Genomic DNA, 70,492 nt, shown 5'->3' on the forward strand with positions numbered 1-70,492 from the left:
ATCTGAGGAACTACCCCCAGAAACCTTCTCTTCTGCTAGCAGTGACTGTAAGTCGCTGCCATTAGCCAAACTGTTGAACTCAACTGCTTTAGATGGAAGGGTGGGATAACGTCGTTGGCAAAAGGTCATTAATCTTTTGACCGACTGCAAGTATTTGCGAGTTGTCTCATCATTCATTATGTGGGCAACACTATTAGTGTAGATCTTCTCACGAGCTGAACGTTCATGGATACCAACCATCGTGACACCAATTGGCCAGGGTGCATTACCAATAGCTAACTTAATGTACTGATCCATTGCAGCCAGGTAGTCCCGCTTCATGCAGCACTCAACCACTACCAACAATGCTTGACAGATATCATCTGGAAGAACCTGTCATTAGAACATAACAATTAAATATGGGGTTTCATAAATGCAAAGTTCTCTGAGCAAAGTCAAACACACACACACACACAGACGTGCAGATGTTGATACACAGAGAGAGAGGATACCCAAGTACATAGTGCAATGTCTTCACTTTATTTTTACTTTGTCAGAGAGAAGGGAACACTTTTAATTGATAATATACATGTTCATAGCATTGGCACTCAGTCATATGTTAGAGTGATAACTTCATAACATCCAGCACAGCATGAGAATCATCTTGTGAATGAATCATACTGAAGGAGCATGTGCTTTCAGAGCTTAAAAGTAAAACATTCAATTACGGAAGAGAAACTACAGGTTTACTTGGTGACTTCAATTTATCAGCAACAGGGAGCAATCCACCCAGACGAAAGCTGTAGAACATGCTTTGGCTTTAAATCGACTAGAAAGCAGACAGTAAAAATAAGATAATTGAGCTGTGCAACATGGTTGACATAACCTTCATATAAGATGAATCTCCTATCTGATTAGACAGTTAATTGCCTGTTTAACAAAATATCACCTAAAAACATTTTTCATGAGCAATTAATCAGCTAATACCTATGTTAGATGTTATTTGAACTTTTTACCACATTAACAAGTTTAAAACTCTCTCAATTAGCCTAGAACCCACATTCAGCAAAATCAGAATTTACAGATCATCAACATGATTTGGTGCTGGTAGATTCAGAGCTTGTTCTTTCTTTCTTCCAAGTTCCCCACCCCTAGCAGCTATTTAAGTGCTTAAAGGGAATAAATCTAAAAAAAAAAAAAAATTAGTGAGAGACTGGTAGATAAACTCTGCCTAAATGTATTTCATTACAAAAAGACTGGTGATTCTACTAAGAATATGAGGATGAATTTAATAACCCTCATAAATATCCAAAGATATTCAGATACCGGTCACCACTTTGATCACAAACATTCCAACTTGAATTCAAGAGAAGGGCAACTGTAGCTACCACATAGTAGCTATGGTTCAACCCATTGCTTTCTACAATCTCATACATCTCTAGCCCCATAGATTTAGCAGACAGAACAGAACATCTCGCAATGTTGAACAAAGTCATTTTTACAGGCAAATAAGAGTCTTGTACCTCCCATCTCGATTTCTAATAACTGGTTTTAATCACTCATTCTCAATGATTCCATTTTCATTTCAAGGAAAATTTCAATTCTTTAACTTAGAGCTCCTATTCTCTACCATTTAACAAGTTAACATTAAACAAAAAAGATTCAAAAAAGTGAAATCTTTTAAATCATCAAAAATAACTTACCTTCTTCCGACAAAACTTGAACAACGGATTTAAATACCGGGCGCACTGCTTGAACGTGGCGACCATGGACTTCCCTTTCGCAGTCCTCTTCTCAGCCTCACCCATCTCATCCAGCTCCTGGTTCCACTCATTCAACAACCTCTTGAAAAACACCAGAATCTTATCTTCATCACATAACTCATCGAAATTCGCCTTCATTCTTTTCAAATCCTTATCCATATCGACTCCACTGGACCCACCATCACCACTCAACTCCTCTTCTCCTCCGCCTCCTTCCCCATCCTCTCCTCCTCCCCCTTCTTCCCTATCCTTTCTCTTCCTCTCGCTCAACATCCCCGTCTTCTGCCGCTTCCGCAGCTCCGCAATGTCTCTCAAGAAATCATTGGTTTGACCCTCGGTCATATCGCTATCAACCTCGAAAAGCCCGGCTTTTAAGACGTATTTTAACCTGTCAAGACGAGCTGCGTCGTCTTCGCCAAAGAGAGTGATTGGCTGTTTGAGGAAGCGGAGGCGCCGGATGACTTCTTGCCTTGGAAGGTCGAGGTTGTCGATGTTTTGTTCATCGGTGAGGGATTTGGAGGAACCGGCGGTGGAAGTTGCGGTCGTGGATGCCGTGCTGGAAGCGGAGGGATTTGATTTGGCGGAAGTGGCGTTGGTGGTGGAGGAGGATGTGGTGGATTGGCGGCGAGATTTAGCTTCGAGTTCGCGTTTCTCTTGCTCGCGAAGCTTTTGGATTTGCTTTTGTTCCATTTCGGATCGTTTGAAGACGCGCCTGCCGCCGGTCTCCTGAGCTAGGCTCTGCCGTTTCTTAAGAAGTTCTTGTTTGAGGAGATCCATCTCTAGGGTTTGATCACAGTATTGTCCGAGGCCTGATCTAGGTTTGAGATTCGACAAAGATTATGATGACTGTAAGGGTGGATCAACCGGCGGTCGTTTTGTTTCGGTTATTGACTGCCCGGTGGACATTGAAATAGACCCGGGTAGGCCCAAATTATAAATTGTAAAAATTGGCCAGGAGAGAAGTTATTGGATTCCTAGTCCAAACAAACCATGTGACCTACATGGCCCAATTGAGTCCATTAACGCCCACGGGGATAGAATCCAAAGAATCTACTTTTCTTACAGCGTGCCAGATTGACTTCCGAACCACGATTCTGCTGCCCTGCGTTTCATAAAGCTTCCTCCAGTCCCGCCAGCCCGAGACGGAGAGAAGAGCGAGGAGAGATATGACGACGATTCGCAGATTTTGCTGCAATGATCTTCTTCGTTTCGCTTCCGTCAACCTCGACCACTTAACCGAAACAGTAAGCTTTTTAACTCTTTTCCTTTTATTTTTAAAAAGTTCGAACAATGCTCTGACGAGTTCTAAATTGTTTCCATTAATCGAAATTTTTTGATTTTCACAGTTTAACATGTCATTCTACATGACCTATTTAGCTCGATGGCCCGATTATTTTCATGTAGCTGAAGGCCCCGGCAAACGTATCATGGGTTACAGTATGCTCTCTGATCTCTCTATCCTAACTATAGTTTCCATTTTCATTTTTCTTTGAATTAGATTAAAATTTACAAGAATCTGACTAGGGATTTATTTTATTCTTGTTACTGCTAAAAAGTTAATCGGGAATTTAACTCTCATAATTTGAAAACAATAATCAAGTTCTAATTCTGATGTTCATTGCCTTCTGTAATTAATTTATTACTATAAGCAATTAGAATAACAGTTTTTCAGAAGTTGGTCATGTTCAAGATTTCATTTGAACAGGGAAATGCTTCTTATCAACTATGCTCTTTTGAGATTATGTTCTGGATTTAATTCCTTTGAAATTGTTGCAGTTATGGGAAAAGTTGAGGGGCAAGGTGAGTCTTGGCATGGCCATGTAACAGCAGTCACCGTAGCACCAGAATATCGCAGGCAGCAGCTTGCTAAGAAACTGATGAACCTTTTGGAAGACATCAGCGATAAGATGTAAGAGTGGTTTACATTTAATGTCTAATTTATTTCCAATATCTCTTTATCATTTAAAGTTAGCTTCTTCTTAATGTATTTGTGTCGCCAATATCTCATATTTCTGGTATTCATGCTAAATTATATCTTCACTATGACCACGACTCTATCATTGCTGATGAGAAGCATGGCATAGTGAATAAGAAAAATGAGATTCTAGTATATTATAACATCTATCCTCTATTGTGGTGTTATGGATATTTGCACAATTTATTGGTGTACTTTTGTTAGCAGTTTGTGCCTTGATACAAAGGTCTTAATGCCTCCATTGCACCTTGAGAATCTTTGACTACACTGGTTATTCTCACTTTGTCTTAGGAGGTCTTAACGTGCACTGATTTGACTGACACAAATTTCTAGGTTCTTATATTTGATGTGAACTTCTAAAATAGTTGTAAGGTTCATTTGTAGATTTCTTGGATGAAAATTATACAAGGTTCTGGACACAAGCTATGATTTTTACTAAAATGAAAAGGGTGAAGTATCGACACAAGCACAGTCATTAGCATCATCTGATCATTTTGTGTAGGAAATCTTCATTTGAAACTAACCTTAACCTATTGAAAAGGGTTCTGGTTTTGTTATTTCTTTTAACATTTTTATACCTTGTTCGTTTCTAGCTTTGACATTGATTACATTATGCTTGATAAAATTTTTATCTTGCTAAGTTTTTTTCCTTCAGTCAATTTTGTGTGACATTGACATAAGCCAGGCCTTGGATAACATGCATGATAATTTCTTTGTTTATTACATGCTAGTGTTATTAGATTAAATAATCTGATTCACCTTTCTTACGTGTAATTGAATGAAAAGAAACATCACTATATCTTGCCTAGCACTAATGTTTCCCTGATGCATTCTCTAGTTTCCTTTTCAGTATTTGTATTCTTGTTCTCTCCTCTGTCATCAATAAGAAATATCTTTTGGCAGTGATAAGGCATACTTTGTGGATCTTTTTGTGAGGGCTTCTAATACTCCAGCCATAAAGATGTATGAAAAGGTAATAGTTCTATAACTTCAGATTCTTTTTCTGTCTTGCAATCTCATTTTTCCCTTGTCAGTGGTTGTGTATCAAATTTTAGTGTCTAACCATCCTTGTTCGGAAGCATGATGTGTGTTTGTGTGTATTTGATGTTTGTATTAAGATCTAGAATTACTTGTTAGTTAAAATGTTTGATTTCGTGAAGCTTGGAAACATGGCTAGCATGCACACTGTCCTTAACTATACACTAGTGGGTAACAGCAACTGGAATCCAGGATCTTAAGAAACCATTTTAAATAGCTATTTATAATGCAACTAGATAGTTGGCATTTGTCCTTCATCCTGGCCTTGAATTCAGTTCATAGCTAGATAAGGTGCTCTGTTGTAGTTCCCCGTCAGCTCCACATTTGTTTTCCAATCTTTGGTCTTTGTATGCATGTTTGTTTCTGGTCCATATTCCTTGGCAATGAATTTGGTTGTTGATGTTGCACAAGAGGATGGAATTGATCAGGTTGAGTAATTGTCAAGTGAGTAGGATGGAGCAACATCCCCATGAGATTCCAAAAGTTTTGAGAGTTGGTTTAGACTTTAGAGTATAAAGCTGCTAATAGATTCATAAATTATGTCCACTACTGAGATTTTTGAACCAAACTCCACCAAGTGTGAATTCACAGGTTAGAAGAAGAGATGGTTGTTCCAGTGTATTAATGATTTCTTCATCATGGCATGAGAGATTAAAAAAGGAAGACAGAAATAGGTAAATTTTGAAAAAAAAAATTGCTCAGATTTTATTTCTAAAAGCATCCTTTATTTGAGCTCACTCTAAATAAAAAAATCAGAATTGCATTTTGTGGTCTTTTATCTCATCAGAATTCAGATTGATGTTAAAGCTTTTGCTTTGGTTTTGAGAATAGCATGAGTATTGTTATACTTTTAAGTCCAATTTTTCATTGTGATGTAGTATAAAATTGCAATATTTTTATCTTTCTGTTAGATTAATTAAATGAGTACTTTAATTCAAGTGTATCTTGTCATTATCTTGAAGAAGATTGTTCTAATTATCATGTTATGGTAAGCTATTAAATAAAGAGTATATCTAGTTAAATTCAAAACTATTATTGTTATATGATATTGTCCCATCTTCAGTCTCAAGTAAGCTGGGTCTGCCTTTGTAGTATTAGCATGTGGCTTACCACTCTATATGTTTTGAAATTGAATTCTATCATTTTTTTTTTTAAAAAAATAAATTTGGTTTCCCTCCTAAAGGAGTTTCTAGTTTTGGAGAAGTCTTTTTGAAAGCCCTGCCAATACACGCTTCTTGAAAATCTCAACCACCTCAACGCGCATCATTCCAAAGTGCCAAGCAACCTGTTTCATTCCTTGCTAACAAGGTGTTGCATCTATATTGCCAGAGGATGAATTCTGGATCTTGTTGATTTAGGTTGTCCCTTGTCAAAAGCAGTAGCCAGTAGAGAGTTCTTAGTTGTCAAAATCATTTTTCTTATTAACTAATAAGTTTGAAGTAGATAATTGCAGGTTCTAAGTGATGGCCTGTATTTCTGAGGTTCTTTTCTGATTAAATACATCAAAAAATAGCCTTCACTACGTTTTCTAGCGAGCTGAATGTCAGAAATGTGTTATTAATGGGCATATTTGCTCATTTTTCTCCTGAGATTCAACTTTATTGTTGAATTTAGGCGTAATGCTCAAAGAAGCTCCTAAACTATTCAAAAAAAAAAAATCAAATATGCCCTTATTCTTGTATTGCGTTCAATCAAGTCCTTGTATTTTTATTTTAGGTGAAATAATGACTAATGATTGATTAATTGCCATTGGTCAAAATGTCACTTATCATTTTATATCCTCATGACATTGATGTGGAGGGTGAAAAATTTCACATAGTCATATTATCAAGCCAAATTAGTATGTCATGCCATCATCAATTATGATATGTCAGAATGCCACATCATTATCAATTATGATAGATAGCATGTTACGTTAGCATCATGCGAAATAAAATGACAAATGGCATTTTGACTAAGTTAATCATTAGTCATAAGAGCTTATTTGATTCAAAATAAAAGTATAAGGGCTTAGTTGACTCAAAATAAAAGTATGAAGACTTGATTGAACGCATAAAATGTATAAAAGCTTATTTAAATTTTTTTGAATAGTTTAGGGGTTTTTTTTAGATATTATGTCTTGAATTTAACTCCACATAGCTTATAATGCATATTTTAGTAATTACTGATGAATATATTGTTTTCTTGAACACTTTCTTCTTATGGATTATTATAATGTCAAGTAAACTAAGAACATATATATTGATGATATTACTAATAACAAATTTTATTTATGTATATATAGACACACAAACATGCTTTGACTAACATCTTTACTGTATGCAACACAAATGTTTACCTATATTAGGATTTACGAATCTGATGTCAGGCAAGCAACAAGATTAGGGCACATCGCAAGTTCCACTTGTTGTGATCTTAAGTAAAGGGTTATACAATGAACTTTAGTTATATTTGCTAACATTCTTCTATTTTTTTTACGAAATGAATGAAAGTTATAGAATAAAGTAGTTCATGAAGAATTTCATAGATCTGTAGTTCTCTCTGTATTATTTCTATTTTCAAATCTCCAAATGTAATTGATGACATTTTCTGATAAAGAATATTAGAGGGATGAGGAGTATCATCTGTAAGCTGTAAACAAAAAATAGGTTATACCCGTAAATAGTTCTCTCTAAAATTGCAACTTTCCTATTTCATGATGTATGTATGAGGCCCAGACATATATGAACTAGTCCAATATGTTCTCTTGTGATCCCTCCACTCTGTTTTCACATCTTTGATGTTAATTTGCTTTTTTTTTTTTGGCAAGAAAATCTGTCCCATGTCTTACTTGCAGACAGAGGAGATATATTCTTTCCCATAAAGCTTTGTGCTTGGTGTATATTATTAAATATTTTGTCATTTTTAAAATTAATTTAGGTTCCTTATTAGGTCTAATTTCTAAATTAGGACACTGCTTTTCTTTTTTCTTCTCAACTACTCTATCTCATTGCACAATCTTTTTCATGTTGACCACATGCTGGAATGTTTTTTAGGCTGCTTGATAATTTGTTGTATATCAAGGGAGCTGTTTTTCTGGCAAGGCTTGAATTTCTGGAACTCCCTTTTGTTCTAATTGAAACATCTATTCCTGTTTGTTGTTAGATGATTAAAATTTTGCTTGTACTTAAACCTAGGAATCTTTGAATCTTATCTATGCCTTTTCCTTTCAGATGGTAGCCAAAAGGAAGTGGTTAGGTTGTTAGTTTGGAGGGGAACTCCTAACTTCAAACAAGTCTTCTGCTGATGGGCAATTTTATTTGATAAATTCATTCTTTTGTCATCAAATTATCCTATCTGTATTGAATTGGATTGAGGGCATTTGAATAGGAAGTCGTAACGTCCACCACTTCAGTGCAACTTCATTAGTCAGTCAAAGTTACCTTCAGATCAATTAGGGGCACTTAAATACAAAATCTTGCAGCAATTAAAATTTGCATTTGCTGTATGGTACACACTTTCTCACCAATGTGTTCCATACCTCCACCCTGTTTCTCCTTTTCATTTCACCATCAATACAAGTTGACACCATTGACTGACCGCATTTTTGCTTGTTGATTTGGCTGCCTGCCATGTTTCTCCCTCTCAAGTGAACTTCTATTAACTCTCCAACTGCCTAGTTTGTTTGCTAGTAATAAATCTGTACCTGTTCATGACAAGGAACTAGGGGACTATGTCCATTAAACCATTTTGTTTGCATGGAAGCAATGCTTCCCAAGGTGTCAGATTCATGATGATGCTCTCTCTTTTTCTTTGTCATGTGTGCATATATTTGTGTTTGTGATCATATGTATAAATGGAAAAAGTGTTCAATAACATTTTTTTATTTGCAGCTTGGGTATGTAATATACCGAAGGGTGTTGCGCTATTACTCAGGAGAGGAAGATGGGTTAGGTAAGTGGGTTTCGATGGCCAACCAGAGTATTACTTTTCTCTTTTTGGCTCGACATATATTGCCTCTTTACCTTCCATTTTGGTGGTTTGTTTTCAGATATGAGGAAAGCATTATCTAGAGATATTGAAAAGAAATCAATCATCCCCCTCAAACGGCCAGTTACACCAGATGAGTTGGAGTATGATTAGATACTGTTTCTATGGAATTTTGGAATTTCTGTCACCCATTTTTCTTGAAATGCAGAGATTGGACATTAGAGAGCTTTAGGTATATCAAAGATGAGATCCAAGAACAGATTATTCGTAACAAATGGTTTGGTGTCCTGTATGTGGTTGTGAGCGTTATCTTTCGTTGTACCTTGTATTTTTGTAACGCTTCAATTATGCTGTTATATAGTCCTATCCTTGTTTGCAACACTCTTGAATTTTCCATTTCAAAATGACTCTAGCTTTGCAATTTTAATGATTAGACGTGCGTGTTGATCTGTTATATACCCAGCTCTGCTTTGCATATTTGTAAAGCTCAGATAAGATTCTTATGGCTCCCCTTTAAGCGAGCATATCAAGGACAAGCACTTTGTGGAGGTTCAAGTGTGTTTATAACAGGTAGATGCCAATGGTTGGCTTGAAGCGTAGACTCGCAGCAGTGTGGGGCACAGCCACGAAAAACATGGAATGCAACTCGAGTAAAATTTTGCAAGCAAAAAAGTAGGTTGGTAAGAGTGGTATAGATATAGTTGTGGAACATGGACAATTTTTTGACAGGACCAAAGTTACTTATCCAAAGAGAGAAATTGGTTTTTGTGGTCGAAATTCGGGCAACAATGGTGGAGGCCCCAGGAAGAGGTTTGCCATAAGTTATTGTTCTCGGGGAGATGGGTCCCGTCTCACCTGCATGTTCGCCGCTTGGACAGCAAAGAAACAAGCAAGATCAGAGGCTCACGGGGCCCTCGTCTGATTCAACAAGATTTATGAAGCTGCGGATCACACATTGGTGGATCATTGCTAAAATGGGTTTTCGTCCAAACGAGGGTTCACTGATTCCTGCTTTCGTATCGATTCTTGCTTTGCTCTGCATTTTTTTTATTTTTTTTATTTTCCAGTGTAATTCGTCCATATCGTTGTTTTGTAGCCAACATGGCCATTGATGAATAATTCCAACTTTAACTCCATGCTGTCAATCCCTCTGGCTCTGCCCTGCTGCTTTCTCTTTTCATGATTCCAGAAAATGCCAAACAAATGAAGAGTTGATGATGCCAACCAACTCAAATGGATTTGTGTCGCATGCGTAGTCCTAGACCTGTTCTTATATTTGAGCCTGCCCATGTCAATTCCCAGGTTCTCTGCTCCGTACAAATTATTTGGTCTGGAAATGTGCTGTGGGGTTTGTAATCCCTTTGATTATTACTCTTGTGGTCCTGCTCCTACTTGCTGCCCCCTTAATTAGGCCCCATGTTGTTAGGCTGTTCTTTTCAGCATATTTCAAAGGTTATATTGTAGAAAACATTTCCACATTTAATTACGTTATATATTGTTAATTTTATTTTCAAGAATTTTCTTTTTTTTTTTAATCTTATTATTAATGTTAACATTAATTTTATTGAAAAAAATACAGCATAATTAACTGTAAATGACAAATTTTAAACCTCCTAAGGTAAATTCATTCCACCTACTACTACTTTTTTGTTATTTATCCTCTTGGAAAATGTGATGCAATCTAAAATATATACTCCAGATGCATTTGCTTGACGTAGTGTTACGATTGATATTCCTGAATTAGTTAATTGAGTGCTTTAATTAGTAGTATTTTGCCCTTTCTTTTCATGAAATTGAAGACTCAAAACTCCTTTTTTTTTTTTTCATTTGAAAAGAAATATGAATGACAATAATTTAGAGGTGTTCAAACCCAAACTCAATCGAAATTAAACTAGTCATACTTTATTCGAACTTGATTAAAAATCAACATTTAATACCAACATTTGATTATTAATATTCTTAAAAAAATTTGAATTCCAACTCAAAATAAAAATAAAGTTAAAATCAATTTTTATATATATTATTAATAAAAATTAAATTAATAAATTAAAATTAACTCACAAAAAATAAATTAAAACTTAAATCATATCTAAAACAATTAATGAATTTTAGTAAGTATCAAATTAATTATAAGTAATTTATAAACAAATTAAAATATATATAAAACTTATATTTGATATTACAAATTATTATTTATGATTGCGTTCAGAGAGTGTTTTCCCTGTAACTATTCCTTGAATCCATGAAGATTAGTAGTTTTGCCAATCAAACCTTCTAGAACTCAATTAATATGATCCCTTGAAATCCTATTTAATTAGGTCGAATAATACAAAATACGCATTATAAAGTACCCATTACATCTCTAAGAAAAAAAAAATTTGGGATTAGTAATCAGATAATGTTATTAGGTCAATGTGAAGATTTTTACAAGTTCAGTCAACATCTTTTTGTTGTAGTTAGTTGGAGGCACAAATGATGGATGTAGGATAGTATAGTGTTTCTTATCTTGTTAAACACCCCAATCCAATAGAAATAAGGCTCACATTACCCAACAAGTTGAAACTGATAATCTGATTTTCATACCATCATTATTCCCAACACTGATTATGACACGAAATTAAGAGCAGCAATGCCCATTAATGGGACCTGGAGACAAACCAAAATGTGGTAGTAGCATTACGAAATGTGTGAAAAGCCACCAAAGGTGGAGGAGGTTCTGATTTTTGAATTTCCACCTGATCATGTTAAAAGGTGCACCAACCTTGCCATGTCTGCCATCTTTGGCTATACTTTAGGAGAAGGCATTATCTCAAACAAAGCTCAAAGGAGGTGAAACAATTTAATGTGGTTAACTGTATGCACCCACTATCTAAATTTTCTGCAGAGATCTCTTGTTTTCTTGTGCGCTGGTCAATCAGTAAAAATGTTGTGATTGCTTTGTCACCTAGGCTTAAATCTTGGTTTGGTTCCTAGGAACAATGATTTGTCTTTTTGTCTTGAGCATTCTTGTCAAGGTAAAATTGAGTTGGATTGGAAGCACTCGTCGGTAATCCATGTGTCTAATTGCTGTCTTGATCTCAACGCTGGCTACATAGGATCTCACTATAAGACCACAATCATGCAAATGTTTTGTGTCTCTCTCTCATTCATCCTGGAATTATATAAATCAGAAATCAAATATGGTGGTTGGAGAGAGGAACATCCAAAAATACTTTATTTGGCAATTTCATGGATTTTGCAATGTTACCTAAATCAGATTTTTCTTTTGGGAATTTAATTTATAATCATTTATTGTCATTTCATTTATCATGACACAACTAAGTTGCATGATCAAAATCAAGATGACCGGATATTTTGTATAATTGGACAAACGACGGATCTTGTCAAAGGCATATATTTAGCCATTGCTTTTATCATTTGTCTATTTGCTTTCATGAGGACCCTATGTATCTCAAAGACTAAAAAGATTTGTTGGATTTTTCTGTGGTCTTGAAATCAGATCTAAATGATCAATTTCCCTTTTAACAACTTGCTTTACACATAAATGGAGTTGATGCGCAAAACTGGTCACATCAACCTTAATAAAAGGATTGATCAGCGTACTTTCTCAAAGAGTACTTTAGCAATGTGAAATGTCATGGTCTCTAAGTCACAGTGTGCAGCATAGTAATAACTCCTTGCCACTGTAAGAAATGTATGCTTGATATCTGGGTTGATGCCATCTGAGCAATGTTGCAGTACTGATTGAACAAGTTGTTGCATGTCGGACTCTATTTTCTGGCTTCTGCTGTTGTCCGTATCAGTATTATAGCACCCATTGTCATGTACCTGAAGCAGTTTACAACAAATTGATGAGCAAAAGTTAAATGCATGAAGCCTTCTTACTTTACATGGATTATATAGCTTAATTGTTTGACCTGGTGACAATTAACCCCATGCTTGGAATTACCTTCATCAATTGGTCAGTGGGCATTTTTTTTGTTTTGAAATCATCCATTCTCAAGACCATTAAATTACTCCTCCACTTTTGCCATGCATGTATAGCTCAATGAATCTGTTTTCACAAATTAAAGTAGCATCTATATACAAATGCTTGGAATTATTTTTTATGGCCTTGATGTTGGGTAGAAGTGCATGCTTTCTTGCCTAGGATTTGGGGAAAACCCATAATGACTCAAAAGAAATTGACAAATAAATGTATACTGTTTGCATACTAGTGTAGGTATAAAAGTAGAAGGAAGATGCTGAGAGAATGCAGCCAGAGAGAAAGATTCCAGAGAGAAGCATTTCATTTGTCGAAGCTAGCTAGGTACAGTCTTGGTTTCACGCAACTGACCTTTTGCTTTTGGTAGTGACAAAGCTGATGGCAAACTGTATTGGTGAGACTGGAGAGTCGCTCGTATTGGGGATGAGACAACAGCTCCTCCAAGGACCAACGGCCAGAGCTAAGATTTATCGTTTGCACCACTAACTCTGCTACTCCTTGGTGCCTATCGCCTTCCTCTAGCCACATCAGCATCCACTTTTCCCACTGTTTTCTCTCCCAGAAGAAAAATGAAAACGAAATCACAAAGCACCAAATTAACACATTGGAATGAGTTCTTTGGTAGTTTCTGACAGCAGGTAGCTGCAAAATTGACTCATGGGGCAGGGAACTTGGACAATTTTCACTCAAAGATTTTACTGTTTGCATGTGAAATTTACTATAACGACAGATAAAAATATCATTACTTACAGCACGGCGAATGCTGCAGCTAATGTCTCGACCATGAGCCACAAGTGCATCCAATGATAGGTGGTTCAGGGTCCGAAGCAAAGTGTCTATCAGCTTCTGTACCCTCCTGTTTGAGTCCAACTTCCTGCAACAAAAATCACATGTAAACATCACTTTCCTTGTCAGGCTTTGTTGGACACAACCGATTGACCCGCACCCCCTCAACATCACTGGCTTACGTTCAAGTACAATTTTTTTTTGTTGACTAGTACTTACAGTACAGATTTTAATTTAAGAAAACAAAATTATTCTCCACACCTCAAAGAATCTATTTTTTTTTATTTTTATACACGCCCATATATATATTATTTTATTTTTCTAACCAATTGCAATAATTTCTTCCCATGTAATGTAAGGCAAGAATTAAAATTGCTAAATAATGTGATTAAAAGCATAATCACCTTGCAGTAATTAACACTACTTAAGAACGATTCCAATTATCTCACCTGCATGCATCGACTGCGAAAGGCCATTTTTGATTTCACTAATTTGACGGCCAAGACTCGAGTCAAAGACAAGTTTATGGTTTAGATTAGTTTAGGGATTTAATTAAATAATTTACCTTCCATTTATGTGGCTAAATCGTGCATCAACAACACTTCTGAAGACTTGGACAAATGCTTTTCTCTGCTCACTAGGTCTCATTTCATTGTCAAAAGAACAAGCGATCGCCTCGACCAAGAAGGCAGTCTTAGCCCATGCCAGCCGCTCTTGTGACCTTTCTGGCTCGAATATGCTGGCTGCTGCCATGAAATAAGTTAAGAGAAGAGATCTTCTGCTCACCCCAAAATCACCAAGATTCATTTCCGAGTACCACCTGCTCAAATCATAACATATATGACTCGTTGATATACAAAACTATCTTATTAATCAATATGATTATCGCACTGCTTAAGATCACTGAAAAGCAATCCTGCTTCGAAAAATTTGATAGCCGAATTAAAAAAGTTAAGTTTATGTCAAAGCTATTCCTGGAGAGTATTGGGTTTGACTCTGTCTCTAATCCACTTTTGTGGGAATCATTGTAAGAAATTGAGCAACCGGGGAATATATGATTGGGATGCTTACTTTTGTATACTATTCCATTCCATCTGATGTAAAGCTTGGCAATTATTGTAGTCTAGTTTTGCAAGCTCAAGGTACACATTGTTGTTCACATAACGCATCCTGCATCAAAAACTCATTAGAGAGTCAAATAACTATATATACATATACACACCTTAAAGTATCAAATATACTCTAAAGAGGTATAATTAAAAAAAAAAAAATTTAAATGCATGAAATTAATCATCCCTAAAACTTATTATATAATTAGTAGTAGTTTTCTTTTTGGAATAAGATATATAAGGGGTTTTGTGGGGTTGAGTGATTGGCCAGCCAAAAAGCTGGGACAGGCATAGAATTTTATTGCTGCTCATGATTATGGTACGTGATCAGTGTACATTCTATGACGCGAATACAATATTAATGTAAAGAATGTATCTTGTTTCTTTAATCTAATTGGCAATCACAAAGATGAATCTTTTGAGACAATATTGTTTTTAAGAATTTAAACAGAAAGCATGCACTCTAATAATGGCAACTAGGCACTTCCATCAAGGAAACACTCAACTATCTAGACAACTATTGTATTAAATCCATCTTCATGCCACAGTGCATGCAGACAAACAAGATATCTAAAACAATATTCGAATGGGTCCCTGTAGGTGGGCCAAGACAGCCAATATTATACTCCTTAATCATGCAGGCAACAAAGCCAACTGGGGTGTTAATCATGAGAATACTGGCCAAAACCTTGGTATCTAGCTAGGTTGGACTTTGCGAGATGTCAAAGCTGACTGTTTTAAAAATTAAACAGCAAGAAACAAAGTAAAAATTGAGACGCAGTAAACCAAATAAAGAAAAGCGGGAGATCGCGACCTGAGGGAAAGAAATGATGGGATCCAAGACCATATCTAAATGTCATCATCTTCAACTTAAATTAATTTTATGGAAGAATTATAGCAAGATTAACTCTTTTGAATCACTTCCCAGTCTTAATATTCACCTCTTTTTGTTCATTACAAATAACAGTATTTAATTTTTACTGTATGATAAAGAAAAGGATAACCTACCTGTAAAGAGTCTTTCCAATCCATACGTCATCTTCGCCCCCATATTGTTCTATGTAAAATCTGGTTTCCACTCTAGGCAGGCTTGCATACCATGGAATCTTCAATGCGAACCCAACCTGTTAAGCAATTAGCATTTACAATTAAATTTAGGTATTTAATGATAGCATCTGTTTAATCTCCATTATTGGACCAAATTAAGATTTAAGGCTTATTCGCTTTTGATGTAGCGTTGAAAGCTTGCTTGTTTTCCTTTGAGATAAACAAAATTATAAAAGCAAAGAGCTTTTTAACTTGGCTTTCCTGTCATAAGCCCACTACCTATGTTGGTATGCTAGCTGCTCATAGTCATTAGATTGTGCCCCATAGCAAAATAAACTATAAGTGCTACAAATTGTTTTAAGCGTAAGTGCTTTGCGTAATTTTACTGTTATTTTGATAATGACTCTTTCTAACTTTTTAAGTGGCAATGGTTTTTTTTCTTCTTCTTTAATGACTAGCTTATTTGGAAAACCGATGTGGCAAGACGTTGATTCTATGCCTGGTTGGTCGGGATGAAACGGGGTACTTGACAAGAGTTTGTCGCATTGGAATTGCCCTAACTAAAAAAACACACACAACTGTGTGCGTGAAAGAAAACAAAAAGGGATAACAGAGTAATGACTAAGGAGTAAAAGTAAGTCGAAGAGATCAGTAGAGAGAACCGATTTCAAAAAGTAGGCAATGTTAGGTGCCACTGGGATTGTAAAGGGTTTTAATGGAATAAAAAGAAGTTGCTTAATTGATAGATAGGGTACGTTATCCCTCCCATCATCTAGCTAACTCAATATTAGATGGTATTAAAATCTATATATACATATATAACAGATCCAAAATAAATATAATGACTAAATTTTCGGGCTACGCTTAAATATAAAATCTACAACTTTGCAATATATATTATATAGCATGAAACCATTAATTCATTTTTTTGATAATGGTGGCCAAGGTCAAAATTATCAGATATATGCAGTTAGCTACACACATTGCCTTCAAAAACAGTTCCAGTTCTAATCCTTAATTTAAGAAAAGGAGGGGAGGGGTTTAAGAAAATAAAGAAAGACTATATTGGCAATTAAAGGGAAAAAGAAACTAATATAATTAAATCGTTTGCAAAAGCCTTTCTTTATTAGTAATGTAGATATATAAATGAATGTTGCCTGAGATATAGACTGAAAATAACTAGATAAGAAGAATCTAGTCCGAGCCTTTGTAATAAAAAAAATTGCAACCAAAAAGTAGGAAAGGCAAAGAATTTTCGACGAGTGTATTACCTCACCAGGTAAGTCTTTGGTTATGATCCATTTGTCTAGAAGTTCATCAGCAGCTTGTTTTTCTGTTAAGAATTTGGATGAAAACCGCTTGGCATCCTCAAGAATCTTGTCTCCAGGGAACAGCACCTGGGAAGCCCTGAACAGGTTGAAAATCCCAGTTACAGCTTGGTTAGACTGCCCAACAAAGCAGAAGAACTCGCCGTCTTTCTCAAAATGTCGGAAAACGTCTGTTACATATAAAATCCAAGGTTCGGGTATTAAAAAGAAAAAAAGAAAAGAAAACATGCATGACACAGTCCATTTGCACAGATAGGGGTCCTAAGGTTATACCAGCAGAAACCTCGTATCCATGTAATCTAAGTAACCTGAACCCCATGGCCGTGTCGTCAATGTCTTGAACCCTAGTATTTCTCGCCCAAGAAATTGCATCTTCAGTCCAGTATCTGAAATTTGGGAAAGTTAATTTCCTTGGTGTCTTAGTTACTCGTATAAATAAGTGCATGATGGCCATACCTATAAACATAATCTAGGCATTCTTTAATTTCTGGCTGGAAATATCTTGAGATTCCAAGGCGTTGCAAGCGGTCGACAGTCCAAATATGTTCGAACAGGTCAACCGGGTACACATTGGGGACTAAATCAAATGAGAATACGTACGCAAAATTAGGAAAGAAAACACACTTCGACAAGTGAAAGTAAGATTTCCAATAATGAATAGAAAAAAGGCACTACTTTACCTCCCCCATTGAATCTTTGAACAGTTCTGTTTAAATATCTGAGACAATTCTCATCTTTAGTTTGCATGAGTGCGAAGGCAGTGGAGGATGGAGAGAACAAGAATGACCCATCTTGGCACTGTAACTTCAAAAGCTTTTCCCAGTCCAATCCTGGCATCCCCTCAAGGCTATGGAGTAGCGTTGTGGGCACATAGTACATTATCTCCTTTGGTATCCTATCCCACACGCATAATTATTACATTACATACATGTAAAGATCATGACTAAGGGTCCTACACTTTTTAAAAACTACACAAGATAAGGCTACTTTCGAGTTTTACTTCATTTTAGCTTATAAAATTTATCAAAAGGAACCAACATAATAATTGTGGAAGCTTGGGAATTTGAGTTGTTAAGAAACTACCTTGTGAGCTTTAGACTTCTCTTTGCATAGATGTCTTGAAAGACAGGGGAATCATACGGTACTTCAATGTTTAAACTTCTAGCTATTTCGAGCAGAGAAGGAAAAGCCACTTCAAAGCCAATAGGCATATGCTCCGCATTTTCATTTTCGAGTTTGCTTATGTTCTCTTTGAAAAATGACACTCCTATATCCATATACACATACATGTATTAAACCAAAAACAAGCCAAAAGCTGACGAAAAGGTTAGATTAAACCGAGTTAGAAAATAAAATAAAATAAAAAGGTTAGGCAAATTAAGCCCAATTAAGGAAACTGTCTTTTTTTGTTTTATATATATAGCAGAATTTTTACAATACCTTTCTCGCATTTGTCTGGATGAATATCCCATGTTTTCAACGCAATAACACATGCTAAAGTGTTGATCAATCGATCATGCGCCATAAAAATTTGTCTATCACCCCATGATCCATCAGGGAGCTGATTGTTTGCAATCCATTCAAGGCTAGAAGGAAACTGAGGAGTTCCGCCGCCGTTAACGTCTTCAACGAGAGCGACCCAGGCTGTGTCATAAGCTGAGCTGCTTATCTCTCCATCCTCCATGGATCCCAACATGGATTTAATGGTGCCAACACGTTCCTTAATCTTATTCGATTCGAAAACCTTTGTGGACAAAGAACCAAAAAAACAAAAAAAAATAAAGAGCAAATCACATCACATCTCTATATAAAAATGGAACATCATAATTACTTTTCATCGGCCTTGTTCACTCACTGCTTATGATTATATATGAACAAAAAAAAAGTTGGGGGGCTGTTGATTTTACCTTAAGAGCTTCCCCTTGTTCTATGTCATCATCCACAATCTCCTTCCACTTTATCACTGGCAGACCGTTTTGAAACACGCCAGCATATTCTGCACATAAAACATTAATTACTTAGTATCAAAATGGTGATAAATGATGGTGATGCACAAAAAATCCAAAATCCAAGACGCCAAAATTGTTCAAATTGTAATTAAGTAAACATTGTACCTTGAGTGCGGGGTTTGGATATAGCACTGCATAGAGGGCGAATATCAAAGTTTTCTCCTTTGTCTTTTCCCCATAACCGCAAATTGCCTATAATTAAATTCAAATAATTAGACTTAATATAATAAATCCACTTTTTTTACCTGAGGTGATTAGTAATTTATGAACTTTTGAACCAAGCATAAAACAAAGATAGGCAAAGAAAATGCCATACAAAAAAACAAACATCAGGGTCTCCTGAATAGTGAAAATGGACAACATGTTGCTGTGAGATAACAGTTTTAAGAGTAATGTCCCACAAAGATAATTTTAGAACTTGGTATTAAACTGTTTTAACACCTTTCTTTGGGAAGTAAAAATAAGAACTAAAAGCAAACAATTATCGATCAATTCTTTTTTTGAAAAAACAAAAAGGTTTCCGAGTAATTCATATTAGTCTTCACTTAACAACAAGAGGGTGGAAAAAAAAGAAAAAACAGAGAGAGAGAGAAGAGAACGTAATCAATGTCTTTGTCCCTCCTGCAGAAACAATATCAATTGCATGTCGATTTCTGATCAAAGAGAAATAATCTGGCTTTGCATGTTGGTTTTTCACTCCGAAAATTCAGAGTAAAAGATGATCAATCAATCACTATGAAATTCCAGAGCGTTTTCCCCCGTTTTCTTCTAATGTATGTTATCCCATATATATATTTATAAAAGAACGTTTTTCAGAGAAGAAAGATCTGACTGACGACCATATCGCAAAACCAAAAGGTAAAAAGAGAAAAAGGAAAAGAAACAGATATTAAAAAACAAAGAAGTAGCTGGTAAGAGTTCTTTTTTTCCAATTCTTTTTCTCTCTCCACACATGTCTGCAACCGTGATTCCTAACATTAAGAACAAAAGAAAAAAGAAGAAAGAATAAAAAGTGAAAGTGATCAAATATGTCGATAAACATACCTGCAGATGGTATGGGAGGATGTTTGTTGGAGAAGGAAATAGAAGAATAAGGAATCGGAGAGGAGGAGAGAAAGGGGTGGTGGATAGAATGGGAAGACATGTTTTGTTTTGCTGCGGAGAGGATATGGTGGTGAAAGACAAGTATCAACACACAGACACAGCATTTAAAAGTATAGAGAAAGAAGGCAAGCTGACAGAACCGACTTCCCAAGAGATTCCCGCTAAGAGGTGCATGGGATCATCCAAATCTATGGAATTGAGGGCAGTCCTGTCCTTTTCCTCTATATCTCTCTCTGTCACTCCCCCCTTCTTCGCTACTCTCTACTCTGTATTACTGCTTCCTTTTCTTTGTTGGTGAGCAGTACTGATATTTATACTCTGTGATGTACATAATATGTTTATGTATTTATAGTTGTATTTATAAAATTTTCCTTTTTGGTATATGGTAAAGATATAAGATATTATTTAATTATAAGATCTGTATGATGTTCAAAGAATTGATAAGCGATTGCTTCACAAATTGTTGAAATTCCCCCCCTCCCCCGCTGCGTTTCATATTTACTCTTTTTTTTTATTATTTTCTACTACATTTTTCATATGCTTCAATCAAAAACTTGTTCCCACCTTAGTTTCCTAGTATAATTTTCAATCATATTTTCCTTTGTATGCAAAATTTTCAACCTCTTATGTATCACGCGAAGAAACCAAGTATTTTATCATATAACCCATGAAACCTAGTGGGGAAATTGAACCAGAATGATTTTGAGGTTGTAATTTGATTCATCATGTTTCTAAGAATGGTAAGCCAAAAAGAATTTGTCGGATCTTTAAATCGTTGAGTTGTAATCAAGAACAGATTTACATTCCATTTCAGCTGAATTGCCAGCAACAAATAACATAACCATTAACTTTTGACCCGGGCAAAGTTGTGTCACTATATTTGTAGCAACCAAATATGGTTAAAAAGAAATTAAATCCTCTGTCCCATTTCTAACCCCATTTAATGTTTTAACTCTCACAAATTATCACGTGTTTATTTTTATTATTATTATTGAATTAATTAATACATATTTAGTTTTAATTTTTTTCCTCTGTCTCTCTCATATTTTTCCCTCTTTCTCTCTTATACTTTTATGCATGAAGAAGTCGATTGTAGATGCAAAGCCAACTTTTATTCCACAAATACCTGAGGCCTAAAAAGAGGAATTTATTAAACGTCTCCAATCTTTTAGCCAAACAAAATGAGAATCTTTGGGACCTTGATCAGCTTGGTTAATATTGAAGCAAATAACTTTTCAATCCTTAAGATTTAGTTATTCTGGGTTCTGATAATTACGGATGTGACTTCTTGGCTAATAATATCCATTCTTGCCAATACCTTTTGCAATTGATCGGAATCATGGTGTATAATATTGGTGTATTTTCAAAATTAAAGGTTATTTCATATAATGGAAAAGCTATCATTAGCTCAAAAGTTATGTTATGAAAAATGACATAATGTGTCTATTAGATATAAACATGTTTTCATGTCAATGGTTATATCTCTTGAAAAATCATATCCAAAAGTTAAGAGACATGATTGAAAAGATACTATTGCTCAAAAATTAAAGTGAATAGTTATTGTTTCAAGATATAACTCAAAGGTTATAATTTGTGGGATGAATAGTTATCTGTTCATAAAATAACTATTGAAATAATAACTATATCTAAAAGTTTTGTTGGCAAAAATCATAAAGATGCTTTCTAGACAAAGAAGTGTCTTTATGAAAGGGTTGTGTCCTTGAATAAGAGACACTTGGAAGCCTATATAAAGGGTTTGGTGCCAACCATTTTAGAAATACCAGAACACAAAAGAAACATAAAAGTTCCCACCATCTTCAAGATATTCTGGATTCCTTATACTTGCTGCAGAGTCGGTTTTAAGGCCAAACAATTTTACAAATCATCGGATGTATCTAGCGATCTACTTCATAAGTGCAATACGAAAGTTAGACGTTGGCTTCATTGTATCCTTGAAACTATTCACATTATTCCCTTTTGCATACCGAGTAATGAGGGCGAAATAAATCTTAAAGATAGACGTCTATTTGAAAGGCTCACCTTGAAGCCAATTTTATCTATTCTTGAATACCGTATAAAAAACCCCCTTCCCACTAACATATAATCTGCACTACTAATTGGTGCTGTAGTGAAAGCATATCTTGGGTGAATGTTAGTCATGTCTCTTTGAGTAACTTCCAACCATGGTGGGAGAATGAAAAAAAAAAATTAAAACCAAACATATTTTAGCTTAATAATAAAAAAAATAAACATATGGCATTTGCAAAAGTTAAGGTAAAGAATGGGGTAGGAAATGGGATGGCTTCCAAATAATTCCAAATTTATTACTTTCTAATTGTATAAGATTTTATCTAAACGAAGAATCATACCTTTTTTTTTATTTTGAGAAAAAAATTTGAATCGACTTTTCTTACGAAAAACTTTATCAACTATCATTTAAAAGTATTATTGAATCAAATGTTTAAGTGCAAAAACTCGTACCATTTGAAAAAGTGTACTCATTCTCAATGGCTTTTGTGTAGTGAAAACTTCTATTAATATACTGTTCAATTGCTCATACCAAAATTAATGTTACTTGAAGTCTTTTGTCAATAAACTATCAACTTGTTATGACACATTTAGTAATGGATGAACAAAAAAAATGATAATACTAAAATTAGAAAGATTGAGTATTTTGGTAATAAAAATGTAAATCAATTATATGTACAGCTGTAATTTACTAATTAAAAACTTACGTGCATAAATGTAAGAATCAAAATTTTTATACATGTTCTCATTAATAAAATATTAAGTTTTGCCTTTCAAAAAAAAAAAAAAAAACCAATTGTGTGGGCTTTGTCCATTGGTCCGTATGATTGTCTCTCAAACAGGGGATTGTATCATGGGTGCAGGACGCAATTGGAATTTCACTGACACTCTCTAACGTATATAACCAACCAATAAGCATGCATCTGTGTCTATAATTTGCTTATAAAACCTGTAATCTCTTATTTCTTTAAAAAAAAACTCAAAAGGAAAAGAACGAATGTCCTTTAATAATTAAGTTCAACTTGTTAACAATTCTCATTAATAAGAGAATGCGTACACCCATTATTAAATTAAATATTTAATTATTATTTAAATATAATTTTTAAATTTTAATATTTGAAATAATTTTTTTTAAAAAAAAATTCCTATGTGCATAAAGAGAGCTCAGTGAAGGCACTTTTTTTTCAATGTTAGTTGAGATGGAAAATCATGAGAATTATTAGGATGGATTATAATCAAATAGTACTATTTAAATTGAAATGACTAATTGAACCAACAAATTTGAATTAAAAGGAATTATGTATGGGTTTTCTTTTCTCATATTTTGTATCCAATGAATACATATTGAAGATCCTCTCTATTCTCCAATGTTTTAACATTTAATAAAAGTGAACCTCCTATTGAAGAAATTAGCAAGAGAAATTTGCACGAAGCGAAGGAAACAGTACAGGTGCTTTGAATTAGGTGCCGTACAATTTAGAATCCTAACTCCTAGTAAGGCATGTGAATCAGCCTTCATTAATGTAATTTAAGGGTATCAAAGTGCCACGTCAGTGATTTAATTAGATAATGGTTGCTTCTTCTTCTTTCCTTTTCTTTTCTTTTTTTTTTTTTGTCTTTTTTATATTAATAATGGAAGAAAAAAATGTGGGAATCTTTATTGCATACAGCCAGTTATTCGTTTAATTGTCTTACTGCAGCAGCTATATATCTTGAGAAGTATATCCGACTATATTACAGCAATGTCGTACTCAGATTGCACCACCGATCATGACAAAATTCAGCAGTTTGCAGACTATCAATAAAGGACGGAAAATTTATATCGGAAACCACTCAGACACAAGGATTTTTTTTTTTTTGTTTATAAGATAATGGATTTTATGGTTGTTAACTTGTTTCCCACCGAAATTCCGTCGTATATCATGAGGAAAATGGCCATGAAAGATCCTTCTCCAAACATTTGCTGGTCATGGTTGCAACGCTGGTTTGCATTTTTAAAATGCCACGGCTTTATTTATTGGTCAAAGGTATGATGATAAATTACGATAAAATTTTTGTTAAAAAACTTTATTCTTTCATTTGCCTTAATTCAGCCCTTAACTTATAATTTGATGTCAAATGAACTTAATTTCTATGAAAATTAAATACTGGCGTGGTTAACGGTCCCAATTATCTCATATATGTTGAAATGAGTCATTTTTGTTAGTTGTATCAGTGTTTTACATTTAGATTGAGTTCATTTGATATTAAATAAAAAAAATTTAAACTCAATTAATACAAATAAAAATTTAAATGAGAATTTTACCATTATTTGAAACTTATTTTATCATTCTAGTAACCAAACAATACTAGCTAATGTTTTGCATTAATTATATATACCTAAAAGTACCCTTATCATAAATGAAGCTCACAATGAGAAAAAATTTTTAAGACGTGTTTGGTTGGAAGGAATGAAATAATCATTTTTTCCTATTCTCATTCTTAAGATAAAACTGTATTTAGTTAAATCAAATGGCCATTTTAAGAGAGGCCTGAATAGCCATTACCAAGACCTTCTTGGTAATGGCTATTCTGAATGGTTGAGAATAAGAAAAGAAGTTGATTAGATAAAGATACTCTTTTACAATTTAAAAAGCTACCTTATAAAATAATACTAAACTTATTTATTTTTCTCTCTTCCTCACTCCTTCTCTCTCTTAAGCATGGAAGACACAAAATTTTTTAGTTCATTTAAAAACAAAAAGGAAATGAAAATATTTAAATATTCTTTAACTATAATAAATATTATAAAGAATATTATTTAATATTATTATTTGAATGTAATAAATGTAATAAAGAATATTATTTAGTATTATTTAAATTTAATGAAGAACATATTTTATCTTTTAATATTAAATACTATTTAATTATAATAAAAAGTTTAATTATCTTCTAATATAAAATATTATTAAATTATAATAAAAAATATTTTTATTTTGGTGAAAATATTATTTAATTATAGAAAAATGTATTTTGCTTTTATTACTTAGAATAAAATCTTTAAATTTTAATAAAGGGTATTTTCATTATTTACCCACTATCTCTTAACTATTTTTAAAATTATTCCTATTAATCAAACAATAGAATATGTAATAATAACAATTTCTATCTTATTCCATTCTCATGAACTAATTTATATAATAGTTATTTTTTCTTTATTTTATTATCTTGAAATAGCTATTTTATTCTCATTCTCTTTCTTCCGGTATCCAAGCATGCTATAAGGGCATCAGCAAGTATTATTGTTTATACAAATTTATCATATGATATTCAATTGTGAATTGCCAAAGGGAAGAACTTTGTTTGAACAGCCAAGACATAGTTCTGACGCTTGCTTCCTTATCTAAGGCATGCAGCAAATAGTACTAGTATACTTTTAGATGATATTGTTATGTACATAGTAATGAGATTCAAGAGTATTTTCAGCTGATGAAAGAAATTGAATTAATTTCATTATTGTTGAGTCAGACAATTAATTGCTAATATATGATATGTACTAAACCAAGTTTCCGACTAATGGAAAGCGAGTGTTGGATAAATATCCTATATAATAATGCAGGATTTAGGTTTTGCTTAAGACACCAAACAAACGAACAAAAGCCATTGTCGCAGTCAGCACTTCATTAAAACGGGAAACCAAGCCATCCAGTAGTCCCAGTGTTTGTTTCCACCATGGAATCTAATAGCTTTTCTCTTAACCTTGATGCTTTCTCTCTATTATCTTCGGCGATTGGCTACCATTTCGTTTACACCATTGAACAATTAGCAGTTGTGGGTCCCATTTGCTGCTGATTATCCTAAACCAGTGAACCATATAATTATAACAAAAAGTAAATAATAAAAACAACAATTAAAACATAACCTGTTATGAAATAAATTTTAAAAGAACAAATAAAGATAACTTGAAAAAATAATTAAAGAGAAGAAAGAAAATGTTTAGAGGGAGAAAAGAGATCTTATTGAAGTGTATATATTTACAAATGAAGTGAAGAGACCTATTTATAGGCTAACAACCCCTTGAATCATAGTCTTAATCTAATTCTATCTAAGAGTTCAAATCATATTACATTTCTTGTATCTTTCCTTTTAGGCTGTTTGATTTGGCATACACTTCTTGAGTTATAATATAATGGATATTCACATATTTATTCATAACACTCTCCATTGAATGTCTATTGTATTAAGAATATGTCGCGTTAAAACCTTATTAGAAAAAAAACTCATGAAAAAAAAAATCCTAGTGAAAGCAAAAAAAGTACATAATTCTTTTTAAGAATACGCTTTTGAAATACTGCCTCATTAAAAACCTTATCAAGAAAAACCCAGTGAGAAAAATCTTGATGAAGGAAAAGAGTACAGTACGTATTTTACTCCCCTGATGACTACATTATAGAGATCTTTAAAATAATGCATTCCAACTTTTCAAATGTTACAATAAGAAGGGCTTTTGTGAACAAATTTGCTAGATTGTCACTTGACTGAATTTGTTAAACACTAATTTCACCATTTTCTTGGAGATCATTAGTGAAGTATTTTGACGAACTATGTGTTTTGTTCGATCGTCTTTAATATATCATTTCTTTAGTTGTGCTATACAAATAGTATTATCCTCATATAACGTTGTTGGAATTTTCTTCTTGGTTGATAAACCACACGTTTCTCGAATATGTTGAGTTACAGATCTTAATCAGACATATTCACGACTTGCCTCATGAATTACTAAAATTTCTGCATGGTTAGAAGAAATAGCAACTGTAGTTTGCTTTATAGAACATCATGAAATAGCTGTAACTCCATATGTAAATAAGTAACCTGTCTAGGATCAAGCTTTATATGGATATGATAAATATTATGCATCTGCATAACTAATTAAATTTTATTTTGATGCATTTGAATAATATAAGCCTATATCCATTGTTCCTCGGAGATATCGAAGTATATGTTTAATTCCATTCCAATGTCTTCGAGTTGGAAAAGAACTATGTTTGCTAATAAATTCACCGTAATTGATATATCAAGTCATATATTGCTAGCAAAATACATTAGTACTCCAATTGCAATAAGACACAGTACTTCAAGACCAAAAAATTCTTCATTATCCTCACGAGGTCAAAAAAAGTCTTTTTTTCACATCTCATAACCTTACAACCATTGGCGAACTCAATGGATATGCTTTCTCCATATAAAATCGTTTTAGCACTTTTTGCTATAAAATTAGATTAATGGACAAATATTCCATTTGTCAAGCGTTTAATCTAAAGACTTAAACAAAACTTTGTTTTTCCAAAATCTTTCATCTCAAATTCTCTCTTTAAGTAAGCCATGGCTTCAGATAACTCTTCAAGAGTTTTAATAATATTCAAGTCATCAATATCAATAGCAATTATAATAAATTCATATCTAAACCCTTTTATAAAATACATGGGCATATAAGATTATTTCTACAGCCTTTTCTAAACAACTATGCACTAAGACGATTATACCACATGTGTCTGGATTGCTTTAATCCATATAAAGATTTATTTAATTTAATCGAGTAAATTTCTCGAGAGTTCAAATTTGGTGCTTCAGGCAACTTAAATCCTTCAAGGCTTTTCATATAGATATCAATATCAAATGAGCCATATAAATAAGCTGTAGCTACATTCATTAGATGCATTTTAATTTTCTCATATATTGTCAAACTAGTTAATATAGAATTATAATTGTATCCACCACAGAGAATATCTCTTCATCTTCAATACTAGATCTTTAGAGAAAACCTTATGCGACAAGCCATGTTTTATATCTCACAATCTCATCTTTCTCATTTTGTTTCCGCACAAACACTCATTTATATCCCACTGGTTTTACACCATTTGGCATACGGACTACAGGTCCAAAAACTTCACGTTTTGCAATTGAATTGAATTCCACTTTGATTGCGTCTTTCCACATTGGCCAATCATTTATATGTCTACATTCTTCAATAAATATAAGTTCAAGATCCTCATTTTTCTTTCATAATATTGAACTTTATATTATATACAAAATATCGTCAACGTTTATTTACTAGTTCCATTTTGTCCCATCATGACTAATTTATTGAGATCTCTTTATTTGCATTGATTTTAGGTACCTGAATTTCTTTTAAAATGTTTATCAATTATGTTAGGAGTCTCTTCTAGAGTTTCTACTTTCTTTTTCTGACTATCTTAAATATTTGCTCATTTTTTTCGAGGACTTTATCTTTGGAACCTATTGATCTCAACGCTTTTGGCGTGCCTTGTCATACGAGGACATTAATGTTAATAGGAGCATTTGCAGTTGATATATGAGATATGGTTATTCCCTTTAGGTTAGTAAATACATCTAGCAACTGATTTACTATTAAAGTAATTTGGATAAAAACAAAGTTATGTAAAAATTATACAAATAACTCCAACTACGTGTTAAGTGTTGGTGTATTTTCAAAATCAAAGATTATATCACATCATGAAAAGCTATCTTAGCTAAAAGGTTATGTCACATAAAGTGATATAGTGTGTCTATTGGATTATAGGTAGGTTTTTATGTGAATAGTTATATCTCTTGGTAAAATGACATCTAAAAGTCATGAGACATATTGAAAAGATACCATAGCTCAAAAGTTAAATATGAAAAGTTATTGTTTCAAATCATAACTCACAGGTTATGATCTATGGAATGAATAGTTATCTTTTCATAAGATGATTATTGAAGCAATACCTTTATCCAAAAGTTGTGTCTGGCAAAATATAAAGATACCTTTTAGACAAAAATGTGTCTTAATGAAAGAGTTGTGTCCTTGAAAAAGAGACACTTACAAGCTTATATAAAGGGCTAGTTGCCAACCATTTTGATACATCAAATCAAACACAAAGCAAGTGTAGAAATATCAAGAGCAAGAAAAGTGTTGTGTCCTTTTAACATAAACACTTAAGTTCACATCATCTATAAAAGCTTCCAAATTCCTTACAATCAACTTACTGCAAAATGTAGGCTCTAAGGCCAAACAACTTTGCAAACCCTCAAGTGTATCTAGCGGTCTACTCTTGTAAAGTCTAATATGAAGTTAGACGTTGGCTTCATTGTATCCCTAAGGCTATTCGCATTATTCCCCTTTACATATCGAGTGGTGAGGGCGAAATACGTCTTAAAGATAACGTCTATTGAAAGGCTCACCTTGAAGTCAATTTTGTCGATTCCTTGAATTCCACCGAAACCCTATTTGCACCAACAATTTTAAGATTTATTTTCATGGTGTTGGAATTCAATGGTTTCACTTAAAGAGATGCCTACCAATATTGTCAAATTAGATCGCTTTGATGGAGGAGACTTTATTCGATGGCAGAAAAAAAATGTGCTTTTTCCTCATGACTCTTAAAGTCACTTATGTTTTAGATACACCACGACCAAACGAAGAAGATGGTGAAGAATCCACGGATAGAACTCGTTTGAGGCAAAAATGGGATAATGATGACTACATATGCATGGGACACATTCTTAATAAAATATCGGATGCATTGTTCGATGCGTACCAAAGTGAAACTAGTGCAAAACAACTTTGGGACAAATTGGAAGCAAGATACATGGTTGAAGATGTAAGCAGCAAAAAATTTCTGGTTAGTCATTTCAATAACTACAAAATGGTTGATAATCGTTCTGTTATGGAGCAATTGCATGAACTTGAACGCATTCTAAATAGCTTTAAGCAATATGATCTTAAAATGGATGAAGCTATTGTAATATCTTCAATAATTGATAAGCTTTCCCTTCATGGAAAGACACTAAGAAAACTCTAAAACATAAAAAGGAAAATATGTCTCTCGAGGACCTTGGTAATCATCTTCGAATAGAAGAAGATTATCATAAACAAGAAGAAGTCAAGCAAGATGAAAAAGAAAAAGATTCTAATGAAAAGAATCTTGAGACTTCAAAGGTCCATATGATGGAATACAAACCATTAAACAAGCTGGTCAAAAGAAAACATTTCATGGGTATGAATGGCAAAAGTCATAAGTTCAAAAGGAACAAAAAGGGGTCATGTTTCCATTGTAACAAATATGGACACTTTAAGGCGAAATGTGAACTTTTGAAAAACAAGACATAAGGTGTGTACAGCAACAGATTTGTGGCTGTGGTTTCTAAGGTCAATCTTCTCTAAGATGATGGAGCATGGTGGATTGACATTGGTGCAACTAATCATGTATGCAACAACAAGAGCTTCTTCAAGACTTTGGAAGCAGTTAATGATGGAAACATGCTATACATGGGAAATTCCTTCACTACACAAGTGAAAGGAAAAGACACCGTGGAACTTATGCTTATTTCTAGAAAGATACTTATACTAAACAATATCTATTATATACCGGAAGTAAGAAAGAATCTTGTGTCAAGTGGCTTGTTGAATAAGTATGGTTTCAAATTAGTATTTGAAGCAAATAAGTTCATCTTTACCAAAGGTGGACATTATGTGGGAAGTGAATATTTTTGTAAAAACATGTTCAAACTCAATATTAATAAGAATATTACTAGTTCTATTTATCTTGATGCTTTGTTTAATGTTCATGATGATAAATCAATTTTGTCTAAACTATGGCATAATAGATTAGGTCATGTTCATTATAAAAGAATGCATGATATGGCTAAGTTAGAGTTAATACCTAACATTGATGTAAATAATGATATGTGTAAGACATGCTTGGTTACTAAACTCACAAGAAGCTTATTTCTTAAGGTAGAAAAAACACCAAATTACTTGCATTAATACATTCTGATGTTTGTAATATGCATAGTACTCCTTCTATCGGTAGAAAGAAATACTTCGTAACATTTATAAATGACTTCTCTAGATATTGCTATGTTTACTTATTGCACACTAAAGATGAAACAATGGAGAAATTTAAAATCTATAGAAAAGAAATTGAATTGTATTGTGAATTGCTTATCAAATGTTTACGAAGTGATAGAGAAGGTGAATATTATGATCCTAAGTATTTCGAGTCCACGGGTATTATTCATGAGATTACCACTCCATACACACCAGAATAAAATGGTGTAGCGGAACGTAAGAATCGTGTTCTTACGAAAATGGTCAATGCTTTGCTTTTTAATTCAGGTTTGGGAAAAAGATTTTGGGGAGAAGCCTTATTAACAGCTTGCCATATACTAAATAGAATCCTAAACAAAAAAGAGCAAGACTACTCTTTATGAGCTATGGAAAGGAAGAAAGCTAAATCTTAATTATTTAAGAGTTTGGGAATGTCGAGCCATAGTAAGAGTTTCGAAACCAAAGAAAAGGAAATTGCGTGAAAGAGGAGTTGAATGTATATTTATAGGATATGTTGAACACAGTAAAGCATATCGTTTCATGGTGATAAAGCCCAATGATTCATATTCCATTAATACGGTCATAGAATCAAGAGACACTATCTTTAATGAAACAAGATTCAATTTAATTCAATTTAATTCAATTCCAAGACCCAAAGAACTAGTAACAAAAAGTGATAAACTTTCAGAAAATGACGAGAAAATTGAGCTCTGGAAGAGTAAAATAATTAGAAAAGTAAAGACATATGGATCCAATTTCCTCATATACTTAGTAGAAGGTACAAGAGAAGAAACATGTGAATACTTACCTTACTGCTTTAATGTAGAAGGTGAAGGTGATCCTCAAACTTATGAAGAGGCAATGAAGTCTCGAGATGCTTCATTTTGGAGAGAAGCAATACAAGATGAGATGGACTCAATAATGGGAAATAAAACCTGAAAATTGGTAGACCTTCCACTAAGTTCCAAGCCTATAGGCTGTAAGTGGATTTTTAAAAAGAAAATGAAAGTTGATGGAACCGTAGAAAAGTTTAAAGTAAGGCCAGTAGCAAAAGGCATTAAACAAAAAAGAAGGTGTTGATTATTTTGATACATATGCACTGGTAGCAAGAATAGTTACAATTAGAGTGCTTATAGCACTTGCATTTATACATAAGATGGTAATTCACTGATGGATGTTAAAACAACATTCTTAAATGGTGAGTTAGATGAATAGGTGTATATGGAACAACTTGAAGGGTTTATCTTTTTGGTTAAGAAAGGAAAGTATGTAAGCTTGTAAAGTCCTTGTATGGATTAAAACAAGTGCCTAAACAATGGCATCAAGAGTTTGATGAAGTTGTACTAGCTAACGGCTACAAGATCAATCAATTTGAGAAATGTGTCTACAGTAAGTTTCATAATGGTAGAGGTGTCATCATTTGTTTATATGTTGATGACATGTTAATCTTTGGAATTGATGTAGAACAAGTGGAGAACACAAAAAAGTTCTTGTCACAGAATTTTGACATGAAAGATATAGGTATGACAGATGTTATTCTTGGTATAAGAATAATAAGAGACAATAATAACCTAACATTGTCTCAATCTCATTACATTGAAAAGATTGTAATGAAGTATGGTAAGTCAAATTGTTCGCTAATGACTACACCTTATGATTCTAATATAAGGCTAGTACCCAACAAAGACAAGCCAATAGCACGAAATGAATATGCAAAAGTGATTAGATGCAAAATGTATGCTATGATCTGTACAAGGTCGGATATAGCTTTTGCGATTGGGATGCTAAGTCGATTTACAAGTAATCCAAGTAAACAACATTGGTATGTTGTTCATAGAGTTCTAAGGTACTTAAAGAGTACAAAGAATTATGGTATTTGTTATTCAAGTTTTCCTTCAGTTTTAAAAGGATATACAGATGCTAGTTGGAACTCAAATAGAACGGATCATACTTCTACGACTGATTGGATTTTTACAATTGGTGGAAGTGCTGTTTCTTGGGATTTTAAGAAACAATCTTGTCAAGCAAACTCCATTATGGCAGCTGAATTTATAGCTTTAGCATCTACCACCCAAGAAGTGAAATGGTTGAGAGATTTACTCTATGAAATTCCATTGTGGCCTAAACCAATGGCACTAATCTTCATACATTGTGACAATGAAGTCACTGTATCAAAGGCATATAATCAAGCATACAATAGAAAGAGTCGATATAATGGACTTCGACACAGCATTGTAAGACAAAGAATTAATGATGGTATAGTCACTATAAGTTATGTGAGGTCTGATGAAAATTTAGCGGATCCGTTTACTAAAGGTCTAAACAAAGACCTAGTTATAAAGACCTCAAGAGGGATGGGTCTCAAGCCTATCAACTAAATCTCCAATGATAGGAGCTCACCTCGACGCTTATGGCTGACTTGCAAGTCTAAGGACTGACCATTCTACCACATGGATGATTGCAAGCACTAATTTATATTTTCCATCCCAAGGTGAATAGTGCTTGGTTTCCGTAATGTGTAAAGTAAGGTTGAATAAAAGTTCTTAATAGACCCATAACATATATATGTTGAATTACTATAATTACAAAGTACTTTCAATGGAGGCTACCCATGTGAGTGGAAGTGTGGCCGTTTCTAGGAGTTAAAGGCTTGACTCTAACAACACTCATGAAAGGATGTAAAACACAAGGCCATAAAACGTGTTAGTAAAACTAGATACAAAGTGAGCAAGGAAGCTTGTGTGTGTTTAGTGGCCCGACTAGTTAATGAATAATCGATGGTTCAATTCTTAGTCAACCACTCAATTCAGACTAGAACCAACCACACTCACTAAGTGAAGGTTCAAATCTGTGGGATACCTTCATTTATGCACAAGGTTCCCAAAGTTGTTGATATTTGGAAATTTTGAAAATGATGGGAGATTGTTGGTGTATTTTCAAAATCAAAGGTTATGTCACATGATGAAAAGCTATCTTAGCTCAAAGGTTATGTCACATAAAGTGATATAGTATGTCTATTGGATTATATGCAGGTATTTATGTGAATAGTTATGTCTCTTGGTAAAATAATATCTAAAAGTCATGAGACATATTGGAAAAACACCATAGCTTAAAAGTTATATATGAAAAGTTATTGTTTCAAATCATAACTCAAAGGCTATGGTCTATGGAATGAATAGTTATCTTTTCATAAGATGATTATTGAAATAATACCTTTATCTAAAAGTTGTGTCTAGCAAAATATAAAAATACGTTTTAGACAAAAAAGTGTCTTAATGAAAGGGTTGTGTCCTTGAAGAAGAGACACTTACAAGCCTATATAAAGGGCTAGTTGCCAACCATTTTGATATATAAAATCAAACACAAAGTAAGTGCAAAAATATCAAGAGCAAAAAAAGTGTTGTGTTCTTTTAACATAAACACTTAAGTTCACATCATTTACAAAAGCTTCCAGATTCCTTATAATATACTTGTTGTAGAAAGTAGGCTCTAAGGCCAAATTGTAAACCCTCGAGTGTATCTAGCGATCTACACTCGTAAAGTACAATACGAAGTTAGACATTGGCTTCATTATATCCCTAAGGCTATTCGCATTATTCCCCTTTGCATACCGAATGGTGGGGGCAAAATAAGTCTTAAAGATAACGTTTTTGGAAAGGCTCGCCTTGAAGTCAATTTTGCCGGTTCCTTGAATTCCACCGAAATTGAATCAATTTGTTAACAATAAAGTAAATTTTTTATATTCTTGTCTTCCTTAACACTTGACATAGCTCAGAAAGTGTAAATATATTTTTCAAAATCTGATTATGAAGAATGTCAAGCTTGAATATATCCAATTGACAGCTTAGATGTATTTTATCATGCTTAGTAAAGTCATCAAGGTAATATATATTTGCAATGTTGCAAATACTTTCCACATCAAATGATTCAAAATCATTCTGAGAGTCTAAAGATGTGCCAAGAGTAAGCAACTCTACCATATTGTTATTAAATCTAGAATCCAATTCTTGCAAGAGTGAGTCAATAGCAATCAGAAACAAATCAACTTGACAATAGTGTTATGGCATGATTCTTTTGAAGACGACCTTACCTAATTTATATCTCAATTTCATATTTCTTACAAAACTTCTTCATCGACACAAACAAAGATTCCCATCCATCTTCTCTCAATTGTTGGAGATGCTTTTTAGTAAGCAATACTAAACGAATTGCATTTAGTATGTCTTGAGATTTAAGTTGCAAAGCTTTTGAGAGATTATTTGTTATATACAAGATAAACACAAATTCAAATAAGATATTGGTATTTATATAAACTATAAAATAGGGAGTAAAATTACAAAATTATTATAGAGGCAAAATTATACGATTTTAAAATAATAAGGGAATGTTATGAAATTATTATAGAGACAAAATTATAAAATTTCAAAAAAATAAAGATTGAAATAAAAATTTTAAAATTTTTAAGGGGTGGGGGCCCTACTAATCCCTTTCCCTCTCTTGCTATGCATAAAAAAATAAGAACAAGTAAAAAGAGTGGAACATTTATATCTCGTAAACAACAAAGAAAGTTATTCAAAATAAGTGAAAAGATTTATAGGTAATTTCACCTTGAAATGTTTTGAAAAATTTGATTTGATGGTTCAAATATAGATAGTTAAAAAATTTTCTTCTTTCATGGAATACAAGTGTTTCTCTTCATATATTTTCACTCTTAAGACATATACACTTTCACACTCAACTCTCTCCCTCTAAATATTCTCTCTCAAATTTTCTTCTATTTGGTCATTTTCTCTCACATTCTCAACCATTTTCTACCATTTGTCATAACATTAGTACTCCATAAACTATTCCAATCCTCCCATCCACTGTCTCTAATACATCTTTTTACGTACTTATAACACTGCCATTTCTTATCATAAGAATCCTCCCTACAGATGAAAAACATACAAAATAGAATATGAAGAACAAGGAAAAAAACAAATCAATTTTGCATATAAGTTGATCAGTCAAGCTTTCCTAGCAGTTCTGATCTTTGTCGTAACACGCTTCATGGAGCATGGCAAGCTAATCATTGCCTGCATTTGCCGAATCTAAATCCCTGCTTCTTCTTTGTCTCTTTGCGGACAGTAATGATTCATTACAAATTTTGTGCATGGGTAAATTCAGCATTGTTATTTTAATAGCACTAATTTCCGTATGGAACTGATCCTAGTGTATTTAGTTAAAAAATGTGGAAAATAATTGTTCTTTTCATGTTTGACAGTGATGGGTTTGGTAAAATTTAGAAGGTAGCAATAGCATTTCTTGGAAACGACAAGCCGCTGAATGATTGTCTTAATTCTAATACATTAATTTATTAAGAGTTATTTTAAAGTTTAAACTACATTGCTTCAAATTAGCTGAGCTTTTGACGTGATGCTTAAGTTTGGATCCGCTTTGCTTTCAGTTTGCTTGTTTAAATGCGTATTATGTATGGTACGGAGTAAGAAGCTCCTACGAAGGCTGAGCCCAAGTCCCTTAAACCTCGATCGGTTGGCTTTTTGGTTTGCCCAAAGGGCTGAATCCAGCCAACCAAAGCCCAAAACCTAAGGACAAAGGCGACCATTGCTCCATGGACTATGGATTTAGATGTTTTAGTTTGGGCCACGCCTATTGGGCTACTGGTTTAGTGAAAGGCCTAAAAACCCCTCCTCCTTGTTGACGAACGTCCACGTCCACATCATAAGGTGGCGCATAACTAACCCATTTTCGATAATTAACAAAAAAAGAAAAAAGCTAAAAAATGGTGTCCCTGAGGTTCCCGTTCTTGTTTTCTCAGCCCACGAACCTCCCGGGCACCCCCCAGAACCATCACCGGAATGCCTCCTCGCGTCATTTCTCCGCCACATTGGCCGCAGCAACAGGCGTAGGAGCTGCGGCTGCGGCGGGCGTGGCAGTCGTCTCGCAGAATCCGAATCACCCGTTTCTCCAAAACGCAGTGAATTTGCTCTTTCGGGATCACTCTTCTCCTCCTTGGGGCTCGCTCTCTCTTGCTGATGGCTCAGCTCCAGTTTTCGAATCAAAGACTGGAGTTTCTTTTCCTTCGGTTCTGGGAAATTCCCTTCGACTTCTTGGAATTGGTTTGAGGAAAAAGAGCATCCTGGGTTTGAAGAACATCGATGTCTATGCATTTGGTAACTTTATTTCTTTTCTTCTTCTTTGAAATTTTCTGCTTCTTTTTCTGTTTCTATGTGATTCTTCATTTCTGTTAATGTACAATGGACCCACTTAGACATCTTGTACTAGGAACATGTTTTGTTCCTTTCTTTGGAAGCTTTGTTTATGTTTCTATTATCTGGAATTCTGGATGCCGTGCAAGGTTTCAGCTTTCGTTTTGCTTTTGAATTCGAGGCTTTCATGCCAGAATTTCTAGAATTTAAAGGATACTTTTGGTAATAATATTGCATAAGTGAATGATGTCAATTGGCAAAAGTATTGAATTATGGGCTACAATGTGGATATAGATTGAGCTTTGATCATCGATGAAAAATGTAGATTGAGCTATTGAATCAATTATTTTAAGGGGCAAAAATGTCGTTTGCAATTTCTTTATGCTGATAACGTGGTTCTCTTGCAGGTGTGTATGCTAATGGGGATGATTTAAGGAAGTTGTTGAGTGAGAAATATGGAAATTTATCTGCTACTGAACTTAAAGGCAATAAGGATTTTATTAATGATCTTATGGAAGCTGATATATGCATGACTGTTAGACTTCAAATTGTCTACAGCAAATTGAGCATCCGTTCTGTGCGTAGTGCCTTTGAAGAGTCAGTGGGAAGCAGACTCCAAAAGTTTGGGGGATCAGATAATAAAGAATTGCTTCAAAGGTGAACTATACTCTTAAATATCAACTTCTACCTTGTAGTTCATAAATTTCAATTGATAAGCAGAAATTCAAGTGTTTAAATTAGCAGCTTCATACCTTTTGATGTTACAAATTAGTCATCATTTTCTGATGTTTTTGGTGTTGCTTTTGGCTCTTCTGGACATTGCTGTTAAGAATATGATTTGCAATATGCTAAGTTGTTAAATTCGCTGAAGTTGACTACTCTGAGCCTGACTTGCTTCTAATTTTTGCCAGCATTGCACTGGTATCTCTTTTCTTCAATTTTTCCTTTTCTATCTGTTTCTAAACGTCTGTAGCCCCAAACTTTCCTGCTTCTATTTTCTGTGTAACATTTTCTTAATGTTAGTTTATGTCATGTTGAACGCGGTTGCAGGTTCACTTCTCAATTCAAAGATGAATATAAAATACCAAGGGGATCTGTGATAGATCTCATAAGGGAACGAGGCCATATACTTAAGACAACAAGTAAGATATTTATTGTCTATTTACCAATAAATTAGAAATAAGAAGCCTTTTCTAAAATTTTCTGTTTGTTTTCTTTCATTCTGTGTGGATTTTCCATCTATTAGTGCAACAAGTGTCCTTTATTCCCTCTATTTTCTCGTACACAACTGTATCTTGATCTACATAATGCTAGACATATATTTCAAACGAGGAGCATGTGGTTTATTATGAGACCTTTGATTAATACTTAACTGGTTAAAAGGCTGTCTTTGCTTCTGCATATAAATTTCTTGATCTCCAAGGTTAGTTTTACTGCATGAATAAAAACGATTATTTTATGCTTGTCTCATTTCTATATGATTTTACACCGCATTAAAAGTAAGTCTCTAATTCTTTTCTTTTCTAAATTTGTAGTTGATGGTAAAGAGGTAGGAAGTATACAGAGCAAACTCCTTTGTAGATCAATTTTGGACTTGTACATTGGTGAGGATCCATTTGATAGACGAGCCAAAGAAGATGTTGAGGTCAATGCAGCATCTTTCCTACAGAAGTAGATGAGGAATCATCAAAAGGCACTCAGAACCTTTCTCTTTTCCTCGTTTCATTTTCTTCCACCATTTATATTGTGTTTCATGGAACTGGTTTCTTTATGCCTTTTATATGCATGAAAAGACTCTTCTAAGTTTGTTGTTAGAGACTGAAACGTCTGGCAGTATGTTATCCCTCAGGCCCAAACCACCCTAAGAAAAGTTATAGCACTTACTTGCGTTGACATGATATGATAGAGGAGTGCAGAAGAAGCAGAATTTTGGGAACTTAAGACACCACGGACCATGAGTTAATACTCAGACACAGGATGATGAGGAATGAACTTCACATTCAAAGGCTTCCTTCAGGCGGACTGATTTCGTCAGAGTTTCTTTTGTTGTTGTTTTGGTGTGTTTAGGGGCTTAGCCCCATTCCCTTTGTGAAACAAAATTCCACATACAGCTGACATAGAATGTCTAAAAAGTTTATTGAAATGCTATGATCATCAATTTTTTGTCTACAGGAATTAGTTCCTTTTTTCTTTTGTCAAATTATACTGTACAAGCATGTCAGAAGTAGATAGGGATAAATGAAATTGAACAGTTTTTAACTTTTTAACTTAACAACGCCCAGAAAGGGCAAAAACTGTGCTAGACAGAGATAGATTAAGATTGGATTAGATACGCTCCGGGCCTCCACTGAAAAGAAGAAAGGGTGGAAACCTCATTCCCCGTCCACCACGTTTGCCTATCCTTTAGAAAATAATAAGATAATGTATGAAGTGAAACGTGGTACTATGGCAGGCGCAACAATAAAGTAATCTTTATATGATTTGAATTTAGACAGATTTAAGTTAGCTGGCGTGAAACCATGACTATGTTGGGTCAAAGGCTAAGATGAGTTTGAATCCAACAGACCTGCTAGTGCACTGCACACAACGCAAAGGGAGGGAGGGAGGGAGGGTGCGAGGGAAGGCAAAGGAACAAAAGAAAACCAAAAAGGCCAAATGGCCAATCAGATGGAGTTGCTTCCAGCTCCACCGTTTTCACCTATTCTTCTTCTTAAGATTTTCCTTGCCGCCCTTTTCAAACTTGAAATATCTCTCTCTCGGGCCCCCACAACCCCAATCAATAACAAAATGGAAGGCAATAAGAAAAGGGCAAATACCCAAATGGGCGAGGAATAATCTCAAATAAAATAATGAAACTAGGAACATTGTATTCTTTGCAAATGATTATCCTATTTACACGTTACAATCACCTTAGACCAATCAAACACCTAGTAGCCTTAAATACGGTAACCAACAATAGTCCCCAGAATATGGTTATGGTAGGTCCCCACTTTGGTCCGACTTCAAAACTGTAAGACCTGATACAGCCCAAACTCCTTTTAACCATTATCCTGTCTCCTTGACCCCAATCCCCTGCCAACTCGCACAAGGCATATGCCCATGTCATTGTGACTGCGATGCTTGCTGGCCGCAACCGCACATCAGCACGTGCCCTTTTGATCATAACACCGGTACGGAGCTGGCTAGTCGGAACAAGTCTCTGAATTGCACTTAATCTTTTCTTGCGTTTCACATTCAATTCTCAAGCTCCTTTTCTTTACACCTCCGGTGCAGCATCTGCCAAGACACAATCAAAATCCTTAGCTCCTCAAGGCATAACAGGAACCCACGTGCCTTTCACTTACCCTGAAAGCTGGGTCCCCTCAAAATCTTTCTAACGTGTCCTGCGCCTTTCCCATTTCAATACTTGAGAACAAGGCCTGAGAAGAAGTCAGGCTACTGTTGCAATATTCTAATTGCAGCCGCGTTTCAATACTTGAGTTCGGAAAGGTGGCTGGGGCATGTGCTCAAAATTGAAGGCACGTTCCTTCCACACACCGGAGAGGATTTCTGGCCGTTACCAGGAGAAGAATTCTCGCTCTGTTGTGATTGTATTGTGGGAACTGATGAACCAACTTTGCTGCCTGTTGAACTTGTTCTCAAGTTGCCACTACTAGGTGGAGACCCAACTATCATAGGCGATGCTGGCTGGCTACTGGTAGGTATTTCTTGTACTTGTGGCGATAAGCTGGACGTGGTATTTACCCCAAACGATATCTGGGTTTGGCCTTGTGGAAGCCTCGATGGTTGCTGGGGAAGATTTTTAACGGCTGAGGCGTTGGTAGCTGCAACTGATGTACAAGCCACTTGGGCAGCCAAGGTTCTTGCTGAGTTTTTCCACTGGGTTGATTGTGCAGAACTGTTACTTTGGGGTGCAGTTTGTGGAAATATAGCAGTATTGCTTGAAAATTTAGCAGCAACGAAAGATGCAGGCATGGTGTTGGCTGTCTGACTTTTGCTTCGAGAAGCTGTAGCAGGTTGCTGCTGATGTTGCTGCATCATGAGCTGCTTCTGAAGTAGAAGCAGCTGTTGTTGAGAATTTGAAGAATTAGCAGCAATGGGAGGATTTGTGGTTACTGTAGTGGAGGTGATGGAGCGAGGAGGCCAATTTCCAGTGACAGGAGAGGATACAAAGTTCAAAGATCTAGCTGAATTGTCAAAAACAAATGTCTGCCCGTTTGTTGTATGTGACTTCCCCAAACTTACCCTTTTTCCATCATCCAGATTGGTTGAACCACCTCCATTCTTTCCGTCAGATATTTGGTGATTCTTCTGCTGTGCAGCTTGCGGCACAGGTGCAACCTGGTACCCTTGCCGACCCATCTCAGGTACGCTATGAAAAATTGTGGCGTTTTGTGCCATAGATGAGAAGTTAAGGTTTGAAGGTATGTTGTTTCCAGTGAAAGAAGCAAATGACACGGCAAATGCTTGTGGAGGGACGAGATCAACTCCACCCTTCAAATTCTTCTGTTGTGAAAGCTGCTTCTCACTGTGATTTCCATTTACACTGCCACCACCTATCGTTGCAGAAGGTACCAAGGCATAGTTTAGTGGCTGATGAGGAAGTGGTGGGTTCTGGCCATAAACACTTTTCTGGGTGTCTGAGGTTGTATTCTCCCCATTCATCTCAGGTTCCAATTTGCGAGATTGATTGGATGTAAGCATGTGATACTTCTGCAACTGCTGTGACTGCATGCTTGTTGAGCTCAAAAAATTATTGCCACTAATTTGTGCACCCCGTGGCTGGTGACTTTCTGGTTGCTTGTGGGATGTTGATGAGCCACTTGATGTGACTGCATTCTGATAAGCTGGCTGAACCACAGGCTGAGAGTGAGCTTGCTGCTGTTGAAGTTGAGGATGGAACATCTGAGAAGAATAGAAAGACCCATTAAAGAAAGGCAACGCTTGAGTTGGGGTTCCTCCTCTAATTGCTGACGGGTTTCCAGCAGGAGCAGAGATAGCAAAAGGGTAACCATTGTTCTGTAATATTGTCAAATATGGAGCTTCATTAGCACCCAAATTTGGGTAATTAAAGCTCACAGCTGCTGCTACTCCTGGTAACGCTGCAGAGCCAGTGGAAATTCCGGGTGTTGAATTATTACTCAATGATGCTTTGTTAGTGGAAGTAGCACATTTAGAAGCCCCAGATTGATTTGCCGCATTTTGATGTTGGCTTAAAGGAAATAGGAAAGCAGGGCCATGCTGTAATAACACAAAAGACCAAGACTTAGAAAAATGAAATATTCTTCAACAAATTAACAGAAAATGATCCAACTACTAATGAAGCCCCAAAAAAAAAAGATTAGCAAAAAATTTCTAAATTTACTTAAAAAGCATTAACACATTATTGGCCAAAAAAAAAAAAGAACAGTACCATACCATCAAGTTACCAGCAGCTGCTGGTTGGGAAGCCAGTTGAAGCACGACCTGCTTTCTCTGTGCGGTGTCCACAAAATTGGTGCAGTCAGAGCTTTTATCTTTCCTGGTAAGACCAGGAAAACTCGCCATAACCTTACCTTTCTCTTCTGTAGAGTTTAGATTCACAACTGGGAAACTTCCTTGCAAAGGATTTCCAAGTATCAAATTTTCTGCAGATGGCACCACATGGAGATTGTTGGGTTTGGCCCCACATGGAGAAGCAGAACCTGGAGCTGATGGCCAAAACTGGTTCATTTTTGTGAACTGCTGGTGTAAGTGTATGTTACGAGCTATGTAATGATGCATGGCACATCTTTTAGGCCAAGGTTGAGAAAGAAGGAAATGAGGAGGCTGCATATTTCCAATAGAAACTCATGGTTAATTCAAGACATAGAAAATATGGCACAATTAACATAAGCCATCAAGATGACAGAGAGTACTAAACTGAAACCTTTGCCATAATAAGGAAATCAGCACTCATACCTGCAATGCCGTAGATGATTTAGTACTCCCATCCATGGGCGGAATTGTCTGGAAGGGAGGCATATACCTGGCACAAAAAAAAAAAAGGTTTCTACTTCTTAGATACAAAATAGTATTAGCTGCAAGGATAAATAACAAAAACAAAATGCACAATCAGAATGAAGCTATTTGATAGCTTACCCCAGAGGTGGCAAACCATTTGGCCAGCCAGTAAGGGTGATTGGCACAGGCACTGAACTAGACTGAGCTGAGTAAAAGAAGAACAATCCGTAAACTCATCATATCACAAATCAAGCAAAAAAAGATTTTAATATAAAAATCATTGTGCTTCAGAGTGAGTCAAAGCTGAAACTTATTAAAATTACCGGTTTTCTCCACTTTAGGAATGCCAGGTTTAGATAGTTGTTGTTTGTGACCATGTTCAAATTTACAACAATCACTACCATTATCTTGAAAAGGCTTCTCCAAATCCAGTTTCAATGAATCTCGTTTCTCCCTGATGGTATCCATCTTGTCTTTACTATCTTCTGCCCTCATTTCTTTCTTCACAACCTTTGCTTCATCCTTGACCAGAGTCTCTATCTTCTGCATCGAAATGAGAAATCAAAAATTTCAGGCCAGGAACAAAAAAGAAAGGAGAAATTAGTAGAGCTAAAAAGCACTTACCAACTCCATATCCAGAACCTTGTACTTAGGATCCAATGCGATATCCACAGGGCCATCCCTTTCCGGAGATGACGCCATTGGAGGGGGAGCCTGTTGGAAAGGGGGGGCATTACTCATTATTCTTTTTCTTCAGTAATTCGGACAGCAAAATACCAACGGAAGAAATCTAATCTGAATTTTCGACAAAAGGAGATCCTCACCATCAAATCGATCTTGAACTTCTCTTCACGTTGGTTCTCCACTTTTGAAACGGTCGATATTATGTGATATCCCACACTAACAAAAATAAAATCAGATACATTGAAAGCATTAATCAAATGAGAAAAAAAGAGAAAGAAAGCAAGATTCTTTGATGCTCACGCTTTAGTCACTGTCGAATCCTGAAAATCAACATCCAATTTAGCAGATTCCTTTTCAGTCGAAACAGACTTTTCCCTGGTCACAGCTCCATCTATGGAATTTGGTTCTTCAACAGATGGTTTCGAATCTCCCTGCTTAATCATCACCACGTTCTCCCGTGACTCCATTAACACTGATGCAGTTTTACCCGTATCAAAACTAGACTCAGAAATTACCGCATTAAGTCCTGATATTTGACCCTGTTTTGGCGAAAAATTTTCTATTTTTGCCCGTTGCTCATTCTCAACTTTCATCGGAGTAGGAGAATTTTCAGATTCCACTTTCTTCTTCTTTGACGCTGCAAATGCCAACATTAAAAAAAAACAAACAAACAAACAATTTAACCAAAAAAAAAAAAAAGAGCAAACCTTTCTAGCAGAAAAATTGAATGCTTAAAATACCCACCAACGCCAACCAATGGATCAGCCAAAACCGTTGTCTGGGATTGACTCTGTGCAGAGCTCGCAATCTGAGATGAACCTGAGGGCTTGGTTTCGGTAGAGAAACCATTTGCATCTTCACATTCAAGCTTTGGAAAAGGATTTCCAGCGCTATCTTCCTTCTTGGAGCTTTGTGATTGCTTCATCAAACCATATAAAACCTCTGCGATTTCGATCTCGATATCCTCCTGGGCTGAGCTTGAAGACTTGGTCGCCTTTGGAAACCGAGTCTTAGGTCCATTAGGCTTCTGCAACATCCAAAAAAATAAACCCAGAAACTCCTCAATCCTCTCAATTTCCTCAAACATTAAAACACAAAAAAAAAATCTAAAAAGCCTCAAAAGCTGACCATCTTCTTCCTAAATGAACCATTTGAAGAAGACGGTGAAACTCGGTCTGACTCAACGCTCCAACGCGCAGGTGAAATCGAAGCTCGCCGGTGATTTTGTTCCTCCACAAACCCACCATTTCCAGCCACCCAATTCTCAAGTGACCTCTTCACTGAAGCTGAAAAAAAAAAACAAAAATCAATAAATCACCCAAAAATTATCTCCATTTTTTATATATGAATAGAAAATTATAAACAACAATTTTGATACCTGAGCGAGCTTTTCTCGGGACTGGAAAACTAATCATTTCATCTGTGGACTTCAAAGGGGGTACTTGTCTGGAGACTCTAGCGGAAGGTGAGATTTTACGGTTACTGAGCTGCTCGGTTTCGTAGTCTTCTTCTTCACCTGAACTCTCCTCCGTGCTTTCTTCTCCTTCTTCTCTGTTATTGCTTCCTTGTAAAACCACCTTATCTGCTCTCCTACGCTTGCTACGATTCAACAAATCTCGGTCCCTTTCCCTCTTGCTCGCTCTCTCTCTTAGCCTCACCGTTTCTTGCATCTCCATCTCTCCAGCTTCTGCAAACCAGAACAAAAAAAGGAAAAATGATTGGGAAAATAAATTAATAAAATACCTTATATATAGGTAAATATGGAGAAGTATCAAACCAGGTGAATCTCGGAGATTATTGCTTCTTTGACGACGTCTATGCAATCCATTTGACGAAGCCAGGTTCGATCTTCTTGCTTCTCTGTTTCTCTCCATGATATACTTTTCAATTAAATCTCAAAAATATACAATATTCCTTCGAGAATAGGCTGCCGGCTGGCAATTCACCATAGTTCGCGGCGAAACAATGTTGAAATTTCAGATTTGAACTTCTTTACGGTGAAAAAATCGACACAGAGAAAAAAACTCGAAGAAGAAACTAGCTTGAAACGAAGAAGAAATTTATTATTATTATTTTGCCGCTGAGGAAGTTCACCGTTTTCCCTCTTTCTCTTTTCTCTTCTCCCCGTTTGCTTCTCTGCTTTTTCACCTGGCTTTTTGTTTTGTGTTCTTTTTGTGCTCAAAATCTCTATCTCTTCCCCCTTTTCCTTTTATTTCTATTGTTGTTCATTCACTCACGGGGAACCTACTCCAGAGCTAGCCTTGACGGCCCAGATTTCTCCTTCAAGCATCTGGGTTGATCTCGACCGTTGCGTTGTTGATAGATCGACGGTCATGATTTCCAGATGCCAACATGGCAGAAACGTCGCTTTCTGATGGAATATAGCAAATGCCCACTAACTCGCCACGTGTCAGGAGCCATACATATCTTCTTTTATCTTCGGGCTCACCTTTCTACAATCTCTATAAATCCTATCCCACACCTTGCCGGGCGCGTGAGGAAAACAATGTGAACATCATCCACCAAAGGGACTTTCTCTACAGTTCATCTGTTGGAATCAACTCCAGAAAGCACACTTGTCGACGATTTATTCGTCGACTCCACCAAAAAGGAAATATCTACCTTAACCCTTCCCGTACAGTCCACAAGGAAGCCGGCGTGGCCGGTTGCCCGTAAGAGATTAAAAGCGGAACGTACAGTCCACAAAAGGAGCAGATCAGTCACGTGGTACTTGGCGGGTCCGAATTGACCGCTCCAGCCGGTTAAATTCTTTCATTGGGGACCCGCAGCGGCCCTAACGATCGGGATTTGTTCTTCGCTGCCGGTAGGAGAAGAGAATCCGTTGGATTGGAATCCGACGTGGCTTTAACTTGGGTTTGACGAACCATCATCATAAAAAAGCGAGTCTGACCTGGCACCCTGCATTCAACCACCTCCGAAAAATCGGACGGTCCCTGATGCTTTGGCAGCAGAGTTACAGAACTCGTGTCGCCATCATTGAAGTTGCGAGAATGGCGGGGCCCTCGTGGGTTTTTGCTGACCTGGCATTTCTGATGACGTCACAGATAGTGGAGGGAGAAAAAGAAATTATAACCTACGCTCGACTCCAGCATAGTAGGGGCAGAGGACGATTTTCTTTGTTTCGAAAGAGCGGTATATCAGCTGTGTACTCGCGTTGTGATAGGCAGAATTGGTTGGCAAGGATGAAGTGTGCGTCTAACATGGCGAGTATCAAAGGGTTGAGTGTAGGTAAGGGAGTGGGAGAGAGGGCTGGGGAAGTACAGGTGGAAAAAATAGGCCACGATCCAAGGCAGCAATCACGACAGCAGGGGTTGTTGTTCATTAGTTCTAACTGCTCGTGGCCTCGGATCTCGTTATTGCCACACCCGCTCCACGTATTAAAATTACCATTTAAGTAATTTTATTTTTCAGAACATACTGGCATTTTTCTTGTTAAATGAGTGGAAATTAACATAGTTTGGCACAAAATTATTTTAAGAATGTTCAACACGGTCAATCGTGGCAGTTGTTTAAATTATTCTATACAACACTTACCAACTGTTGGAATATTAACAAATAAAATACAAAATTATAAATTACTAAATTAAACTAAACCCTACCTGTTAATCTTTCAATTTTGATAGAGATAAAATTCAAACAATCATCCTTTTCTTTTTAATGTGTCAAAATTATATAGCTAAGGCATGCTATGAATGGCAGACATGGCATGGAGTTGAGGAATATTAAGGATGTACAACATTTTAGCTCCATACTCCATGGTTTGCAAATATACCTTTGATTCGGACCTGATTGCTTTCAAAATAATCAACTCTTTCTATAATATTCCCTCATCTTTTAGGCCAATAAAAAGGGATGGTGGGGATAGTATTTTATGCCAATAAACATACAATAACGAAGCAAACCCCTTAGTTTACTATAAAGAAATCCAAAGTACACCAGAATCCTTTATTCTATGATGATAGCTTTGCACGGTCCCTTATTTAAAGTTTAAAAACTAGTCTCCCTTTCTTTTTTCCCATTATTATTATTAAAGAAAAAAAAGTAGTAAAGCATGCTTCTTTGGCTTTTCAATGCTTTGTGTCTGTAAATTTTATATAAATTATAAAATTAAACCCTATGGGAAAGGATTCCATCTTCTTTCCACTTTGCCCATATTCAAAATTAATTAATATAAAATATTTGACAAACACCTTAAAAAATTCCCCATTAAAATAAAACAAAAGGTTGTGCACAACCTCATCATCAACTTGGATGATTGGTTTTGGGGTTAACCCCAAGTCCTCCACGTGATTATACGCGCACTTGAGCTTTCATTACAATAAATTATACCCTAATTTGATCCTTAATCTAGCGAAAACTCTCTATTGTAATTTGACTTAAGCTTACTTTTGGTTATATTTTATGTACATGCACAACGAATAAAACGATATAATATATTGGTTCATTGAGACAAGTTCTTTGATCCCACTAAACAAACAATTCCAGTGACATATATTATAATGAAATGATATGTAATGAAGATTACCAAATTAATTATAAGAAAATTGATTTTGGATCCAAGTGGGGATCAACAGACAAAAGCAGAAAACATATTTTTGTCTTGACGGATTTGTCAATGCGGTAAGCATTTTTTGATTTTTTTTGTTTTTGTTTTTGTTTCGTTGTTCTGCAATGAAGCGGCATTCAAGAGAGGTTTCGGGAAGGTACAAAGCTAGTCTTCTTGCTATTCGTAAACATTAATTAACATGGTCAGGCTGCATTAAATTATTCAAAGTCTTTGCTTTAATTATTATATTTTTTTGAAGTTTTAGTTGGATTAGGGTTGGAGGAGACTACATGAATTGTTTTTGACTTTTAATTATACATTATATATATATATATATATATATGTAGTACAAGAATTTAAAATGCATTTTTTTGAAGAAAAAAAAATTTGGTCATAGGAGAAAAAGGTTGAAGAGTTTATAATGTTTGAAGTAGGAAGGGAATTGATGTTTCTCTTTGATGTGTAGTGTGAGTTGAAGCGGCAAACAGACCCTTTTCTGACCACATGATTTAGCAAAGAGTGCAAGACAATGTCTTTTTCTGTGCTTCTTTTTTCTTCCCTTTTTGGGGTTCAAAATTTTGATTCCATCAAAGGGCCCAATGACCCATGTTTTTCCCAATAATTATCCCATTTACTGAAACAATTTATTGAATTGCGATGACAGGAAAACCATCAAAGCCTTTCATTTCTTCACATTACCAATTGGCAAAAAGAATTGATGCTTCAAAGCAACATCCTCCACATCAAGGATTACCACTAAATTTGCACTGCTACACTCAAAAACAAATGCAAGACTTGCAAGTTTTTTGGGTGTAGGATAAGAATTCTAATTAGGTAACCGCTCTTTTCAAACAAAAAAAAAATTTCTTGGGCAACTTTAATTTATGCTTTTAGGTTGTGGCATAGCAACGAAACATTGGCTAAGTCCTTAATGATTTTTTGCCTAATAGGGTAGGTGCAAACCGTTGAAGCTGGGGCCACAGAGCTGTCCCTCAAACAAGTTTCAAGTATTTATCTAGAGTTGGGTCTCGAAAGCTTATTCACAAGATTGAAGTCTTGAAGTCGACTTGTATATAACATCACTTAAAAGCAACGGGGACTAGCGTGATGGTGATGATGGCACTAACGATGACTCCTTTTGGATACAACTGGGACGCTATGGAAATTGGTCTTCTTTTTTTATTCTTATTATTATTTTATTTAAAACAAATGTAGGAGAGGGGGCATATGATTTGCCCAACTTAAAGTAAACAAAAGCCGCTTATTTTCTTTTACCGGATGCAATCTAGTTGGCCCATGACTTGAATAAAAATAACAATAAAGGGATGAGAGAAAACAATATATATATATATATATATATATATATATATATATATATATATATAAAAGAACAGAAAAGAAACTATCTTGGATTAAAAGGAACCTATGCTAGTGGTCCAGAGATAAATCGTCGAGAGAGTTTTTTTTATCTCTTCTTGGAAGTTTCCAAGCAATTGTCTTATATAAGACGTAGCTTTAACTTGGATTGGATGAGCATGGAAAAAGTTAAGAAATATATAGTGATTCATACTGGCGCATGATGCAACCTAAAAATCCTGGACCCCCTGGTGAGATGCTCACGAGCCAGTCGTTTCAGCCGATTCGGCTTGGGCTTTGGAGTCTACGTTGCAACCAGACAGAATTGGGTGATGGATGAAACAAGTCCTTGTAGTAGCTTGTTGGCAGAGCTTGTGCTGTCGATAGAGCTCCCAAGGGTTGTGTTCATAGGGCTGGTAAAAGAATTTGATGCATGGATTGCATATATATGGTTGGTGCATCACGAGGGGAGACAGATACTGGGTGCAATTAATAAAGCAATCGTTGAACATCTTTCGTTCAAAGCCAGAAACATAGATCCATAGATTAAACTCACTTTTTGCACGATGCAGAAAAACACCTTTTCCGAATTTCACCTGCTCCACGACTACAAAATAAGCACATGCATATGCATATGCATTGGAAAATAGTAGTAGGATTTAAGGCATTGATTCACGACTCTAGCTTTACTGAGTAAAAATTTCTGCTCAGCACCAACAATTTTTAACTGTACACCATTGTCAAACTTGGGCCTATTTTCATACTCGTTGTAGCCAGTGGGCTTTCAAATCTGAGAGGCCCAGCAGGTTCTAGCAATTCTATTAAGAACGTAATAGAGGAATATTACAAGTTTGAATCTCCTTTTTTTAACTATTCGAATTTTGCGGTTTTAACTAAATTTATCAAAATTAAAATAGAAAGATTATAACAACTAAATTGAAAAAATAGACCTAAGGAAACGTACACGTCTCTGTAATTTTCCCTACGTATCAAGTCGACGTTAATTCACGACTAAAAGTCAAACTCTTATTGAGAAATTTTGTGCACCACCATTCTGAAATTGTAACACAAGTGTCAAACTTGGCCCTGCAACCTGGCCGGGTACACACAAGAACTCTCAGATCAGATGACTTTAAAGTCTCCAACGACCGAGTTTCTTCGGGACCGTACAGGGCGGCTAGCAGTCTTAATAACAAGGTCTTTATGGTCAAAGCCCTCAAAAGCTTACTATACATACAACTTTTAAACAAACGTCATGGATATTGAGTTTTTCCATTTCACTACAAACCAAGACATCTATTCATAACATGAGAATTTTCAAAATGCTCTTTTCTAGGTAGAAGTATAGACGCTATGCACCACAAGTTTCCACCCCCCAACCAAAGTGAATAGAACAAAGACAACTAATTTTCTTGTCTCGATGGCAAGGAAGCTCAACAGTTCACATCTTCGTACAAACAATCCCTAGACCGTCAGCAACTCCTGAAAGACAACAGCAAAAGAACTATGAACATGCGTAAAACATCAATATATTAGGTCAAAATGTGTAGCAAAAACATGGACTTTTTTCTTTGAGCAAAAGAGAAAAAAATGAACTTGTTTTTGACAAGCATACCTTCTCTTTCTGCTTGAAGATGCTATCAATCTTCTTCATATACTCATCCGTGAGTTTCTGCATGAAGGAAAAGATTTCACAAACTTGAGTACTAAGAGGAATGTGCAGCCCACCGAATTGACTGATCTATCAGAACAGACACGTAAATGCATGAGTGCGTACACACCAATGCACAAACACATACGTAGAACATATAAAGTTATGGACAGAAGAAGTTAAAGAAAATAAGAAGCCTCTATAGTCTATATTTTAAGTGTGCCTCCAAAACAGGGAGTCATTGGGGATTCAGAGTTACTGTCAAGAGGGAGTTTTGTCCACAATACGTTTTCTCCATTTGGGAAGTTAAGCACCACTGTCAAATAAGCTATTGCAAACATCAGGGAATGAAGAATTTGGTTAAATCAGCGATTGTAACCAAAATTCTATAAAACTAGAACACTTTGATCTTGTCTTTAGATGAAATTATAAAACCCAAGTACTGAAAGTACCCCATACATTATATATTACGTCGGCACTATCATTGAAGCCATTTAGTGCTAATTGGTTTCATGACCAACAAGCAATTGGATACTATGTTCTAGCTTATTGTGACCACTTCTTCCCTTGATTTTGTACGAGAGAGAGAGAGAGAGAGAGAGAGAGAGAGAGAGAGAGAGAGAGAAAGAGAAGAAGAAGATGATGATGATGAAGAAAATGAACGTAAAGAGGTAATTTCAAGTTACCTGCAAATCACTCGATAAGTCCTTCACATTGTCTTCAGAAAGCTTTTTCTCCTGATTAAAATTGAAAAAACAATGTCAACAGAAGAAGTAACAAGAAAACATGAACAAGGGAAAAGGAAGAAAAGAAACATGAGCCAAAAGTGAGAGGGAGGGATGGCTGTAAAGATACAAGCCTTCTCAAGCTTTTCATAGGCTTTAAGGGCATCTCTTCTTATATTCCTCACTGCCACCTACAAACAGTTGATCAACAAAAAGATGATTCAAGTAAACCAGTCATAATATAGTATATAATCCACCATTAACCAAATTACCCAGCAAATGAAATGTAGAATGCATGTGCTTAGATACTTATGTAATAATACAAGTAAACCTCAGCACTTCCATGTGCTTGGAAATAATTATAAGCGCTTAAGGTTTTTCTCCCCTCAACCAAATTTAAAGGTTTTTGACCAAGACAACCCAATCATAAGTTGAATATTCAGAATCCATCTGATTGTTGCTTTTGTCACTTGCTTTTTCTAGCAGGACATTAACCTGCTTTTTTTGGATAAATAAAATCTTTACTTATCCAAAAAGAGAGAGATATATACTCTTTTTAGGTTTTTAGGATCATTCTGGATACATGTATCTTGAGCTTAAATATCAAAAATCTTTTTTTTTTCTTTTTTTGAGAGAGAGAGAGTGTGTGTGTGTGTAATGACAAAATTAAGCATCAAGTGTAGTGGCTGAAGTTCAAACCAAAATTACAAAAGTTTTAAGTACCTTCCCTTCTTCAGCTTGTTTGGCCACAACTTTTGACAATTCCTGCAATCATGTAAAATATAGAGAAACCAATAATCAAACTTTCTAAAAGCATGTTCAAGACACCTTGCTAAGCACATCTCAAGAAAATACAATATCCTAAACATTAGCAAATAAATTCTACCACTAATGCTGTGATTTTATCAACTAGCAAGAGAGTGTCATGTCACCACTTCTCTTAGTAATATCCAACATAATTTTCCACTGTGCTAATAACAATATTTCCAAACTCTGTTCAAAGTAGCTCCAAGAAAACAGAGAATTTTCACTGTATTTACACTTGTGATAGTGCATCAAGGGTGCAGCTGCATCCACATCCTCTTAAGTGTCCACAAAAAATGAGCCTGTTTTACAGCCAAGGCTAATAACTAAAATATTGCATGCTTCGCAAAATAAAAAAGCATTACCCCATGGCCATGGGTAAAGCAGAAATCAAATAATGATTTAGTTGTAAGCAATAGTATAATGCTCATGTTAACTCCCCACACTATGATTCAAAGGCGTGAATTGGAAAATATAGAAGAGTGATCATGTGAGATAGATAGACAGAGAGACATCAATACATACATGGTATGGAAAATTTTCACGAAAACAACAGAAAAAACTTAAGACCTCCAAAAGGTAAAGCTTTAGGATGCATTGTTGTACAATTGAGGAAAAAATAATATTTTAAAGGCAAACTATAATTTTTTAAATATAGCATAAATCAAAATAAATAATTTGAATTCAAGGAGTGCTATAAAAGGATTTTTTTAGTCCCCCACGTGCCGAAAGATCAAGAAAAAGGAAAGACACCTTTCTTCTTTCAGTTGTCAGTTGAGGAAGAGACAAGCGAATGACTTCACCATCATTGTTTGGAGTCATACCAAGATCAGAGTTGACTATAGCTTTCTCGATAGCCTTTAAGCTGAAAAATGTTACATGTCAAAACATAGTATATGTCACAGAGAGAAAGCATATAAATGCTTTCATGGGGCACACTTGCAAATATAGGATATCAATTTTCAATAGAACAATATAAATCAAACAACTTTATCTCCCTTAGAAAAGACAGTCAACATATGAATAAAGATTCATTGTATGTATAGCTTTGCCTTTTATTTGCTATACCTTTACAAAACCAGCAAGTTCTGAAAGTCCTTAATTCTTAAATGTATACAATATATACTGCAGAAGATGATTCTGCAAACTACATACATGAGCAGACAAATCTGAACTAATGTTTATCACCTCTGGTTTATACTATACCTGGATTTGTCATAGGGCTGAACCAAGAGAGAACTTGAATCAGGAGTACTTATTTGGGCAATACTCTTTAAGCTGACTGGAGTTCCATAATATTCCACCTAAAACAGCACTCCATTAAATCTTTCTAAGCCTTTGCTAAGCCAAAAGACATCAACATAACATATCAAATTCTTATCTGAAAGACATTAATAGTTGTTCAATTTGTTCTATTTGCTACAGTGTCTTAACTTTTTACTGCATTATAGGTTGATGAGAGGAAGGACTGACATCATCAGCTATAGATTAAAACTGTTGAATAATAAGCAAGAAATTCTATCCTTCCATGACCAGCCTCAAATCGAATGTCGAGAATTCAATCTTAAAATAAATAATTTTGGAGATATTTTATAATGTGTCCTCACCATCGGTTTCGCAAACCATTTTCTCAAAAAGCTTGTTCACCCAAAATCCCATGATCCCAAATAAACCACGCGAACTTGTAAGAAAAATTCATACCTCAACTTTGTCAAGTATTGCCGGGTTCGCCCTCCCTGTCCTTATGGAATTGAAATTCGTTCGAACTGTCTCGATTGTCTTCTCCATTCTCGCCTTCTGATAAAAAAGAAAATGATGATAATAATGACAATCGTTGCCTTGTGTAAAAAGTTCCCTTCCCCTACTTAAGTTTATAAAAAGAGTAAAACACTCACAGCATCTTTCTCAATGGAAGATTTCTCCGCTTCGATTTCTTCAATAGTTGCACACCTCAAAACTCCAGCTCTACACAGTCCAAACCAATAAACATGAAAAAATAAAGAGAGAGAGAAGAAGCCACAGCAATGCTATCCTCAAACTTCGTTGTAGCATTTCCTCAACCACATAGAAAACTATAATCAAGAACCAACTTGCCTCTTACGTAGCACAACAAAGGGTTTGCCGGATAATTTAGAGGCGCCATGACGAAGCCTGGCGTAGTTCGCAGCCGAGCTCCATGAGTACACATTAACATCAGTGGAACGGCACTTCACGCAATCGAATCCCTTCTGGAAAGAATCTGTAAGTGGAAAGCTTAGGACAATGCTCTCTAAAGAAAAGAATAAAAAGATGCATTGGAAGAAGGAAGAAGAGAGAACCTGAAGGCGAGAGGAAGGATTTGGGAGGATTTGGATTGCGCCTGAAAATGGACCCAACTGTACTGGTTGAAGAAAAGGGCGCGGCCATTTGATAGCAGAAATGGCTGTGAATTTTGTTGGTGCTTCAAGTCCAGAGCTTGGTCTTTGCTTTCAAGGAGCTAAGAAGTAAGAAAGGAGGGAGTGTGAGGATGTGGATAAGAACTTCCGTCATTGGCGCCTCGGGTTGGTTTTGTTTGGTTACACGTCTACGTTTATTCTGCAGCGTGTGGCGTTTATTTATTACCAAACTAATTTTTAAGGTCTTCCGGTGCTCAAGTGGACTCTTCCGTACAAAATAACGAGCAAGCACATTATTAAGTCATTATAGGATTGAACCCTGCGTTGCGTTGGGGTGAAATAAAAGATTATTTATTTGATTGGAAAGAAAATTGAGTTAGATTTATTAATAGTCAAAGTAAAATTATATATAAACAAAATTTTATGTAATGTTGAGGCAAGGTGAAACTTTGTTACATGGTTGTTGACAAATTAGGTTATTTTTTTAGTGAACTTACAAAAAGTTAATGTTTATCGACAAAATTAAAATAAGGTATGAATTATTTTGAATGATATTGTATGATGAGTATAAAAGCTGTATAATGATTTTATGAATGTTGTACAAAATAAAATTAATATTTAGATTAGTTAGATACGAATATGTGTAAATGTGGACAAAAAGTTAAAAAAGAAGACATGCTGTAGCAAGGCAGAGGAAAGTTAAGAAGAGAAAAAAGATCATCTTATATATTTGATTGGTTCTAAACATGTTTCAAGTATTTCTTTTTTTTTTTGTTATAAGATTTGCTTGGTTCTTAAGAAGAAAATTGTATAGAATATAGCCATTTAATGAAGAAATTAGTCATTAATATTTTGTTATCCAACAATTACAACTAATGACGTCGGGGCGTTGTAAAGATACCTAGGTGTTATGAAAAACACCAATCGTGACGAGGTTGAAAACCCCACTAAGGTGAATCACCAATCTTGGTAAGGTTGAAAACCCCACTAAGGTGAAAAATAGCCAAAATCCCACTTTGGTTGGCTAGGCCAAAGATATTAAAACCTCTTACTCTTTAAAAGAGCCTAGAAAAATAAGCACTCCTGCTTAAGAAAATATTATTTATTAACTCTCAATTCTGAATGTCTCGTAACTAAGCCTAAGGGTCCTATTTATAGTATTATAGGCCCAAATCCTAATAAAACTCTACTCCTAATTGTCTAATACAATTAGAATAATTAATAAGAAATTTAAATAAAATAGGTGTTCTATTCCTAAATAGAACATGACTATCCTAATCAAATACTAATTCTTAAAAGTATTAAAATAAAAATAAGAAAAGAATCATAATTTAAATAAAATAAAGAAAATAAATCATAAATCAACTAAATTAGCAAAAACTAAATTTAATAAAATACAATCCTTGACGCTCCTGCATCATTCTCCTCGGGTCAGAAAAACTCGGCTCTGACGAGTAGGCTTGGACATACTCCATGTTGATGTCTGGATCCATATATTGTCATAGTCCATACCAACCATTTGATCAATTCATCCATTGTTTTGAAGGTTGTTTTCCATTCATCTCCAAGTCGTATTCGAATTTGTTGATATCCTTTCTTCAAATCCATCTTCAAAAACACTTTAGAGCCAATGAACATGTCATCCAATCGAGGGATAGGAAAATCATACTTAACTGTAGTCTTGTTAACGGCATGGTTGTCCACAAAGCTTCTCGATAAGTTTCTCGAACTTTGGTTGACCAATTTTGTTTGACCATCATTGGATAAGGATGAAGACACTTTATTCTCCTTAGAGACTAATAAGAGACATAAATGGTTTGACTTACAATAAGCTTCGCTTAAGCTAGGCACAGTGATGAGTGCTTTATCTTCCTCTTGTCTCTTTGGTCGATTTTCTGGCTTTAATGGAGTTAGCATAATTTTTACTCCATCCTTGATGAAGGAATAAGTATTCTTGTATCCATCATAGTGAGCTCGACGATCATATTGCCATGGGCGTCCTAACAACAAGTGGCATGCGTCCATTAGAATAACATCGCACCAAACTTCGTCTTCATACTTATTTCCAATAGAGAATTGAACACAACAACGCTTTGTTACCTTAACTTCGTTTCCTTTTCTCAGCCATTGTAGCTTGTAAGGATGAGGATGTACTTTGGTTGGAAGTTTCAACTTTTCTACCATGTAGTTGGCAATAACATTTTCACAGCTTCCACTATCAATAATGACATTACAAACCTTCCCTTGGGATGTGCACCTTGTATAGAATATGTTGTGACGAAGCCAACTTTCATCTTTAGTCATCATGGCAGTGTTAAGGTTACGACGAACAATAAGAGCTTCTCCATGGTCAGCAGAAACTTCTTCTATCTCTTTGTCATCATACTCATCATAGACTGGTTCTAATTTTTCTCAATTCGCATAATCTTCTTCTTCTACTAAGGAAATAATTCTTCGATTTGGACAATCAGAAGCAATATGTCCAAATCCTTGGCATTTGAAGCACTTTTTGTTGACATTAGAAGCACGAGTAAAAGTAGTCTCTTTATCGTTACTACTTGCAGTTTTGGAAGAGTTTACCTTTGGAGGCGAAATGGTTACTGAACTCTGACTTTCATCGTTTGAGATAGATTCTTGTTGTCTAGATGAACTCATTGACCTTTTTCGTGATTGTTGTTTTTCAACCTTTAATGCTAATCTGATGACATCATTTAGGTTCCAATATGGTTATAGTTGAACAACATCTGCAATTTCAACATTGAGACCCCCAAGATAACGAGCTACAGTTTGTTCTTCAGGCTCATGGACATCGCACTTCATGTGAAGTTGCTCGAACTCCATTGTATATTCTTCCACCGTCATTGTTTTTTGCCTCAAGTTATGAAATTTGATAAAAATTTCTTGTCGATAATGCTCATGAAGGAACTTACGCTTGAGTTCTCGACGTATCTTATCTCATGTTCTGATCTTGTTGCGACCTTCTCTTTCTCGTTGTCTTTTGAGATTTTTCCACCAAATAGAAGCGTGTTTCTTCAATTTAATTGCCACAAGCTTCACACGTTTTTCATCGGGAATATCTTTGAGCTCAAAAACTCTTTCTACTGTGTAGAGCCAGTCAAGGAAGTCATCAGGATGAAGTCTTCCTTCAAACTCAGGAATGTCGACTTTGATTCCCAAATCTCTGGTAGCAGCAGTTCTTAGGCGACGAATAGGTACTTCTTCATCAGAGGACAATTTTTGATGAAACGGGTTGGTGTCATTCTCTTCATCACTAGAGTTGCTATTGTTTATTTGAGCATCACGTCTTGCGAGTTGTTCTTGTAATTCTTGAATTTGCTGACGTAGTTCTGCAATCTCAACCTCGTGATCATCTCTTTGACGATTTTGACGTCTTTGCGGCATTTTATTTTTTATGGTGATGTAGAAAAAAAAAAGATGATGATATAACTATAAAGAAATAAAATTACCCGTACAGGGAGTATCGAAACTTGACAGCGAATTTGAACTTATGTAGCGAATAATAATCCTCCCGCTCTGATACCAAACTGACGCCGGGGCGTTGTAAAGACACCTAGGCGTTATGAAAAACACCAATCGTGGCGAAGTTGAAAACCCCACTAAGGTGAATCACCAATCTTGGTAAGGTTGAAAACCCCATTAAGGTGAAAAATAGCCAAAATCCCACTTTGGTTGGCTAGGCCAAAGATATTAAAACCTCTTACTCTTTAAAAGAGCCTAGAGAAATAAGCACTCCTACTTAAGAAAATATTATTTATTAACTCTCAATTCTGAATGTCTCGTAACTAAGCCTAAGGGTCCTATTTATAGTATTATAGGCCCAAATCCTAATAAAACTCTACTCCTAGTTGTCTAATACAATTAGAATAATTAATAAGAAATTTAAATAAAATAGGTGTTCTATTCCTAAATAGAACATGACTATCCTAATCAAATACTAATTCTTAAAAGTATTAAAATAAAAATAAGAAAAGAATCCTAATTTAAATAAAATAAAGAAAATAAATCCTAAATCAGCTAAATTAGCAAAAACTAAATTTAATAAAATACAATCCTTGACGCTCCTACGTCAACTAATTATTGGAATTGGTAGATTTTGAACATACAATGGTCCCAAAATATTTTTTATGAGAATAAGATATACATTCATATGAGCATTGATCATAATGACAAAGGGAAAATTTGTAGATGCACCAAAGTACTTTACAGCTTGATTGATGATGTATTAATGACACAAAAATAAATGGTTAAGGTGGGAAATCGAAAATGTTGATAAATGTAAATGTGAGCAAAAAAAATATGGGATTTCTAAAATTAGTGTAAACGGATTTGTTAGTTGTGCAAGTAGCAAAAGAAATAATTTGACTAAGCAAAGATTTATAGCAACATATTAGTTGAAGTTAAAAATCTTTGCTGAAAATAGTTGGACATCATTGACTACAAAGATTGTAGTTTTGTTATGATGTTGTGTTTGAAGGACAGAACATACATTGTTGGCGAGAGCATCATCAAAGTTTGGGTTACCAAAGGTTGTGAACTTGGCATCTCCATAAGGAAGATAAGTGTTGAAGGGGAGTAATTGAAATCGAAAGACCTGTAATTAATGTAAATAAGATAAGATAAATGGTTAATATCTATTTAAACTGTTTAATAATTCATATTGAATGTTGTTATGTTCATGATCACATTAATAAACAATGAATGGAAAATAATCAGACTTTTTTCTCAACAGATCAAAGATGAAAGTGAAGAAACCAAAAATTATCAAGTGGGTATGTATGAAGCATGTTTCTAATTAAAGTAAAAAGGGTATTTATTTGTTTATTATTAAAGGTAAACCAAAGAGAAATAGATGATTTATAGGCTAAAGTGTACGCAAATGCATATGCATTTTTTTGTTTCAATTTCCCCTTGGTGTGTGCATTCTTAGCTAAGGGTATACTTTGTTCCTAGTGTAGTTTTGTTTACTATAATTAAGGATAATCTTGAATCGAAGTTCCAAGCATGAATTATTTTAATTGTAGGTAATCATGTCTAAGTCTAAGTTAATTGTGTGATGACTTAGTTTTGTTATATAATTGAGAAATATTCTCAAGTATCATCTTTAAGAGTGAATAATTAAAGTGAAATCATGCAGTTGGGAATGGTAATCATCATTTGAAGATAACAAAAATAACGGAAAAGTGAGTGTGTGTGAGTTTTTTTGCTATAATCAAATAGAGAAATTATCAACAACAAAGTATATAAACCCAAAAAATGAAGAATGCAAACTAAAAGGAGAAGAAAGCAAGGTTTTGGAGTAGTGAAATAAAGATTAGATGAACAATGATCATATATAAAATCAAATTATAAATAGAGTGTAAATGTGAAATAAAATATGTTTGTAGGAAAATATTAGTCATGATTGTGAAAGTGGTATGAATATTTTTTTGTATATAAGGATAGACACGAACCTCACAGTAAATTATCAAATATTTCTCGAAAAACAATATTTTTGGTTTCATTTACACTTGAACCATTCTCATCAATGGCCATAATATGCAATCCGTTTCTAGATGTGACTCTAGAAAAAGCAACGTATAATTGACCATGTATGAAAACAGGTTTAGGTAGATATATACCAATTTTTTCAAGAGTTTGTCCTTGGCTTTTGTTGATCGTCATGGCATAAGATAGCTTGATGGGAAATTGTTTTCTTCTGAAAACAAATGGCCATTTTGGATGTTTTGCTGTTAAGAGTATGTGTGGAATGAAAAACTTGTTTGTCGTTTGATTTGAGGATATGGTTTTGCCTTCAATAATATTAGGAGCTAATTGTGTGATAATAAGTCTTGTTCCATTACATAAGCCAGAATTTTGGTTGATGTTTCTAAGTAGCATTACAATGGCACCTATTTTTAAGTGTAAAGCATGGTCTGGCAGGCCAGGAAATTTCAATGAGTTTAGGAATTCTGTTAGGTATAGTAATTCATGGTTTGATACTTGGTCACTTGCTTGGGAAATAGAATCATGACTGAAATAGGTTTTTGTGTATCCTGGTAGTAGATCTAATGCGTATGCATTTATTGAATTAGCTGTTTCATTGTAGGGTGTAACTATAGCTCTTTGTCTAAGCTAATCAGGATCAGCATGGAATTTATCGAAGTCATTATAAACAGAAAAAATGATATCATTTATTGGGTTATGTATTATAAGGACCAACAAATCATTAGGTAATGGTATGTAATCAGATTCATCACCATTAATTACCATGCTTGTTGAGTGTAGGTTTCCATCACCAACATCTAATAGCCACTGTGCAAATGTTTCAATCTCTTTTCTTGATTCTTCGCTTAAGTTAGGCTTTAATAATCTCATATTATTTTTCAATTTAAACACCTTACATTTAGACCATAATGGTGATCGGTTAATTGTAGCATTTATAATATCTGTTTTATGACCAGATTCAATAACTGGTAGGATTTGTCTAAAATCTCCTCCTAGTAGAAGTGTTTTTCCTCCAAAAGGTTTGTCAATTGCTTCATTGGAATCTTGGTTTAGTATATCTTAAGAGTTCTGTCTAAGGCTTCAAAACAATGTCTATGAACCATAGGTGCCTCATCCCATACTATTAGACTACAGGCTTGGACTAATCTTGCTAATTGAATTCCTTTTTTGATTTGGCATGTAGAATATTCATTAATATCAAAAGGGATTTTGAATCTTGAGTAAGCAGTTCGACCTCTAGGTAATAATAAAGAAGCAATACTTGAGGAGGCAACAGCCAAGACTATTTTTCCTACAGATCTAATGCTTGATATAATAGTATTCCATAGATAAGTTTTTCTTATACCACCATGTCCATATACAAATATCATTTGTCCTTCATCATTGTCAACTGATTGTTTAATGCATTGGTATATTTGTTTTTGTTCGATATTCAAGGTTGTGATTAAATTTAAATGTAATTGTTGAAGTTCAGATAAGTTATAATTCATTTCTTCATGTATTAGCCTATCATGATCGTAAATGACATTTCCTTGGTTTGGCATAGGTAATCTAAATTCAAATAACGAACTACAATTTTTATTGAAGAGATCTTCTAGGGAAATAAGAACATAATTTTTAAGATCATTTTCAGGGATTGTGTATTGTAAGTTTCTAAAGGCTTGCTTGATCCTATATTCAATATCTTCAGCAAAAAGTTTCCAATGATTTTCCCAAAGGTTAAGAGGATTTGCAACTTGACAAAACATTATGATAGTGACAAATAATTGTCTTAATTGTTCGCTAGAAGCCCATTGAGAAGCTTGAACAATTGTATCATTCCATTCCAGATCATTTTCTAACAAACCTAGAATTTGGCAAGTTTCTTGATAAATTTTATAAGTTATCCCATCCATAGTTCTAATGTATTCAAAGCTAGTTGCTCCTCTAATTACATTTAATAACATACGTAAATAATACAACTCTCCAGAGGCTGGATGTACGTAATTTATCCTACCTATAGACCTACCTTGTTTTCGCTTATTCCATTTAGATTATTGTTCATGCCAAACATATTCAGTTGGGAAATCTACATAGAGTAAATGATGGTCGTTTTGATCATTTTGGTTGCAAGTCATCCATTCAGTGAAAGTTGTTTTAGTAATGTCTGGTCTATGGATAACGCCTGATATAGTCTCATGATCATGAAAATAAATGTTTTGTTGTTCAGGTAAATGGACAACTAACCTTTGGACAACAGGTTCTCTATGGTGTATTGGAAAAGCAAAAAGTCTCCAGCATGCTTCGTATGCTGATAAGTATCTACAATCTAAATAAGTTTTGATTTCATCAACCTCTATATCTTCTTGTTGTTGTTTGTGAAGGCTAGTGAAATTTGCGTTACTATTATGTGCTTGATCATTTGAGTTTTTATTTTCTAAGATGACTCGTGCTCTATCAACACCTTTGTTGATGTACTTGAAAAGGTATTTTATAGCTCGAGATTGATCACAAATTTCAACATTAATCTGTGCCTGGTATTTGACAATCAGATCTCTGTTATGGGGTACTACATATTGATTATCTAATTTAATATTGTTCTTGGTTGTGACACAATTTGGGATATCTCTTATTCGGTATATTGGAAATCCATATTCATTTATTGTAGTGCTTGTTTCGAAGTCTTTTGGGTAGTATTTTGAGGAAAATCCTTTAATCATGCAGGGCGAGGTTGGTCGGGCAAGGCCACATGGACCATGGATCATGAATTCAGCAACAGCTTTGTACCCAGTAGGGTCAAGAAACTTGTGAGGCAGTTCAGCTGTTATAATTTTATCTACATCATCAGGTGATGAACACTTAGAATCATGATGGAGCCAAAGCAGGATATGCACATGGGGTAGCCCTCGTTTTTGAAATTCAATAGTGTAAGTCACTGGATGAAAAGAAAATAATAATAATTGATAAAAGTGTTAAATGTTTGATATTGTTTAGTGAAAAAAGAGTTTATTTGGTGATGTCGAAATATAATTGTAAAGCAAAACAATTTCTACTTACCAGCTGTTGGAACACTAAAATGTTTATTCTTCAATCAATCATCCATTAAATAACGAAGTTTTATTTTAAAAACTCTTGATGTTATATCAGGTCTGTCTTCAGCTTTTTGATTTGGAATTGAATTTAATGCATCTTGAATTTCTTTCCAGTTAGCATTACATGTAAATGTGATAAAAAGATCTGGGCAACCATAGTACCTACAGATTGCCATGGAATCTTGATAAGTTTGTAATAAATATCGAGGACTACCAGTAAAGCTAGAAGGAAGGACAATGCATTTTCCTACGGTATTAGCATTATTGTCACCTCTGGCAAAGGCATATTTTAAACCTTTATACAATTCAGCTCTTAATTGTTTTTGATTATTTCTTATGAATAATAATATTTCTTCTTCAATGATAGCATACGTATCAACTATAAATTGTTGAAGTAACCTACCACCTCTTAATAATGTATTTTTATAAGTTGATCGCTGTTGAATTATATATGCATAATATTCTCGCATTGTAACATATTTTCGTTTAGGTTTTTTTCTTGAAGGTGAATCAATATAATTTATATCAGGTGTAAATCCATCTTCACCGTAAGGAAAAAGAAGGGGATATTGCATGGCCATAAAAGATGGGTGTAGCTCGCTAATTCATTTAAGACCTTCGCTAATATGATCTACTATAATATCTCGTTGGCCATCATACTCTCCAAAATCACAAACTATTAAAGCAGCAATTTCAGATGTGATAGGTAGTCTATAGGTTAGTTGTGATTGATCTCGAGATGCCATAAGTCTCAATCGAAGTGGAGCGAAATTTGTTGTTGTCAATCTATCTCTAGCCATTCTAAATACTTTGACTATTTGATTATTATCGTCTAGCATTTTCATCAAACCTTCAACAATTGATTTATCAGTAGAATTGTTATTAAAATCATCATGATAGATTTCTAATCTATTTGAGATTTCATTTTCGATGTCATAAATGTATAATTGAGCGAATTTTGGTTTGTGTCCACTTATTGGGAGTAGAGAGCCTATTCGATGGTACACTTGTCCATTAATTTTGAATATGTAAGGCCCTCTTGTATTGTTGATTGAGTGGGCAATTCGACCGCCTAATGAAGTGAATTGAAACATACTATTATATATTCTTATATTTTGTTTAAATTTTAAACCTTTATTATGTGTATTATCAGCAAGTAAGTTATCTAAGAAAGTAGGTGTTTCTCTAAAGTTGGGTATTTGGACTATACCTTGTTGACAACAAAGACTAAAAGTAGGATTTCAATTTTGTTTAGATATATTAACTTGTTCCTCATACCACATGTAAGCGGAGCAATAAGGACATACATAATTTGGGCCATCAAAGCAAAGAATGGTTGAATTAGTTTGGGTACTTTGAAAATGAGTTGATTCATTGGTAGTATACAAATTCCTAGGAATAGGCCCTGTGGATGCTGAAGTGTAATTAAAGGATTTGTTTGTAGGCAAAGATGTCAAATTCATTCCTTGTGTTTCATGGATAACGTTGAATGAATCTATGGTAAGTCTAGTATTGAGAAGTTGAACCGAAGTTGTCTCCAACTCACCATTAGAATTGACAGTTGAACAAACAGTAACATGGTTTGCAATAGATAAATCAATAGTGATTAATAATTGATTATGTTGTTGAAGATGAGTAAGCATTTCAACATTTTTATGTGATGAAAAAGTCGTTCGATTACAACTTGGACTATTGTCTTTAGATATAAGTGGATGATTTATAAAGTTTCTTTTAATTTTAGATAATTTTTTTGTTCTAAGTATTTTTAATCTATGATGTCTATTTTGTTTCGCTATCTTTAGTTTATCCATGGTTTTAAAAATAAATCCTAAATTCTTAAAATGTTTCTTATATTATTATTTAAGAAAGTCACAGATTAAACAAACTTATACTGAAATTTTATATTATCAATTTAGTTAATCAAATAAGTAATATGTATAAGCAAAAACTTCAAACAAATAGGTTCAGAAATGAAATTAGTAGAAAATATAAAAAATGTAGTGATAAGAGGTCAAATGAAGTGAAAACACATTACAGCGTATGGCGTGCTCCCTTGGAAACCTTTGATTAACACCAGGTCAAATTTTGATTTAATGGATAGTTATAAATTGCTCAATGCAGTTACGAGAGAGAAAATGAGAATTGGCTGCAAGCAAAAAATGTAGAAACCAATGTGAAAACTGTTGATTCATAAATGAAATGAATAGTTTTACAAAAAATAAGAAAAAATATTTGTTAATAGGTAGATGATATGAATTATAAGAAACAAAAACAAAAGTTCTTAAAATTGTAAGCTCAACAATAACGAAGTGTTTAATAATGAATAACAAAGAAGATAAGATAAAAAAGTAAATATCTATACAGAAAAGTTGATGAAATGTTGACCACAAAGTGAATCATTGTTACATGGTTGTTCACAAATTTATGTATTTATTTTCAACCAATTGAGAAAAACTTAATGCTTTTGAAAAAAATTAAGATAAAATATGAATTGTTATCAATCAAAAAGATACTGTTTTGTTACTATAAAAGTTATTAAAGTAATTTTGTAAGTTAAGTAGTTTCTATTAAATTTAATAAGTAGTAGAGTATAATGATTTGATCAATGTATTCCTAACATTATTGTTATATATTACCTTAATTAAGAATAGAGTAACCTATTTTTCATAAAACAAAAGCAACAAATTTGAACAAAATTAAATAAATATCTAAATAAGTTATATAAAAAAAAAAGTGAAAAAAAAAGAACAAATTTTTTTTGCTCAAATAGAAAGATAGGAAAGAAACATAAGAAGGTAGAAAAGAAATTAGTTAAGAAATACCGAGCAATTCGATTTTAGATAAAATTTTGTAACTTTCATGTGCTTTTGTGAATAAATTTCTTACAAATTATTTATAGAAATAATTAGATAGTTGTAATATTAAAGAGGCTAATGAGGATAGCAGAACACTGAAAAATAGTTTGTGAATCTTTGATACTATCTGCTTTGACTTGAGCATGTTAAATAAATTAAGATATTGCATAGATCTTTTTTGACAACCAATAATCCATGAATTATAATAGAAAAGCTCAATCAATGTAAATCAAAGCTCATAAAATAACTAAATGATTATAAATGAGCAACAAATAAGGAACCAAACAAATAAAAAATTACAATCAAATAAGGCAAGCCAAAATAATAGAAAGGAAAGAAACAGAGAAAAAACCATTGTTACGTAGACATAGAAGGTGAAAACCTGATTATAAATAAAAATAATGAAAACAAGAACATGTGATCATAAAATATGTTACCATAGATTGTGACAATCTTTGTGTTCGGACGTGTAACTTGGTAGTTAATAGAAACTTATAATTAAGAGGAGTGAGATAAAGATTAGAGAGAAATATTTGAATCACCTTGACCTGCGCTTCTTTTTGGGTGCTTTTACTTCGCACTAAATTGTTTCTTTTGATGCTTGGCCAATCTTTGTCTATCACGAAGAAATAATTCAGAACATCAAATTAAAAATGCTAATAAATGTAAATGTCAACAAAAAAAATAAGGGATGACTAAAATAAATGTAAATAGGTTTGTCACTTAGGCAAGCAGCAAATAAATAATTTGACTAAGCAAAGATGTATAGAAACATATAAGTTGAAGTTAAAAACCTTAGGCTGAATTAATTGGACATCCTTGACCACAAATTGTGCAGCTCTGTTATGATCTTCTCTTTGAAAGACGGATCATACATTGCTAGCCAGAGCCTGCTCAAAGTTTCAGCCACAAACGCTATCAAATCATTATCTCTATAAGAAAGATACATCCTCAAGGGACTGATCCAAATGAAATTACTTGTAATAAATATAAATAAAATAAATAATAAACATCTATTTAAACTGTTGAGTAATTGATATTCAAGGTTGACGTTCATGATTGCATCAATAAATAACTAATGAAAAACTATAAGAGTCTATTCTCAAAAGATTGAAGATGAAAGTACGCAAAAAAAAATGATGAAAAGGCTCATTCATTCACCACAACTTGATGCTGCATTTTCCAAAGGGAATTGGTAGGACAAACTAAATTAGCAAATCTACTATATGAGTATCAAAAATGAAACTAAAATAGATTCAATTGTATAAAGATGTCAAAATAAACCAGTTGCTTCCCATCATGAAAGGTGTAGAGATGTGCAAACAATCATGTGATTTAAGAGGGTTATCAAAATTATTTCTTTTTGACAATGAAAGTGTTTAATTGTGTCCAATAAAATACAATTAAATCATATCATTTTACTTGCATGGCTGTATGTTTCGTATACAAACTTCCTTTAATAAATGAATGCATTGTGTTTTTATTCCCTTTTAATCTAAATTCTTAATTTAATTTATAATTTTGGAGAATAGCAAAAAAATTTTGCATATGTCAAAAAAATATATGAAGAGGGAAAAAAAAGATTACAAATTAGGTAAAAATACAGAATTGTAAATTAGCGAAAATCATAGAACTCTTTTAATAGTATATGTTTTTTTTCTCAAATCATTAGGCATAAAAGTGCAGCGAACTATTAAATACATGAATTTGAAAGAATAAGCTAAGAGTGATGTTAGAATGCATCTAATCCCTTCAAAATCAGAATCCATTAAAATTTAATCTAAGATCTTTTGGGAAAATAAAAATACCCATATAAAAAAAATACATTAAATAGAAAATAAATAAATTGTAGATTAAATTTTGTAAATATTCTTTACTTTTTAGATGACTTATTGTAGAATAAACAAACATGAATGGATTAAGAACATAAATAGAAGTAAAATTAAAAAGATTTATTAAATTAAAATTACCTGATTGAATAGATAATGAGAGAAAGATAAAGGAAATTTTTTTTTTATTTTTTAAAGAGATGGCTGAAATGGATAGGATAAATTATTTTGTATTTAGAGAGATTTTAGAGTGAAGGAGACGTTCCACTTGGAGAAGAAGGGTGGGTATATTTGTTGAAAAAGAAAGTAAATTGGCAACAGGAGAAAGACAGAGAAGAAAACAGGGAAGGGAATGAAAGAGGGAATTAGTGCTGGAAATGTGTATGCTGTTGAAGTTGACGTGTTGGAGTGAAAATAAAGGGCAGAGCATATAGAGAAATGGGCTGATTGGTAGGCTGAATCGGATAAGACGAAGAAGAAGGCAAGAGTCAACAAAAGAGAAAGAAAAAGAAGAAAATGAAGAGTTGGGTTGAATTGACCCAAGACCAAACGGGTTCAAGTTTAGGCTTAGTTAATTAATTTGAATAATGTTTTTTTTAATTGTTATGGATGAGTTGAATGTATTTAATTATTTAAAAAAGAAAGATAAGAATAGAAGAATGAAAAGATAAAAGAGAATTAATAATCGATTTAATCAAGCAAAAATATTTTTATTAATGTATGATCATATATAAATAATTTATATCCATATTTTATGTATTAAAATTTTGTCTTCTTATTTTTTTTAAAATGGTTTATTTAATTATGAAGAATTAATATTAATTCATTTCATTGACCAATTGTGTGCCTACAGTTTGAAGAGATTCTTGAGATATCTGATGGAGTTATACAATGATGTTTAGCAGATTCAGACTTGGCTTAGGGAGTCTGTGGAAAGGGAATTGACTCCAACCACTGCCCAAGAATAGGTCCATACTTGCAGGATGCTATACCTGATGATTCAAAAGGCCTGTTGAAAGTTCAAAGTAATGCTAGGTCCTAAAGAGATTTTTTGTTGAGGGTTTTTCTAGCATTTTGTGAATGGTTAAAAGCTTGAACTAACAAAGTTAAAAGTTTGAAGTCTGAAAGACTTATGGTTTGAGGAAATGGTATTCTTGTTAAGAAATATGGGAAAAGAAAGAAACAGAAAAGAGCTGGCTCTTTTCCATAATCTAACAGAGGAAAGTCTCGACATTGCAAATGTGCGGATGACGTGTACAGACACATTGAGATAAATAAATTCAAGCGAGGAGCTTCAGGGCTTTGCAGTTTTCTACCTCCGGCTGATTCCCGTTGAAGTGGGAGAGCAGTTTGTTTCTAAATTGGTCACAGGCTCAGAGAGAGGGTTGATATCAAAAAAAATTTTTCTTTATACTTTCCAGATTGATTGTTTTATTTCATTGCTTGTTAATGAAGAGAAATGGTGCTTTTCAAATGTATTATATTTATAACACAAATAAAAAATGTTTGATTGTACAGTCTGCTATGAAAGGTGAAAGTTTGAATGAGAAGACCTTTCAAAAAAAATATTAATTCATTTCATTAATGTAATTGACTATATTAATGTAATCGTTATTAATAGAATATTTTTCAAACAACAATTGTAACATATGGAATGATGAATATTGAATAGGCTAAAAATAAGTAAGTCATTAACAATTAAAAGAAACAATGTGACTTGTTAGTACATATGTTTGTTTGTATAAATTAAAGTTTGTGTATTAAGTAGGTTACAGAAGTGAATATTTATTTGTTAAGTGGTTTCTATTGTTTTCGTACAAAAGATATGAGACATTGTTTACAACTTGTGCACATCCATCGTTACAGAATTTAGAAAAAGTCAATGCCCTG

General features: G+C 34.4%; 7 protein-coding genes and 2 pseudogenes across 14 annotated transcripts in view; 3 read left to right on the forward strand and 6 right to left on the reverse strand.

The window, feature by feature from the left end:
• LOC18613338 (splicing factor Prp18 family protein) overlaps positions 1–2,640 on the reverse strand; it is a 2,807-nt gene extending 167 nt beyond the window's left edge. The window contains exons 1-2 of the mRNA XM_007050524.3: positions 1,683–2,640; positions 1–372 (exon numbers count right to left, since the gene is read on the reverse strand). The exon at positions 1–372 is cut by the window's left edge and continues 167 nt beyond it. Coding sequence (XP_007050586.1) covers positions 1–372; positions 1,683–2,519 — 1,209 coding nt within the window. The 5' untranslated portion in view covers positions 2,520–2,640. The remainder of the gene's footprint in view (positions 373–1,682) is intronic.
• Positions 2,641–2,799: 159 nt separating this feature from the next.
• LOC18613339 (Acyl-CoA N-acyltransferases (NAT) superfamily protein) lies at positions 2,800–9,103 on the forward strand. The gene is made up of 6 exons (XM_018126338.2): positions 2,800–2,986; positions 3,089–3,179; positions 3,519–3,651; positions 4,621–4,690; positions 8,628–8,688; positions 8,786–9,103. Exons 1-6 carry the CDS (start codon positions 2,909–2,911, stop codon positions 8,875–8,877), a joined length of 525 nt encoding a protein of 174 aa, XP_017981827.1. The 5' UTR covers positions 2,800–2,908; the 3' UTR covers positions 8,878–9,103.
• A 3,034-nt stretch (positions 9,104–12,137) lies between these two features.
• Positions 12,138–20,471, reverse strand: GA1 (Terpenoid cyclases/Protein prenyltransferases superfamily protein). Of its 2 annotated transcripts, XM_018115866.2 has the most exons (15): positions 20,033–20,471; positions 19,094–19,180; positions 18,887–18,975; positions 18,420–18,723; positions 18,063–18,246; positions 17,660–17,874; positions 17,436–17,556; positions 17,253–17,365; positions 16,923–17,149; positions 15,613–15,728; positions 14,567–14,665; positions 14,061–14,315; positions 13,460–13,583; positions 13,061–13,255; positions 12,138–12,552 (listed from the first exon to the last, which is right to left on the reverse strand). In XM_018115866.2, exons 1-15 carry the CDS (start codon positions 20,130–20,132, stop codon positions 12,319–12,321), a joined length of 2,463 nt encoding a protein of 820 aa, XP_017971355.2. In that variant the 5' UTR covers positions 20,133–20,471; the 3' UTR covers positions 12,138–12,318. The 2 variants fall into 2 exon arrangements, with proteins under 2 accessions (XP_017971355.2, XP_088663662.1); XM_088807536.1 differs by having other exon boundaries at positions 13,061–13,583.
• Positions 20,472–32,629: 12,158 nt separating this feature from the next.
• LOC148764767 (secreted RxLR effector protein 161 pseudogene) lies at positions 32,630–33,367 on the forward strand (annotated as a pseudogene).
• A 3,366-nt stretch (positions 33,368–36,733) lies between these two features.
• FAP1 (Chalcone-flavanone isomerase family protein) lies at positions 36,734–39,001 on the forward strand. Its single transcript, XM_018121648.2, has 4 exons — positions 36,734–37,162; positions 37,606–37,855; positions 38,249–38,340; positions 38,734–39,001. The coding sequence occupies exons 1-4, from the start codon at positions 36,772–36,774 to the stop codon at positions 38,871–38,873; spliced, it is 873 nt and encodes a 290-aa protein (XP_017977137.2). The 5' UTR covers positions 36,734–36,771; the 3' UTR covers positions 38,874–39,001.
• A 1,039-nt stretch (positions 39,002–40,040) lies between these two features.
• LOC18613342 (protein TIME FOR COFFEE) lies at positions 40,041–46,067 on the reverse strand. Of its 3 annotated transcripts, XM_088806129.1 has the most exons (13): positions 45,642–46,066; positions 45,243–45,551; positions 44,993–45,150; positions 44,609–44,891; positions 44,380–44,501; positions 44,165–44,295; positions 44,005–44,080; positions 43,805–43,894; positions 43,504–43,723; positions 43,319–43,385; positions 43,139–43,205; positions 42,617–43,006; positions 40,041–42,439 (listed from the first exon to the last, which is right to left on the reverse strand). In XM_088806129.1, the coding sequence occupies exons 1-13, from the start codon at positions 45,736–45,738 to the stop codon at positions 40,667–40,669; spliced, it is 3,783 nt and encodes a 1,260-aa protein (XP_088662255.1). In that variant the 5' UTR covers positions 45,739–46,066; the 3' UTR covers positions 40,041–40,666. The 3 variants fall into 3 exon arrangements, with proteins under 3 accessions (XP_088662255.1, XP_017983500.2, XP_007050592.3); XM_018128011.2 differs by having other exon boundaries at positions 43,504–43,720; positions 44,165–44,501; positions 45,642–46,067; XM_007050530.3 differs by having other exon boundaries at positions 44,165–44,501.
• Positions 46,068–50,791: 4,724 nt separating this feature from the next.
• Positions 50,792–55,460, reverse strand: RRF (ribosome recycling factor, chloroplast precursor). Of its 2 annotated transcripts, none has more exons than XM_018114070.2 (11): positions 55,286–55,460; positions 55,062–55,206; positions 54,863–54,932; positions 54,669–54,764; positions 54,174–54,271; positions 53,721–53,832; positions 52,887–52,928; positions 52,298–52,354; positions 52,125–52,175; positions 51,403–51,528; positions 50,792–51,269 (listed from the first exon to the last, which is right to left on the reverse strand). In XM_018114070.2, exons 1-11 carry the CDS (start codon positions 55,371–55,373, stop codon positions 51,252–51,254), a joined length of 903 nt encoding a protein of 300 aa, XP_017969559.2. In that variant the 5' UTR covers positions 55,374–55,460; the 3' UTR covers positions 50,792–51,251. The 2 variants fall into 2 exon arrangements, with proteins under 2 accessions (XP_017969559.2, XP_017969561.2); XM_018114072.2 differs by having other exon boundaries at positions 51,403–51,459; positions 55,286–55,443.
• A 1,313-nt stretch (positions 55,461–56,773) lies between these two features.
• On the reverse strand, positions 56,774–58,224 carry LOC148764768 (uncharacterized; annotated as a pseudogene).
• Positions 58,225–70,470: 12,246 nt separating this feature from the next.
• The window catches only part of LOC18599941 (uncharacterized), a 7,322-nt gene continuing 7,300 nt past the window's right edge, over positions 70,471–70,492 (reverse strand). For all 4 annotated transcript variants that reach the window (XR_016028481.1, XR_016028486.1, XR_016028489.1 and 1 more), the window contains exon 9: positions 70,471–70,492. This exon is cut by the window's right edge and continues 189 nt beyond it. The gene's annotated coding sequence lies outside the window, so the exon portion shown is untranslated.

The sequence above is a fragment of the Theobroma cacao genome, chromosome 1 (genome assembly GCF_053813885.1).
Source record: "Theobroma cacao isolate CCN51 chromosome 1, ASM5381388v1, whole genome shotgun sequence".
Classification (NCBI taxonomy): Eukaryota; Viridiplantae; Streptophyta; class Magnoliopsida; order Malvales; family Malvaceae; genus Theobroma; species Theobroma cacao.

Excerpts from the sequence above, each read along its gene's own strand:
- LOC18613339 (XM_018126338.2), top strand. The coding sequence starts at position 2,909 with ATGACGACGATTCGCAGATTTTGCTGCAATGATCTTCTTCGTTTCGCT. Across the intron at positions 3,652-4,620 it reads GAAGACATCAGCGATAAGAT|TGATAAGGCATACTTTGTGG; the intron begins GTAAGAGTGGTT and ends ATCTTTTGGCAG. Across the intron at positions 4,691-8,627 it reads CCATAAAGATGTATGAAAAG|CTTGGGTATGTAATATACCG; the intron begins GTAATAGTTCTA and ends TTTTATTTGCAG.
- FAP1 (XM_018121648.2), top strand. The coding sequence starts at position 36,772 with ATGGTGTCCCTGAGGTTCCCGTTCTTGTTTTCTCAGCCCACGAACCTC. Across the intron at positions 37,856-38,248 it reads AATAAAGAATTGCTTCAAAG|GTTCACTTCTCAATTCAAAG; the intron begins GTGAACTATACT and ends ACGCGGTTGCAG. Across the intron at positions 38,341-38,733 it reads CCATATACTTAAGACAACAA|TTGATGGTAAAGAGGTAGGA; the intron begins GTAAGATATTTA and ends CTAAATTTGTAG.
- RRF (XM_018114070.2), bottom strand. The coding sequence starts at position 55,373 with ATGGCCGCGCCCTTTTCTTCAACCAGTACAGTTGGGTCCATTTTCAGG. Across the intron at positions 53,833-54,173 it reads CAGCCCTATGACAAATCCAG|CTTAAAGGCTATCGAGAAAG; the intron begins GTATAGTATAAA and ends AACATTTTTCAG. Across the intron at positions 52,929-53,720 it reads TGACAACTGAAAGAAGAAAG|GAATTGTCAAAAGTTGTGGC; the intron begins GTGTCTTTCCTT and ends ACATGATTGCAG.
- GA1 (XM_088807536.1), bottom strand. The coding sequence starts at position 20,132 with ATGTCTTCCCATTCTATCCACCACCCCTTTCTCTCCTCCTCTCCGATT. Across the intron at positions 17,557-17,659 it reads TCAAAGATTCAATGGGGGAG|TCCCCAATGTGTACCCGGTT; the intron begins GTAAAGTAGTGC and ends CATTTGATTTAG. Across the intron at positions 12,553-13,060 it reads GTCACTACCAAAAGCAAAAG|GTACATGACAATGGGTGCTA; the intron begins GTCAGTTGCGTG and ends AAACTGCTTCAG.
- LOC18613342 (XM_007050530.3), bottom strand. The coding sequence starts at position 45,738 with ATGGAGAGAAACAGAGAAGCAAGAAGATCGAACCTGGCTTCGTCAAAT. Across the intron at positions 45,151-45,242 it reads CCCGAGAAAAGCTCGCTCAG|CTTCAGTGAAGAGGTCACTT; the intron begins GTATCAAAATTG and ends TTTTTTTTTCAG. Across the intron at positions 43,895-44,004 it reads AGTTCAAGATCGATTTGATG|GCTCCCCCTCCAATGGCGTC; the intron begins GTGAGGATCTCC and ends CCTTTCCAACAG.